The sequence below is a fragment of the Papio anubis genome, chromosome 3 (assembly GCF_008728515.1).
Source record: "Papio anubis isolate 15944 chromosome 3, Panubis1.0, whole genome shotgun sequence".
NCBI classification, from domain to species: Eukaryota; Metazoa; Chordata; class Mammalia; order Primates; family Cercopithecidae; genus Papio; species Papio anubis.
The window spans coordinates 114,026,476-114,098,564 of NC_044978.1; the positions used below are offsets into that span (position 1 = coordinate 114,026,476).

The 72,089-nt window shown below is 34.4% G+C and overlaps 2 protein-coding genes across 3 annotated transcripts; both read left to right on the top strand.

Annotated features, from left to right (window-relative positions):
* The first annotated feature begins 18,977 nt into the window (after positions 1 to 18,977).
* FDCSP (follicular dendritic cell secreted protein) lies at positions 18,978 to 28,489 on the top strand. Of its 2 annotated transcripts, XM_009206994.4 has the most exons (6): positions 18,978 to 19,092; positions 20,363 to 20,420; positions 24,120 to 24,176; positions 25,949 to 25,981; positions 26,999 to 27,208; positions 28,089 to 28,489. In XM_009206994.4, the coding sequence occupies exons 3-5, from the start codon at positions 24,120 to 24,122 to the stop codon at positions 27,173 to 27,175; spliced, it is 267 nt and encodes an 88-aa protein (XP_009205258.1). In that variant the 5' UTR covers positions 18,978 to 19,092; positions 20,363 to 20,420; the 3' UTR covers positions 27,176 to 27,208; positions 28,089 to 28,489. The 2 variants fall into 2 exon arrangements, with proteins under 2 accessions (XP_009205258.1, XP_003898857.1); XM_003898808.5 differs by lacking the exon at positions 20,363 to 20,420 and having other exon boundaries at positions 18,984 to 19,092.
* A 7,344-nt stretch (positions 28,490 to 35,833) lies between these two features.
* CSN3 (casein kappa) lies at positions 35,834 to 50,081 on the top strand. Its single transcript, XM_003898807.5, has 5 exons — positions 35,834 to 36,074; positions 38,216 to 38,277; positions 41,243 to 41,275; positions 45,094 to 45,589; positions 47,698 to 50,081. The coding sequence occupies exons 2-4, from the start codon at positions 38,224 to 38,226 to the stop codon at positions 45,553 to 45,555; spliced, it is 549 nt and encodes a 182-aa protein (XP_003898856.1). The 5' UTR covers positions 35,834 to 36,074; positions 38,216 to 38,223; the 3' UTR covers positions 45,556 to 45,589; positions 47,698 to 50,081.
* Positions 50,082 to 72,089: the final 22,008 nt, after the last annotated feature.

Here is a 72,089-nt window from a genome sequence, read left to right on the forward strand (position 1 = left end):
TCAATCTTTTAGCATGTTTATTCTAGTTGAAGTGTCTTTTTATTATTATTACAATTTAAGTTCTAGGTACATGTACACAATGTGCAGTTTTGATAAATAGGTATACAAGTGCCACGTTGGTTTGCTGCACTCATCACCTCACCATTTACATTAGGAATTACTCCTAATGCTATCCCTCCACCAGCCTCCCACCCCCTGACAGGCCCTGGTGGGTGATGTTCCCCACCCTGTGTCCAAGTGATCTCATTGTTCAATTCCCACCTATGAGTGAGAACACACAGTGTTTGGTTTTCTGTCCTTGCAATAGTTTGCTGAGAAAGATGGTTTCCAGTTTTATCCAAGTCCCTGCAAAGGACATGAAATCATCCTTTTTTATGGCTGCATAGTATTCCATGGTGTATATGTGCCATATTTTCTTAATCCAGTCTATCACTGATGGACATTTGGGTTGGTTCAAAGTCTTTGCTATTGTGAATAGTGTCGTAATAAACATACGAGTGCATGTGTCTTTATAGCAGCATAATTTATAATCCTTTGGGTATATACCCAGTAATGGGATTACTAGTCAAATGGTATTTCTAGCTCTAGATCCTTGAGGAATCGCCCCACTGTTTTCCACAATGCTTGAACTAGTTTACAGTTCCACCAACAGTGTAAAAGCGTTCCTATTTCTCCACATCCTCTCCAGCACCTGCCGTTTCCTGACTTTTTGATGATTGCCATTCTAACTGGCGTGAGATGGTATCTCATTGTGGTTTTGATTTGCATTTCTCTGATGATCAGGTGATGATGAACATTTTTTCATGTGCCCATTGGCTGCATAGATGTCTTCTTTTGAGAAGTGTCTATTTCTATCCTTTGCCCACTTTTTGATGGGGTTGTCTTTCTCTTGTAAATTTGTTTGAGTTCTTTGTAGATTCTGGATATTAGCGCTCTGTAGGAAGAGTAGATTGCAAAAATTTTCTTCTGTTCTGTAGGTTGCCTGTTCACTCCGATGGTAGTTTCTTTTGCCATGCAGAAGCTCTTTAGTTTAATCAGATCCCATTTGTCTATTTTAGCTTTTGTTGCCATTGCTTTTGGTGTTGTAGTCATGAAGTCCTTGCCCGTGCCTATGTCCTGAATGGTATTGCCTAGGTTTTCTTTTAGGGTTCTTATGGTTTTAAGTCTAACACTTAAGTCTTTAATCCATCTTGAATTAATTTTTGTATTAGGTATAAGGAAGGGTTTCAGTTTCAGCTTTCTACATGTGGCTAGCCAGTTTTCCCAGCACCATTTATTAAATAGGGAATCCTTTCCCCATTTCTTGTTTTTGTCAGGTTTGTCAAAGATAAGACAGTTGTAGATGTGTTGTGTTATTTCTGAGGGCTCTGTTCTGTTCTGTTGGTCTATATATCTGTATGAGTAGGAGTACCATGCTGTTTTGGTTACTGTAGCCTTGCAATATAGTTTGAAGTCAGGTAGCGTGATGCCTCCAGCTTTGTTCTTTTGGGTTAGGATTGTCATGGCCATGCGGGCTCTTTTTTAAGTCCATATCAACTTTAAAATAGTTTTTTGCAATTCTGTGAAGAAAATCATTGGTAGTTTAATGGGGATGGCATTGAATCTATAAATTACTTTGGGCAGTATGGCCATTTTCACGATATTAATTCGTCCTATCCATGAGCATGGGATATTCTTCCATTTGTTTGTGTCCTCTTTTATTTCATTGAGCAGTGGTTTGTAGTTCTCCTTGAAGAGGTCCTTCACATCCCTTGTAATTTGGATTCCTAGATAGTTTATTCTCTTTGTAGCAATTGTGAATGGGAGTTCACTCATGATCTGGCTGTTTGTCTGTTCTTGGTGTATAAGACTGCTTGTGATTTTTGCACATTGATTTTGTACCTTGAGACTTTGCTGATGTTGCTTAGCAGCTTAAGGAGATTTGGGGCTGTGACGATGGTGTTTTCTAAATATACAATCATGTCATCTGCAAACAGGGACAATTTAACTTCTTCTTTTCCTAACTGAATACCTTTTATTTCTTTCTGTTGCCTGATTCCCCTGGCCAGAACTTCCAACACTCCTATGTTGAATAGGAGTGGTGAGAGAGGGCATCCTTGTCTTCTGCCAGTTTTAAAAGGGAATGCTTCCAGCTTTTCCCATTCAGTATGATATTGGTTGTGGGTTTGTCATAAACAGTTCTCGTAATTTTGAGATACATTCTATTAATACCTAGTTTATTGAGAGTTTTTAGCATGAAAGGGTGTTGAATTTTGTCAAAGGCCTTTTCTGCATCTATTGAGATTATCACGTGGTTTTTGTCATTGGTTTTGTTTATGTGATGTATTATGTTTATTGATTTGTGTATGTTGAATGAGACTTGCATCCCAGGGACAAAGCCGACTTGATTGTGGTGGATATGCTTTTGGATGTACTGCTGGATTCAGTTTGTCAGTATTTTATTGAGGATTTTTCCATCAATTTTCATCAGGCATATTGGTCTAAAATTCTCTTTTTTTGTTCTGTCTCTGCTAGGCTTCAGTATCAGGATGATATTGGGCTCATAAAATTAGTTAGGGAGGATTCCCTCTTTTTCTATTGATTGGAATAGTTTCAGAAGAATGGTACCAGTTCCTCTTTGTAACTCTGGTAGAATTCGGCTGTGAATCAGTCTGGTGCTGGACTTTTTTTGGTTAGTGGGCTACTAATCATTGCCTCAATTTCAGAGCCTGTTATTGATCTATTCGGAGATTCAACTTCTTCCTGGTTTAGTCTTGGGAGAGTGTATATGTCCAGGAATTTATCCATTTATTCTAGATTTTCTAGTTTATTTGCATAGAGGTGTTTATAGTATTCTCTGATGGTAGTTTATATTTCTGCGGGATCAATGGTGATATTCCCTTTATCATTTTTTATTGTGTCTACCTGATTCTTCTCTCTTTTCTTCTTTACTAGTCTTGCAAGCGGTCTATCAATTTTGTTGATCTTTAAAAAAAAATCCAGCTCCCGGATTCATTAATTTTTTGAAGGGTTTTTTGTGTCTCTCTCTATTTGGTTCTGCTCTGATCTTAGTTATTTCTTTCCTTCTGCTAACTTTTGAATTTGTTTGCTCTTGCTTCTCTACTTCTTTTAATTGTGAGGTTAGGGTGTCCATTTCAGATCTCTCCTGTTTTCTCTTGCAGGGATTTAGTGCTGTAAATTTCCCTCTACACACTGCTTTAAATGCATCCCATTTGTCTTTGTCTTTGTCGTTTGTCATTGTCTTTGTCATTTGTGTTTGTCTTTGTTCTCATTGGTTTCAAAGAACATCCTTATTTCTTCCTTCATTTTGTTATTTACCCAGTAGTCATTCAGGAGCAAGTTGTTCAGTTTCCATGTAATTGTGCGGTTTGAGTGAGTTTCTTAATCCTGAGTTCTAATTTGATTGCACTGTGGTCTGAGGGACATTTTGTTGTGGTTTCTTTTCTTTCACATTTGCTGAGGAGTGCTTTACTTCCAATTATGTGGTCAATTTTAGAATAAGTGTGATGTGGTGCTGAGAAGAATGTATATTCTGTTGATTTGAGGTGGAGAGTTCTGTAGATGTCTATTAGGTCCACCTGGTCCAGAGCTGAGTTCAGGTCCTTGATATCCTTGTTAACCTTCTGTCTCATTGATCTGTCTAATGTTGACAGTGGGGTGTTAAAATCTCCCATTATTATTGTGTGGGAGTCTAAGTCTCTTTGTAAGTCTCTAAGGACTTGCTTTATGAATCTGGGTGCTCCTGTATTGTGTGCATATAAATTTAGGATAGTTAGCTCTTCTTGTTGAATTGATCCCTTTACCATATGTAACGGCCTTCTTTGTCTTTTTTGATCTGTGTTGGTTTAAAGTCTCTTTTATCAGAGACTAGGATTGCAACCCCTGCATTTTTTGTTTTGTTTTGTTTTGTTTTCCATTTGCTTGGTAGATATTCCTCCATCCCTTTATTTTGAGCCTATATGTGTCTTTGCACATGAGATGGGTCTCCTGAACACAGCACATTGATGTGTCTTGACTCTTCATCCAATTTGCCAGTCTGTGTCTTTTAATTGGGGCATTTAGCCCATTTACATTTAATATTGTTATGTGTTAATTTTATCCTGTCATTTTGATGTTCGCTGGTTATTTTGCCTGTTAATTGATGCAGTTTCTTCATAGCATCGATGGTCTTTACAATTTGGCATGTTTTTGCAGTGGATGGTACTGCTTGTTTCTTTCCATGTTTAGTGCTACCTTCAGAAGCTCTTGTAAGGCAGGCCTGGTGGTGACAAAATCTCACAGCTTTTGCTTGTCTGTAAAGGATTTTATTTCTCCTTCACTATGAAGATTAGTTTGGCTGGATATGAAATTCTGGGTTGAAAATTCTTTTCTTTAAGAATGTTGAATATTGGCCCCCACTCTCTCTGGCTTGGATGGTTTCTGCTGAGAAATCTGCTGTTTGTCTGATGGGCTTCCCTTTGTGGGTAACTCGACCTTTCTCTCTGGCTTCTCTTAACACTTTTTCCTTCATTTTAACCTTGGAGTATCTGACAGTTAGGCCTCTTGGGGTTGCTCTTCTCGAGAAGTATCTTTGTTGTGTTCTCTGTATTTCCTGAATTTGAACATTGGCCTGCCTTGCTACGTTGGGGAAGTTCTCCTGGATAATAACCTGAAGAGTGTTTTCCAATGTGGTTCCATTCTCCCCATCACTTTTAGGTACACCAATCAAATGTAGATTTGGTCTTTTCACATAGTCCCATATTTATTGGAGGCTTTGCTCATTTCTTTTTACTCTTTTTTTCTCTAACCTTGTCTTCTCACTTTATTTCATTAATTTGATCTCCAATCACTGATATCCTTTCTTCCACTTGATTGAATCAGCTATTGAAGCTTGTGCATGCATCACAAAGTTCTCATGCCATGATTTTAAGCTCCATCAGGTCATTTAAGGTCTTCTCTACACTCTTTATTCTAGTTAGCCATTTGTCTAATCTTTTTTCAAGGTTTTTAGCTTCCTTGCAATGGGTTTGAACATCTTCCTTTAGCTCAGAGAAGTTTGTTAGTACCGAACTTCTGTAGCCTACTTCTGTCAACTCATCAAAGTCATTCTCCATCCAACTTTGTTCTGTTGCTGGCAAGGAGCTGTAAGTCTTTGGAGGAAAAGAGGTGCTCCGATTTTTAGAATTTTCATCTTTTCAGCTCTGATTTCTCCCCATCTTTGTGGTTTTATCTACCTTTGGTCTTTGATGTTGGTAACCTACAGATGGGGTTTTGGTGTAGATGACCTTTTGTTGATGTTGATGCTATTCCTTTCTGTTTATTAGTTTTCCTTCTAACAGACAGGTCCCTCTGTTGCAGGTCTGTTGGAGTTTGCTGGAGGTCCACTCCAGACACTGTTTGCCTGGGTATCACTGGCGGAGGCTGCAAAACAGCAAATATTGCAGAACAGCAAATATTGCTGCCTGATCCTTCCTCTGGAAGCTTCATCCCAAAGGTGCAGCCGCCTACACGAGGTGTCTGTCGGCTCCTACTGGGAGGTGTCTCCTAGTTAGGCTACATGGGGGTCAGCGATCCACTTGTGGAGGCAGTCTGTCCATTCTCAGAGCTCAAATGTGGTGCTAGGAGAACCACTGCTCTCTTCAGAGCTGTTGGACAGGGATGTTTAAGTCTGCAGAAGTTGTCTGCTGCCTTTTGTTCAACTATGCCCTGCCCACAGAGGTGGAGTCTAGAGGCAGTAGGCCTGGATGAGCTGTGGTGGGCTCCACCCAGTTCAAGCTTCCCAGACATTTGTTTACCTACTCAAGCCTCAACAATGGCAGACACCCCTCCCCCAGCCAGGCTGCAGTCTCACAGATCCATCCTAGACTGCTGCGCTAGCAGTGAGCTAGGCTCTGTGGGCATCAGAGCCACCAAGCCAGGCATGGGAGATAATCAGCTTGTCTACCGGTTGCTAGGACCTTGGGAAAAGCACAGTATTTGAGCAGAGAGTCCCATTTTTCCAGGTAGTCTGTTATAGCTTTCCTTGACAAGGAAAGGGAAATTCCAAGACCCCTTGCATTTCTGGGTGAGACAATGACCCACCCTGCTTCAGTTCACCCTCCATGGGCTGAACCCACTGTCCAATCAGTCTGAATGAGATGAACCAGGTACCTCAGTTGGAAATGCAGAAATCACCAGTCTTCAGTGTCAATCATGCTGGGAGCTACAAACCAGAGCACTTCCCATTCAGCCATCTTGGAATGGTTGGAGCCTGGATGAAGTTTTTATCTGCTGATTTCAATATGTAGGTTGTCTATGGATCTATACTGAATGATTTTTGCTCTCAAGTACAGGTCACATTCACTTGCTTCTGTCATATATGTAGGGTTTTTGTTTTGTTTTAGTTTTACTTTGGACTGTATGCTTGACTTTGTAAATGATAAGATAGAAACCCTGTATTCTTTCATCTTCCTCTGAAGAGTGTTGCATTGCTCATATTGTTCTTGTGGAGGTTTTTGTTTTGTTTTGTTTTGTATTATCCTTTAAAAAAAAATTATTTGCATATTTTTAAGTACCACCAGAGCACTTTTGCTACATGAATATATTGTGTAGTGATAGATCTGGACTTTTAGTGTAACTATCAGCCAAATAAAGTACAATGTGACCATTAAGTCAGTTCTCACCCCTCAGCCCTCTCCCACAATCCCACTTTTCTGAGTATTACTCCGTACTCTATGTCCTTGTATACACATTATTTAGCTTCCACTAGTAAGTGAGGACATGTGGTATTTCATTTTCTGTTTCTGTATCCAACTGAATAATCCATTTAGAAGACTGATGGTACATCAAACCCAACCTATTCAAAACCTAACTTATTTATCCCTTTTTATGTGCTCCTCACTTTTATTTAATCCCTCAGCTGATGATCATCAATCACTCAGTTATCCAAGCAATCAATCTAAGACTCATCCTATTTTTTTCTTGTGCCTTCTCTTCCACATCAAATGGTCATTTACTTTTTCCTTCTTGTAATGTCCTTGAATAAATATCTTCCACTTCTTTTTCTTTTCCTTAGTTTCGTTTCTCATTCTCCTAGAGTGTTACAGCAGCCTCTTACTTAGAGTCCCTATTCCCAGTATTTTTCCTCTTCAAGATATCTCCCTCAGTCACCCTATAATGTTCTTTAAAGTAGCTTTCAAAGTTTAAAAAAAAAAAAACCCACAGTAAAAAAAAAAAAAATACATTATATACCATAAATCAGTCTGCGCGCACACACACACACACACACACAACTGAAACAAGAGTTTAATAAAATGATTTTTAACTTGTTTACATGAGGAACATACTGAAATTTTCTATTTTCTTTCATGGATGTTATATTTTAACTAGTTTTTTACATGTCTTTCATTCTATTCTAATTTATATCTCTTAAATTCAAGTAGTGACCCACAAAATTCATTTCTCAATGAAAAGAGAAAGATTTAAATAGTGGCAGAATACTAACAATCTAGAAAATGAAATGAACTGCTCAGTGCATTACTCTTACTCATTTGAAGGTTTAAAATATTTTAAAATAAAATATTGGCGAAAATTATTTTTCTGAAACATTTTCTTCCTCATTGGCTCCTAAGCTCCATTAGAGCAAGGATGATGCATTTTAAATTCTTAGGTGTTGGACACTACCATAATGATTGCCCTATAATAGGTAATCAATAAATACTTGTTTTTCAAAGAATAAGCATTTGACTAGTTCCTAATATATTTGGGAGAACAAGAAGGAATTGTGTTTTGAAAGGAATAAGATCAGAGGACTCTAATCTAGAAAAAGAAAGGCTAATTTGTATGAACAATTGAAAGTTGTTACAATGAAGTTCACTGGACAACTGCCCAATACCTTCTGTTGCTATTGTTTATAATATAATTTTGCACCAGTGGATAAAAATATGACTTAATATGAAATATTTATGCCAGAATTTTGTATGAAAAGCATTCTTTTTCAGTTACATAAAAAAAAATACAATTTTCAGCAGTTAAGGCCAATCCTTATCCATGTGCAAACATGTAGGCAATCCATGAGACTCAGTTTTCATACCTTTGGTGTATAACTAAATGTATTTTAAATATTCAGTTTAATATGTTGACTTCATACTATTAAATGTTGTGTCGTGCACATTGCAGATAGTAAATAATTGTCAGCTGTATTGAAGGAATATTTCTCTCTTAGCCATGTTTTTATCTTCAAAGAAAATAAAAATTGCTAGTTTTTCAGGACAATCTCCCTTTACAGATTATTTTAACAGTGAATTTGAGTAACTGAGGAAGAGAATAAACAGTTTTCATTGAACATTCTCAAGTTATTAGATACATCTGAAATGACCTTTGTAGTTCATTTCAAGGTGAAGCTGTCAACTCTGGATTTGTGGAAGGTTTGTATTATTTTCTTCAGGAAAGTACTTTGATAGAAAAACCCAACAAAAAGAAGCTATATATTTCTTATGTTGATTCGTCTTTCCTGCACAGAACTGGATTCTAGTGAGCACTTTTTGTTTTCTTGATCTTTGGCTCTCATTTGTGTCAGCTCATAGGTAGTTTTGGTCGAACCAGGAGGTTGTTGCCTAAATCTGTGACTATCCTGTTACTAAAATTCTAGCCACCACGAGGCAGTAGGAATAATGAAGTCAAGGATGGATAGCTCCAAGCTAAATGAGTTAGGAAGAACTATAGATTTCACAGATAAGACTGTGTTTAGATATTTAAATCTTCCTCTTTATTAGTTGTAAGTGGACAAATCAGGCTTTCTGAGTCTCAATTCTCATCTCTAAAGGGAATTGTCGCTGGAATTGAGAATACAATGAAATGAAAGATATAAAGGCACTAATCATGTGTCTGCCATCATTAATGGTGGTTTTGGCAGCATCAGAGGCATTGGCTCAGGATATCCTTTCAGTGTAGCTTTCAGTAGATCAGACTTCTTGCTGCCACCCATTTTCAGGGGTCCTCAGATACTTAGGTTCACTGGCTAATCTGAAGGTGTATGACAGCCACTTAAGTAGTAACTGGAATAAGATAGGGGATTAATATGTTAATTAAATCTGAATGTAAGTAGGCGAATTCTGAAACCAAGCAGTGTCAGGTAGGGGTAATTATTTTCTGGTTGGCAATCTGGTTATGTGACCTCCACACAAACTCCCAGTATTGTCTAACAAGCTGTAATCCTGTAATCCTGGCTGAACTTATGCAGTGCAACCTGGGGTTGCCTTCTTGTGTGAATCTTAATTCAACTGGCAAGAATGCAAAATATAGAAAAGACTAACAATGTAAAAGTTACAGCTACAAAAATCCCCTCTGCAGATTCTTCAGCACATGATTGTCCTTAAAAGGCAAGGGCAATTGAAGGAACAGCAACCAGGATGTTTTACTGGAAAGAAAAGTTGTGAGTGGCTTCATAGGAAAGAGATTGGACATGTTATATGAAAAAGTCATATGTTTATTTGGGGGGATTCAGATGGAAGAAGTTAAAAACTAATTTATTGAGGTGTTAAATTACTCTATAAGAAACACTTTTTAAAGAATGAAAACATCCATCTATGCAGATATTCAAGGAGTGGATAGTTGACCAGAGCTAATTACAGCAGAGGGGATTTTTGTGTAGTCATTGGAATTTATTAAATGAACTCTCTGTAATTTCCCTTTCAACCATAATATTCTCTGACTGGGTGTTACAGGGATCAGAATTATCTACTGGAAGAGGTTAAGCAACTTACTAAATACAAAGGCACCATTATCATTAAAGGATTAGACATTAGTACTAGGGAAATGCCCACTATGGGAAGTCTTAGCAGTGGACTAACTCATTATTACAATAAGAGAGCAGAAATATTTTATTTCATGTCTTTTGGCCTATAGATTTTGCAAAAATTCAAAACATGCGTATCTTTTAGGCAATCATCTTTCTCTGCTGTGAATTGGAAACCATGATAAATGATCTGACCTTTACCAGGCTCGCATATATGTCAATACTAAGGAGCAATTTTAATTTTTAAAAAGGATTTGAGAGACTTTCTAAGAGAATAAACACAAAACAATCCATGAATTCTTATTCCGTACTCTATGCCCATGTGTACACATTATTTAGCTTCTACTAATAGGTGAGGACATGTGGTATTTCATTTTCTGTTTCTGAGTTGCTTCACTTAAGAAAATGGCCTGCAGTTTATTTTACTTACTCATATTCTTATTTAACTTTTACCCTTAGTGCTAGGGCAAAACTCAATTCTATCAACATGGTGTTTGCAGTTACAAGGTTGCTTTTCTGGTAAAAAGCCAGGGATGTTTATCAGATTCAATAAAAAGCCAAGGATGCTTATCAGGTTCAATAAAAAGCCAGGAATGCTTACCAGTTTCCTCCAGTTAGGTAGGATTCTAACTGCTTGCTCATCTCCACTGCACAAGGAACTGCTGAAATGATTGCTCAGTTTTTTTTTTTTTTAGTTTTCCAGCTATTGGTTTCCCCTGGGATCCTTAATATCTTGTCTTGCATGTGCATAATTTATGGGTCAGCCAAGGATTTGGAAGAAATACATACACAGATTTCAAGGCTCCTAATTCAGAAGTTCTCACCTTTATGGGACTTTCTCCCTCAGCCATTCCCAAACTCTCTCTTTTGATGCCTCAGGCTAAAAAGACTGTGACTTCCTTCTTGAAGTTTCTGCCCTCACACTCTGAAGTTGGGAAATGCCTACAAAGGGAAACACAAATAAATGTTTATCTGACATTTCTCTCAAAAATCAATTTCCTTGAGTTTCTGCCTGTATTCCGTCACTGTTCAATGCCTTCAAAGTGTTGTTTTTCATATTTTGTCCAGAGTTTATCATTATGAGTAACAGAAAGTTTTAGGTCAATATAAGCTTCGTCATTACCAAAGGATGCAAGTCTATATTCTGAAGGTTTTCTCTCATGAGTATCTCTTCAATCTCTTTCTCTTTATCTTCATTGTCACAACTCTCCTAAAGGTCACCCTCCTTGCTTGGGAGGATCAAGATATACAATGCTTTCATGTTCAGTCTTCTAACATAGAATGATCCATTCAGAAACGGAAGCCTAACCATGTTCCTCCCTTCATTAAAACCATTCAATATCTTCCAATTGGTCTCTGTTTAAATTTCAAATTGTTTTATTTGGCTTAAAAGGTCCATAATCACTTGGTCCTGGTGATAAATGGTCTGCCATTTACCTTCGTTGATTATTACACTCTAGCCAAAGTAAATTCCTTTATGCTCCGTGGAATATGCCTTGTACCTGTGATCTCCAAAATTTCACACTCTGTTCCCTCTGTCTGGAGCATTGCTCTTGATCCTCTTAATTTGGCTGATGCCTTATTGACTTTCACATCTTTACTTTTGTGTATTTCTATAGTACTGAACTTCCTCAGTCATTTCACATAGAAATTCTATTGTTATTTTTGTTCAATTTGTCTAAGAAGCTTTATAGCCTCTTATGGCTCTAGGAAGGTATGGACGATGTCTTCCCTGAATACTGTATTACAGTGCTATGCCTAGTGCCTGGCATATAATTAAAACACGATAAATGTTTAATGAATTAACAAATATAAACTACTTTGGAAACAACCTGATTCTATCCATAATTTCGAAACTTAAATGGCAAAGGTCAACAGCTGGCCAGTCACGAACTAATTTATAAGTCTTACAAATCGTAAGACAGGAAAAGTCTACCAAAACAATTTCTATATCATATCAAATTTTATTAAGAATTGTGTTGGGAAGCCGAGCCGAGCAGATCATGTGGTCAAGAGATTGAAACCATCCTGCCCAACACGGTGAAAACTGGTATCTACTAAAAATACAAAAATTAGCTGGGGAGCGTGGCAGTGGACACTTCCAGTCCCAGTTATTTGGGAGGCTGAGGCAGGAGAATCGCTTTAACCCAGGAGGCGGAGGCTGCAGTGAGCCAAGATCGCACCACTGCACTCCAGCCCAGTGACAGAGTGAGACTTCATCTAAAAAATAAAAATAAAAAAATAAAAAAATGGTTGGTTTCAAAACTTCACTTGTATCAATCAAAAAGTACCACCTTTTAAAATATATAGTTATTATTTAAAGCATATAAAACTAAAAAACTACGTTGTCAACTAGTCTTTTGTTTAAATATATTTGAATGAAACCTCTCTTTCATTATAAAAATTGTTTTTAAAATAATAGCTAATGAAATTATTTAAAATTTTTGCCATCCCTCTGTGATTTACTAAGTGGACTGTCCCCTAACTCATTTCATGTTCTATGTTTTGTGGTTAGGAACTGATTAATTCTGAATTCCAGTTACACAGTTTACAGATTTGTAATCTTAAATACCTAACTTCCTAAGCACATTTTCTTCACCTGTAAAATGGGGTAATTTTATAATTTATCCTATGTACATCTATGGTGAATGTGTGTGCATGTACATATACACTTGTTTGTGTGTGGGGGAGGGCTGTGTATATAAAAAAGTGCTTGTCGGTTTCATAAGCATTTTGACAATGTTACCTTAAATAATGTACACCTAGCAGGTCATTATCTAATTATATGAATTCCTTAGGATTTAGTGTGATTAGAATCTTTGTTAAATGCAAAAAAAAGACTTCTTATACTTAGATAATTCAAAGATAAAAACAATGGGACAAAAACTTAAAAGTTTGGACAATTAATGTGGTGAGATCAGATATATACCCAAAGGAGACTAGCAGTTGAAGTTTGTACTTTTGACGTCAACACACTGCCATATAGAAAGCATCATTTTTTTTTAAATTGTTGCTGCTGTGTGGCAAATAGGAAAACATGTTATTGTCATTTTAATATGGAAAAAACTAAATGTTTCCCTGGGCATGGTGGCTCACATCTGTAATTCTAGCACTTTGGGAGGTCGAGGTGGGTGGACCATGAGGTCAAGAGTTCAAGACCAGCCTGGCCAAGATGGTGAAACTCCATCTCTGCTAAAAACACAAAAATTAGCTGGGCATGGTGGCAGACGCCTGTAATCCCAGCTACTCTGGAAGCTGAGACAGAGAATTGCTTAATACCAGGAGGCAAAGGTTGCAGTGAGCTGAGATCATGCCACGACACTCCAGCCTGGGCAACAGAGTGAGAATCCTTCTCAAAAAAAAAATAAATAAATAAACTAAATGATTGTAAAAGGTTAAGAGATTTGTCCAAGTTAAATCTAGATGGGCATGATTCAGATCCATATGCATGACTCCTCAGGCCTCTCTCTTACACTCTGCAAAAGAAGCTTGTAACTGGGAAAAATATCTGCTCAGCGGAGTCACAGGAAGACTGTCGACAGAGCTCTGTGTAATACAGACATGGCACCAGTACAGTAAACCATGGTTTATATCAAAATACTTATAGTCTAGTCAAACATTATAGAAAATATATATGATAGTGTATAGAAAGGGGTCTTTAATTTTTGGTGGATTTATATTTAAAGCAATATTAGTTTTAAATGGAGATATTATATATTTTGCAAAGAGAAGTGTAGGAAAAGGTTACATAGGCAATTTGTAATATATGCAAAATATAGACCTTTCTACCACTTAAGCCATATGAGGTATATAAAATTATAAATAAAACGATATACATTCAAATAATATTGGTAAAATCATATGTTATGAGTGTGGGGGACAGTTAATAAGCAGGGCTTCTCAACTGTTGCTCTTCAGGCTTCAAGCTATGATATAAATGAAAAAAAAAAAAGCACTAAGAAATGTCCAAGACAGGTACTGAGGAGCTTAAATTCTTCACTCAATATTTATGAAGCACATAGTTGGTGCCAACGTAAGCCGAGCCCATTTCAGTGGGCAGTACGGTGGACATAGGGCTGTCTGGTAGTGGCTCTGGCAGTGGTTAGTAAGAAATCTGGGCATGAGAACTCTGCAACTACTTCCCTTTTTACAGCTGGGGCCAAGTGTGCCCTAGAGATTCAGGAATTGACACCTCTTCAGATTCTACAACATTGACACACAGGGTTCTAATTATTTTGTAGGAATCCACAGATGCTAAGTTGACTTTTAGTTGAACGCATAATGTTAGGAGAGGCTTTAATGAGAATTCATGGATTAATTTGTATTTATTCTCTTAGAAAGTCTCTCACAGGCTTTTTAAAATTAAAAATTGCTCCTTAGTATTGACATATATGCGAGCCTGGTAAAGGTCAGATCATTTATCATGGTTTCCAATTCACAGCAGAGAAAGATGATTGCCTAAAAGATATGCATGTTTTGAATTTTTGCAAAATCTATAGGCCAAAAGACATGAAATAAAATATTTCTGCTCTCTTACTGATATAATAGTGAGTTAGTCCACTGCTAAGCCTTCCCATAGTGGGCATTTCCCTAGTACTAATGTCTAATCCTTTAATGATAATGGTGCCTTTGTATTTAGTAAGTTGCTTAACCTCTTCCAGTAGATAATTCTCATCCCTGTAACACCCAGTCAGAGAATATTATGGTTGAAAGGGAAATTACAGAGAGTTCATTTAATAAATTCCAATGACTACACAAAAATCCCCTCTGCTGTAATTTAGCCTCTGGTCATCTATCCACTCCTTGAATATCTGCATAGATGGATGTTTTCATTCTTTAAAAAGTGTTTCTTATAGAGTAATTTAACACCTCGATAAATTAGTTTTTAACTTCTTCCATCTGAATCCCCCCAAATAAACATATGACTTTTTCATATAACATGTCCAATCTCTTTCCTATGAAGCCACTCACAACTTTTCTTTCCAGTAAAACATCCTGGTTGCTGTTCCTTCGATTGCCCTTGCCTTTTAAGGACAATCATGTGCTGAAGAATTTGCAGAGGGGATTTTTGTAGCTGTAACTTTTACATTGTTAGTCTTTTCTATATTTTTGCATTGAATTAAGATTCACACAAGAAAACAACAGCAGCTTGTACTGCATAAATTCAGCCAGGATTACAGTTAGTTAGACAATACCAAGCTTGTGTGAGGTCACATAACCAGATTGCCAACCAGAAAGAATAATTACCCCTACCTGACACTGCTTGGTTTCGGAATTCGCCTACTTACATTCAGATTTAATTAACATAATAAGCCCCTATCTTATTCCAGTTACTACTTAAGTGGCTTTCATATACCTTCAGATTAGCCAGCGAACCTAAGTATCTGAGGACCCCTGAAAATGGGTGGCAGCAAGAAGTCTGGTCTACTGAAAGCTACACTGAAAGGATATCCTGAGCCAATGCCTCTGATGCTGCAGAAACCATCATTAATGATGTCAGAAACATGATTAGTGCTTTTATACCTTTCATTTCATTGTATTCTCAATTCCAGAGACAATTCCCTTTAGAGATGAAAATTGAGACTCAGAAAGCCTGATTTGTCCACTTACAACTAATAAAGAGGAAGATTTAAATATCTAAACACAGTCTTATCTGAGAAATCTATAGTTCTTCCTAACTCATTTAGCTTGGAGCTATCCATCCTTGACTTCATTATTCCTACTGCCTCATAGTGGCTAGAGTTTTAGCAACAGGATAGTCACAGATTTAGGCAACAACCTCCTGGCTTGATCAGAACTATCTGTGAGCCAACACAGATAGGAGACAAAGATCAAGAAAGGAAAAAATGCTCACTGGAATCCAGTTCTATACAGGAAAGATGAACCAACATAAGAAATGTATAGCTTCTTTCTGTTGGGTTTTTCTATCAAAGTACTTTTCTGAGGAAAATAATACAAACCTTCCACAAATCCAGAGCTGACAGCTTCACCTTGAAAATGAACCACAAAGGTCATTTCAAGTGTAACTAATAACTAGGGAATGTTCAATGAAAACTGTTTATTCTCTTCCTCAGTTACTCAAATTCACTGTTAAAATAATCTGTAAAGGGAGATTGTCCTGAAAAACTAGCAATTTTTATTTTCTTTGAAGGTAAAAACATGACTAAGAGAGGAATATTCCTGCAATACAGCTGACAATTATTTACTATCTGCAATGTGCATGACACAACATTTAATATTATGAAGTCAACATATTAAATTAAATATTTAAAATACCTTTAGTTATACACCAAAGGTATGAAAACTGAGTCTCATGGATTGCCTACATGTTTGCACGTGGATAAGGATCGACCTTAATTTCTGAAAACTCTTTTTTTTTAATGTAACTGAAAAAAGAATTCTTTTCATACAAAATCCTGGGATATTTTCGTATTACGTCATATTTTTATCCATTGGGACAAAATTATATTACAAACAATAGCAACAGAAAGTATTGGGTAGTTGTCCGGTGAACTCCATTATAACAACTTTCAATTGTTCATACAAATTAGCCTTTCTTTTTCTAGAATGGAGTCCTCTGATCTTATTCCTTTCAAAACACAATTCCCTCTTGTTTTTCCAAGTATATTAGGAACTAGTCAAATGCATATTTTTGCACAACAAATATTTATTAATTACCTATTATGGGGCAATCATTATGCTAGGTATCCAACACCTAAGAATTTAAAATGCATCATCCTTGCCCTAATGGAGCTTAGAAGCCAATGAGGAAGAGAATGTTTCAGTAAAATAATTTTCCCCAATATTGTATTTTTAAAAATTTAAACCTTCAAGTGAGTAAGAATAATACAATGCGCAGTTTATTTCTTTTTCTAGATTGTTATTATTCTGCCACTATTTAAATCCTTCTCTTTCCATTGAGAAATGAATTTTGTGGGTCACTACTAGAATTTAAGAGATATAAATTAGAATAGAATGAAAGACATGTAAGAAACTAGATTAGAACATACCTGAAAAAATTGAAAATTTCAGTATGTTCCTCATGTAAACAAGGTAAAAATTATTTTGTTAAATCCTTGTCCTAGTTGTGTGTATATGTGTGTTTGTGCAGACTGAGTTATGACATATAATGCATTTTTTACTGTGGCTTTTATTTTTAAAACTTTGAAAGCCACTTTAAGGATCATTGTACCATTGCTGTGGAGGATAGCTTGAAGAGGAAAATACTGGTGACAGGGACTCTATATAAGAGGCTACTATAACACTCTAGGAGAGAATGAGAAACAAAACGAAGGAAAAGACAAAGAAGATGGAAGAGATTTATTCCAGAGCATTATGAGAAGGAAAAAGTTAATGACTATTTGATGTGGAAGAGAAGGCACAAGAAAAAAAAAAGGATGAGTCTTAGATTGATTGCTTGGATAACTGAGTGATTGATGATCATCAGCTGAGAGATTACATAAATGTGAGGATCATATTAAGAGGGAAAAATAGTAAGCTAGGTTTTGAATAGGTTGGGTTTGATGCTTATTCAGTTGGATACAAGACTGTGGGTAATTAGAGAAGAGTTTTAGCTGAAGGCAGAGCTTAAGGAGTCAGAAGTAGATTACATTACAAGAGAAAGTGAAGAGTAAGAAAACAAATTGTCAAGTATAATAAACCAAAGAAAAAGAATCAGTAAATAAGACCTATGGCTGCTACTAAAAGAAAAAGAACATGAAAAATTGGCTTAAAGAATCCAAGGAAGAGAAAAATAGATTTCTAGATGGGAATAGTCACAGTTAAATGTCATAAGAATTGAAGTAACACAAGGACAGAAAATCATATATGGTTTTCACAATTCAGTGGCAATTGCCAACCTTCATTAGAGCAATTTCAGATAAAAGAAATTGAAGTAAAATACATTGAAAGATAGGTTTTAGGCAAGGAAATGGATAATATACACACACACACAGACACACACACACACACACACACACATCTGTCATCCCCAGCCCTGGGGAAATGTACTGTGAGCCCCAAATTGGTCAAAATAGAAAACAATATACAATAACATACCAGGTTTGATATGTTAAGTTTCTGATTCAGGCAGTTTTCTTTAAAGCATTGAGATAAGATTAAACGTTAAGTTAGAGGTAAAGGAAGTTTAATGTTTCTCTGACTTTGTGCTGATTTTTCTCACCTTCTGTTACAGTGACAGTATAAGGCACTAGTTATAAATGTGGGTTTAAGAACCAAATGGCTGGTGCTCAATTCAGTATCTGACAGAGACTAGTTATAATACCCAAACCGATTACTAATATTCTCGCTTCTCAGTCTCAGAATGGGATGGTGTTGATCATAGTACTTTCCTCTTAAAGTGGTTTGGGGGATTTAATTATATTATATATATAAAGCATTTAACTTTGTGCTTCAGCACTTGAAGTTCTCAAAAAACTTAGCTGTTATTATTTTTCTGAGTTCCCTTGAGAACTGATTTCTAGAAAAAATAAAAAGAAGAAAAGGGACTTTGATGCAGTACTACTACAATCTGGACTATATAACCTCTTTTGAAGTAGAACTTGAACTCAATAATAGAATATTCTTGAAAGCTCTCAAATGAGTTAAAGCTCAAATTTTATGACTCTTGAAAATGGCATATCCAATATGCATGCATATTTAAGGTAATTCTTGAATGTTTTGTGGGCTCTAGTTTCTAGTCCAGCACTTAATGATGATACCCTTTCTGTTGCAAGTGAATTTTTAGTTGAGAAACAGAGTAATAGTGTTCCATAAGGTAAACAAGATGCTGTGGTGCTCCAAAAATACAATTCACTCATCTATGAAGCTCTAATCCTGATAATAAAATGAAGAAGCTGAACGCAGAATCATGCAAAAGATTTTAATCCCATCTTTAACGATTTTTAGATTTTTTATTTTCTTAAGATTCCAGCACTATCAAATATGCTTTGCAATAGATTATAATCAATACCAGTAATATGCTTGGAGGTATTTTAAATTGTGGGAAGTGAAGGAAAAAAATTGTGAGAGTAGACAATGTAACAACAACATGTAAAGTGATAAGCTTCAAATATACAAGACACAAAATTTGGAGATACAAACCACAAAAGATTTTGGTATTTGGTAGTTTCTATGAAACTAAACATTGGTTATTCCCCAATTTCAACATATTGTGATAGTTGATGAGTAATAACTGATCCTATGGGAGAAGCCTTTAAGCCACAGATTTCTCCACTCCATTATACCTTCGAGTATATAAAACAGCTGCAATATTCCAGGGCCAGACACTCGCCCTTTCTAACAGCATCGGAGACAAAGTACTGACTGAAACGTTTGAGGTAAGAAAGGTCTTAAATATCATTGTAAACTAACATTGTATATCTATTTTGTAAATATAGATATATAGCATCTCTCAATATATTTTTCTTTAAATCATAAAAATTTAGATTATTGAGACTGTCATGTAATGGTTGCTTGAATATGTACTTAGGAATTATAAAATCACTTTTAGTATTCTGTTTGCAAAACTTTTTTTTTTAAATCACTATCTTGTTGTAGTAAATATTTATTTTAGAGTGACCATAAACGAATCTTTGTAGGAGCGGAACGCTGGTTGGGGAGAATGCGGACAGAGTGAGACAACAGAGCCTCAGGTTTATTTTTAACTTTGTGGCCATCAGGTCAGCAAAGAAAGGGAACATGCACTGCCAGAGATTCTCTAACGTCTGAGCAAGAGCCAATTTCTTTGGCCTCCTCTTTTATCTTTAAAATATATGCAGTACTTACATTCCATTCCATAACATTTTATGTTGATTTTAATATAAAAGTCATTTGTCTTTCCCATAAATTCTTGAATAAAATTAATTTTCTAGGAAGATGCATCTAATTTATCTGGGATATCAGTTATTCTATAGCACACAGCAATAAACTGCCATAGGTATCATGCCTTGATAAGTATAAAAATAAAAGGAGATAGCTGGTAATTATGCTATGTCCTGACTCTAAGATATGATCTGGAAGAGTCTGTGTTATGGTTTATTTACTTCTTTGCTTAATGTAGTTTTAAATAATTCTTGAAACCCGTTGAAAGAAATTGTAAAGGCCCTGCTTGAATTCTATCCTCTCCAAAACTATTTCCTCAACCTGTCTCTTTCTTCTTCTAAATACTCCCAATATTTTGCAATTTCTACATATGCTATATATATCACACTTTGTATTGCATTATAGAAATATCTGTAACTGTCTTCCATGTGGAAGTCTCATATGGAAGAAATTATGCTTTCTCATTGTATCCCTGAAAGCACCCACCACAATGCTTTGCACATAGAAAGTAGACTGTGTATATGTATACGTATGTGCGTGTCTGTGAGAATGTGTGAGTGTATGCATGTGAGTGCTTGTATAATTTTTTACTCTTGATTTCCTACATTAACAATCTGCCTGTAGAAGTCTGAACTTGACTGGAATTTTACATTCTTGTCTTCTCAAAATTATTACATTATCTGGTACTTTTTTGAATTTGAATTCAAATTTTGATTAATATCAGAAAATAAAGGCAGAGATCAAAACGTTGCTACATTTTTTACACTGTGTTCTTTTGTCTCATAGATATATAGAAAACATCAAAAGGTGATAAAATTTCCCTAGAATCTCCACTATCTCAAAGGTACTTCAAAATGATAATGACATTAAAAATTGACATTTTCCTCAATGTAAAATATTAAATAATCTTTAGAAAACTTTGTAATGTATTTACCTATAACAATGTAACAGTGAGCTTAAAGGATCCATAAATCAGGGACTTTCCAAACTGATATTACAGGTAAACTTCAGAGATACTGCAGGTTCAGTTCTTAACCACCACCATAGAATGAGTATCACAGTTAGGCAGGTCAAATGAATTTCTTGGATTCCCAATGTACATAAAAGTTATGATTACACTATAGCATTATATGTTAAGTGTAATAGCAGTATGTCTAGAAAAACAACATAAAAATCTTAATTAAAACATACTTTATTGCTCAAAGGTACTAACAATTATCTCAGTCTTCACTGAGTCATAATCTTTTTGCTGCTGGAGGGTCTTGCCTTGATGTTGATGGCTACTGACTGATCAGGGTGATGATTCCTGACGGCTAAGGTGGCTGTGGCAATTTCTTAAAATAAGTCAACAACGAAGTTTGACACACGGATTGACTCTTCCTTTCACAAAAGATTTCTCAGTAGCATGTGATGCTGTAGCATTTTGGAGCACATGAAGCATTTTGCACACAATATTTCTTTCAAAATTGGACTCAACTCTTGAAAACCCTGCCACTGCTTTATCCATTAAGTTTATGTTTTTAAATCATTTACTGTCATTTGAAAAATATTTCACAGCATCCACCAGGAGTAGATTCAATCTCAAGAAACCACTTCCTTTGCTCATCCATAAGAAGCAATTTTTCATTCACTCAAGTTTTACTATTATATTGAAGCAATTAAGTCACATGTTCAAGCTTCACTTCTAGTTCTCTTGCTATTTCCACCACATCTGCACATTACTTCCTTCACTGAAGTCTTGAATCCCTCAAAGTCATCCACAAGAGTTGGAATCAACTTCTCCCAAACTCCTGTAATGTTGATATTTTGGCCTCCTCCTATGAATCACAATGGTCTTAAGGCATCTGGAGTGGTGAATATTTTACAGAAGGTTTTTAATTTACTTTGCCCAGGTCCATCGAAGAAATCATTATCTGTGCCAGCTATAGTCTAACAAAATGTATTTATTCAATAATGAAACCTGAAAGTCAAATTTATTCTTTGATCCATGGGCTGCAGAATGGATGTTGTGTTACCAGGCATGAAAACGACATTCATCTCTTTGAACATCTGCTTCAGAGTTCTTGGGGGCTCGGGTGCATTTTCAATGAACAGCAATATTTTGAAAAAAAATATTTTTTCCTAAGAAGTGAGCTGAAAACATTTAGTAAACCATGTTCTGCCAGATGTACTGCCATCCAGGCTTTGTTGTTCCATCCATAGAGCACAGGAAGAGTAGATTTAGTATAATTCTTAATTGCACTAGGATTTTTGAAATGATAAATGAGCATTGGCTTCAATTTAGGAAACCAGCTATATCCCTTAAAAAGAGTCAGCCTGTCCTTTGAAGCTTTGAAGCCAGGCATTGTTTTCTTCTCTCTAGCTATGAATGTCTAGATGGCATCTTTTTCCAAAATAAGACTGTTTCATCCACAATAAAAATCTATTACTTATTGTAGACACCTTCATCAGTGTTCTTGGATTTTCTGGATAACGCTGCACCCTCTATATCAACACTTGCTGCTTTATCTTGCACTTTTATGTTATAGCCAATCTCTGCTGGCTTCTGACTTTTCTTCTGCAGTTTCTTCACATCTCTAGGGCTTTGTATAATTAAAGAGCATAGGGACCTTGTTCTAGATTAGGCTTCTGCTTAAGAAAATGTGCTGTCTGGTTTGATCTATCCAGACAACTAAAACTTTCTCCTTATTGGAAACAAGATTCTCGCTTTCTTGTCATTCCTGCGTTCATTGTAGTAGCACTTTTAACGTCCCTCTAAACTTTTCCTTTGCATTCACAACTTGGCTAACTAGTTGTTGCAAGATCCTCCCTTTCATCTTATCTTAGCTTTTGACATTCCTTCTTCACTAAATCGTTTTTACCTTTTGATGTAAAGTAGGAGACATGTGACTCTTCCTTTCATTAGAACACTTAGAGGGTATTGTAGGGTTATTAACTGGCCCAAATTTAATATTCTCATATCTCAGGAAATAGAAAAGCCTGAGGAGAGGAAGAGATAACTGGGGGCATGGCCAGTGAGTGAAGCAATCAAAACATTCACAACATTTGTCAAATAAGTTTGCCACTTATTTTTCCCATAACAGCCCCAAATAATTGGATCAAAGTAACACCACCAAAGATCACTCATCACAGACCACCATAAAAGATATAATAAAATCTTATTACATATTTATAATATCTTATAGATATTAAAATATATTATAATACTGAAAACTACAAAATATTGCTAAGATTACCAAAATATGACACAGAGACACGCAGTGAGCACGTGCTGTTGGGAAAATGGTGCTGATAGACTTGCTCGATGCCGGATTGCCACAAATTGCCACTCAATTTGTAAAAAACAAGATATGTATAAAGTGCAATAAAATGAGGTGTGCCTGTACATACACAACACCTAGAATAACATCTCATACTTAATCAGTTATCAAGAAAAACTTTATAAACTAATAAATTAACAAATATGAGGCAAACTTCAAGAAAAGTCCCATAGCCAATCCACATTTTCAACTTGATTGCCTTTCCCAGAACCCCCTACATGTTCTCTAGCATATATGGCATTCACACCATGACAAAGAAGAGGATTAATGCCTAATGATACCATCCAATACAGAAAATTCCCCATTATTATTTGAAATCCAGTAATATGCACATTTATTGTATTAATGACAAATATTTATAAATGCAAATGTTCTATGTTTCATTGTGTACTCCATTATAAAATTATTGAATAAATCTTTAATTTAGCTCAGTCTTCTCAAATATAATATTAATGATATTGTAATTGATACATTTTAACAGTGTGTGATATGATGAGGAATCTACAGTGAAAATTAAAATACAATAAAATGCTTTGGAAAAGTCCTTTATTATTTATTAAATAATAAAACTTGAAAGTCAAAATTACTCTTTGATACATGGACTGCAGGATGGATTTTGTATTAGCAGGCATGAAAACAGATCCTTCTTCACATCATGGACTTTTTGGGGTTGCCTGGAACCAGTGCAAATAAATCTGTCACCTACATTACTTTCATGGACATTAGTATAAGGAATGTTGAACTTTCTGAGATCACTAAATTCAAACTTACTTCTTACTTCCAAACTAACATTCTTACTTCCAAAACTAACATTCTCTGTATAAACCAATGTATTATTTCTTCCAGGAACTATGTACTTTACAAGTACATAGAAGTATTATTCTTTTATTTGTTATTTTAAGTTCAGGGATACATGTGTAGGTTTGTTATGTAGGAATTATTATTCTTAAATAGTATGTGAATGCTTATTTTTAAAGCAACCGGTGTAATATAGTTATGAAATTACAAAGCTCCTTTTATTTGACCTTAAAAAAGTTCTTTATTAACAAATAGATTGATTCTCTATGATTGTAAGTGACTTGCTCAAACTCAAAGAGCTATTTGTTGAATAATTCGTACTTTAACTGGATCTTTTGAATTCAGTCTTTTTGTTGACTTCTAGGATATTTATGAATAAAATGAAAGTTCTTCTTATTTTTTATTTTATTTATTCCATTTTGCAGATGAAGAAAGTTCTCCTTCTGATCACAGCCATCCTGGCAGTGGCTGTTGGTTTCCCAGTAAGTATCGATTTCTACATTCCAAAATATTTATGTATAACCATGTACCACATATTTCCATCAACCAGGAACCGTATATACAAGGATGGTCCCATAAGATTATAACAGAGCTACGAAGTACAGTGGCTTATGCCTGTATTCCCTGTAATTTGGGAGGTCAAGGCAGAAGAATCACTTGAGCCCATAAGTTCAAAAGCAGCCTGGGCAACATAGCAATCCTGCCTCTCTTAAAAAAATAAAAAAGAAAAAAAAATCATGATGAAGCTGAAAAACTCCTACCACCTAACGATACCGTAGCCATCATTATGTCATAGGGCAATGCATTAGTCATGTGTTCACGTGTTTGTGATGATGCTGATGTAAACAAACCTACCCTCTGTCAGTCACATAAGAGTAGAGCACAAAAAATCATGCACAGTTCATAATACAATAATAAACATTATTGTGTATTTATTGTACTATGGTTTGTGTATTTATTGTACTATGCTTTTATCAATATTTAGAGTTTACTCCTTCTACTATTTTTTTAACATTAACTGTAAAACAGCCTCAGACACGTCCTTCAGGAGGTATTTATAAGAAAGCATTATTATCATAGGAGATGAATGTTCCACGTGTCTAACTGCCCCTGAAGACCTTCCAGTAGGACAAGATGGGGAGGTGGAAAGCAGTGATATTGATGACCCTGACCCTGTGGAAGCCTAGGCAAATGTATATGTTTGTGTCTCAGTTTTAAACAAAATAGTTTAAAAGTAAAAAAGAAAAAGCATATAGAGTAAGGATATAAAGAGTGAAAGTATTTTTGTACAGCTGTAAAATGTGTTTGTTTTAAGCTAAGTGTTATTACAAAAGAGTTAAAGTAAAATAGTTATAGTAAGCTAAGGTTAATTTATTATCAAAGGAAGAAAAATACGTTTTTATAAGGTTAGTGTAGCATAAGTGTACAGTGTTTACAAAGTCCACAGGAGTCAACAGTAATATCCTAGGCCTTCATATGCCATAACTCACTTACTAACTCACACAGAGCAACTTCCAGTCCTGAAAGCTTTATTTATGGCGTGTAACCTATATAAGTGTATAGGTATAAAGTGTACCATTTTCCATCTTTTATACTATATTTTTTACTGTGCCTTTTCTATGTTTAGATATGTCTTTGATATTTTTAGATACATGAATACTTACCATTGTGTTACAACTGCCTACAGTATTCAGGATAGTAATAAGCCACACAGTTTTGTAGGCTAGGAGCAAGAGACTATACTATCTAGCCTAGGTATGTAGTAGGCTATACCATCTAGTTTTGTGTAAGTACACTCTATGATGTTTGCATGATGAAATCATTGAACTACCCATTTCTCAGAACTTATCTCTGCTGTTAGGCAATGCATGACTGTATATTTTGTCTTGATTCATGAATCTTCAGGGTTTTTTCTCCTTCACATGCTGTATTCTGTAAGAATACCTAACACACATGCCCTTTTATCATTACACTCCAGAAAATATTATAAACCATATACCATTCAGTGCATAATTCAGTTCCACATATCTTTGGTATAGTGGTGAATCTGAGCCATTTGAGAATACATATTAAGACTTTTCAGGAAAATCATTTCTACATTTTCTAGACAAATTCTGGGTATTTTTAAAAAATGGTTATTATGAAACAATATTAGGTAATAGATTGTCAAATTATTTCCCCCATGCATATGTATATATTTATTTGTGTGTTTTCATGAGCATGAGTTTAATTAACTTCACTGTTTGACCATTAGGTCTCTCAAGACCAGGAACGAGAAAAAAGAAGTGTAAGTTACCTTTTCTCTTTGTTACATGTAAGTTTTATGTGTGAAATATTCATAACTGTTGTTAAAGATATTGATTTACCTAAACCTCCCAAACTGTGGAGAGATTCATAAAGAGATTTTGGTATTAGCATTCAACAGAGGTTTAGACTTCAGGGATTTGAGCTCTGCCCATAGAAAGGAAATTATCTCCATATCTCATATCATGGTAAGAATTGGATTGAAATCCAAATCATTCTGTGACGATTTGGGTTACAATATTTTTTTCTAGATTTATCTAGCCTAATAACTCAGGCCTCCATAAGCTAAGGCAGAGGCCTTAGCTCTATGAAACTCATTTCAAAAAAAGTAAAAAATGAAACCTGAGCATTAAGAGATGTGGGCCAGCTTTGATGATCCTCCCAGTGGCAAATTCGCTCATGGATTATTTGAGTCTAAACAGTTAACTAAAATTGTTTAATAAAAAGAAAATAAAATTCGAAGAAGGAAAGCCTTATTTAAAGATTTGTTTTTATTTATGGAAATCCTATTATCTGGAAAGCATGATTTTATCCCCAAAACTACAGAGAGCTAAGAATACAAAAACTAATAGAGATACAGACAGATAATTGAGAGAGAAAGCAGGAAGAAGGAACTGAGATACTGAAAGACAGAGGTTGTTTCCTACATGTGGTTTGGGTAAAGAACTTGTATGAAGGCAAAGGAAGAAATTTTATGGTACTACAACACCACATTCATCTTGGCCTTGTAGGTAAAGAAGTAATTGCCAGAAAAATTTGCCTTTATTTTGTGGCAAGATACAAGGTGGAAAGATACAAGAACATACCTTTCTAAATAATTTTTAAATGATGCAAATTAATAAACTCCCTGTCCATAGTACACACAGAAAGGATAAAGGATTTTAGAGCTTCTAAAGCCTCTTCCTAAAAATAAAGGCCCATTATTTAAAAAAACAAAGCTGTTCAACTTCTCTTCTTTGTAAAAAGTAAAATAAACCCTTTAACTTCTTTCTTTCAACAGGTCAGTGACAGCGATGAATTTTTTTCAGGGTTTCTTGCGTTCCCTTACCCATATCCATTTCGCCCATTTCCACCAATTCCATATCCAAGATTTCCAAGGTTTGGACGTAATTTTCCTGTTCCAATACCTGAATCTGTCCCTACAACTCCCCTTCCAGCGAAAAGTAAACAAGAATGAGAAGTCACAATAAAATTGAAGATGAAATATGTGGTAAGTACACATAGTTACAATCATAGTTTAAGTTTGCAGATTGGAATCCATAATTTCAAGGAAAAAGAAATGTTAACTATGTCCCCAGTTGGCCCCTTTAAGTTTCAATTTGTTTTAAAGTTTTTCTCTGGTAGATACCGTCACGTGTGTCCACTCAGATACACATATGTGCCCTTCCATGATCTAATCAGCACAGCACTTTCAATCCCTCCTTTGTTGTGATGTAACAGAAACAATCCCTATGTTATTAAAATATTGTTTACAAAGTGTTGTAACTCTTTATACTATTGTCAATAACTGCATTTTGGACTGAATCAGAGTAACCAAGGTGGAGATCATAGTAGATGAATTTATGGGCCCAGAGTTTAAAGTAGACTTCAGCTTAGTCCTTAGAGAACCATGTAATTTTTCTAATACTAAAATTCCAAACTTAGCTTCTGAATGTCACATTCTAGTAAAAAATTTTAAAGGCTTCATGCTTCACCTATAACAGTGACCCCTGTCATTTCATCACATCAAAAACAAAGTGGATGATGTGTCAATTACTAGATAAATTGAGGAAATATAGTCTATGCCATAGACTATAGATCTAATCTACTACAATAATTTAAAATTTAATATATATAAAATAGTCTTATCTAAGATTAAATTAGAACCCAGAGGACTGTTCTAGGAAACAAAATATTTCAGATAATACTTACCACTAAAGACCTTTGCTTTCTTTTTACATCTACTCAGTGTTCTTGAGCAGATGGTTTCCCAGTCCTTGAACTAGATATATTTTTAAGCCCATAGTTGTCATTAAAATGCAGAAAATGTACATGTTTCCAAAAAAATAACCCATTGGAATTAATAACCTTATGTCTGTTATTTATTTCAGGTCACCTAAAATTAAATGTGAGCCACTTCTTTGAAGAATCAAAATTCCTGTTAATGAAAGAATAACAAATGTAATTGAAATAGCACACAGCATTCTCTATTCAATATCTTTAGTGATCTTCTTTAATAAACATGAAAGCAAAGGTCTTGGTTTCTTAATTTCCACAAATTCCATGATAAGTACTTGATTTGTTTTCAATCTTCAGCAATATCTTGAAGAAGGAAGAGGTGGCAGATGGTGATAATAACAAACTGTCCTACAGCATGTGACAAAAGTCATCCAACAAGATTCTACTTGCACAATAAGCCTTTCAGTGGGTCACAATGACTGCCTTTGTCTCCACAAGCTGATTATCAGGAAATTAGAAAAATTCTCTTTGAATAAAGATTGTGTTTCTTCACCTTAAGTTTAAATTGTTCATAGCTGAGACCCTTAGCATCAACAATGGAAATTCTGCCATCATTCATCCATAACTGGCTACAAATCAAAGTCAGCCTAATGAGCCACTTGGCACTTGACTAGGGAAATGGCTGACTCCCTTGATCACTTTCAGGGATTACAGGTACCTCAAACATTTAAATATTTCTTGGTATTAAAGTCAGTGATCCCAACTGAAATATGGGAAAGACAACAAGAAAACCAAACAGTCGTCAATACAATTTGGTAAATTAATTTTATAGGCATTGTTTCCTAACTTCACAGCTGACAGATTGGAGGCAACTGCATGACCAGGGAGAGACAGTCATGGGAAAATAAGATAGAGGGGCAGAGAGACAAAGGCAATCAGAGCCCTGAAGAGGGGCCAAAGACAAATGGTTGCTCTGAAATGTGGAAGACTCAGCTCTGCAAGTAATCTACTGTGCCACTAATCTACTATCTAATCTAATCTATCCCAGTTTTTTGTTTCATTAAAAGTCCTTGACATCTCGTCTTAACTCTCAGAGCTTTTATTTCATCTGCCTCATTTTGTGTCATAACAACTTTCTGAAGAAAAAACAACTCTGTCATCTACTTTAACTGCTAGATTTGTTTCTATTAAAATTAATTAACTATGTCCCCCACCCAGTGAATTTGGGCATTATTCTTGAATACTATAGGTAATTATAAAACAACAGGGAATATTTGTGTATTTACACATAGAAAAATACAGTAAAATATGGTATAAAAGATTTTAAAAATGGTACAACTATATAGGGTACTTACCATGAGTGGAACCTAGAGACCTGGAATTTGCTCTGGGTGAGTCAATAAGTGAGTGGTGATTAAATGTGAAGGCCCAGGACATAAATGTACACTACTGTGAACCTTATAAATACTGCAAACTTAGGCTACACTAAATTCATGAAAACATATTTTTCTTTCTTCAATAATGAATTAAGGTATAAAAATATCTTTAGAGTATAAAGATACAACAAAAGATACAAATACATTTTTATTCTTTATATCTTTATTCTATAAGTTTTTTCTACTGTTAAATACTTTTTTTACTTTTAAACTTTTTTGTTTAAAACCAAGACACAAACATACATATTAGCCTATGCCTAAACAGGGCCAGGATTATCAAGACATTCCTAGCAACAAGAGTTTTTCAGCTCCATTATAACCTTATGAGATCACCATCATAGATAGTTAGGCATTGACCAAAACATTGTTATACAGCACATGACTATACTTACTTTTTGTCAATTGTTGTGCTAAATACCGGAGATTTGGAGAAAATATTGTTGTGCTAAATACTGGAGATTAAGAAAAAAGATTCTCTTTAATGATCTTACAGGTTAGATAGGGGAGATAAACATATACAAAATTTCAAGAAATGTAATAAATGCTCCAAAAAAGTACAGAGCTTTTTGTTTTAAAGCAGAGGAGAAACTAGCTCTGCCTACACAAATTAGGAAAGGTCCCACAGGTGACTTTGAGTTGAACTTTAATGGATAAATAGGTTACTGACGGGGAAACAGGCACAAATTCGATGCTCAATAGACATTTACTAGATAAGCTCTACACTCAAATTGATATTTTTGTTTGTCGCTTTTGTTTTCTTTTTGTTTTATATTTTATTGAAAATGGGTATTTTTAATGATGTTTATTTCCATTAGACAAAGATAAAAGAGCAAAAGATGGGAGTAAAATACTTTAAAACATATTTCTAATAAATATATAAAGTTCTATTAATCTTAGGAACAACCTCTAACCTGAGAAGCAAAAGATAAACATCTTAATAATATTCTTGTTCACTAAATAACATTTCTATCAATTTTTCATGCAGATACAGAGTAAAGATAACCTCATGAGTTATTTCCTTATGAAAACAGCTAATATATCTAGGAGACAGTATTTATTTAGGATTCTATGTCAATTCAATAATGCCCGGGCAGAGTTGAAACCCTGGCCAAAGCCATGGGCATCAAACCAAGGTAGCTGAAGGACACTAACAGCAATACAGCAAGGCAAACAGCAAGGCATGGACCACCTATTGGATCCTCCCCACAATTGCTTAAGGAAGCATCTACTTTCCCCTCAAGTATCCAAGACTTTAGCACGGGAATGAAATAAGAGCAGAGAGACACACTGAATTCTAACTGTGGTCACTCTAAATGAGAGCCCAGCTAGAGACCAGCCTCCCCAACACTCAGGGGAAGGTCAGTTCTAATACACTCACAGGAAAACAGAGCCCAAAAAAATCCATTCTTCATCTACATGTTCTAACTCTTCTATGAAGTTAGAATTCAAGGGGAAAACAGATAATATGCCTGCCCATTTTAGACATTCTTCTTGACTAGGTTCTGGCCTCATCCAGAGGAAAGTAGTAATTCCAAAACATTGATCTGCATAACAAATTATTCAGTTTCTTATTTGTTATTCAGATTTCTAGGAACATTCCTTTTCTGAAAATCTTGACTCTGTGTTGTGGGGTTAGGCAGGAATTTGCAACTTAAACAAGTAGTACAGAGAGTTAATCATTTGCTCAACAAGTATGTGTCTAATATGTGCTAAGCAAAGGTTTAGAGACTGGGACCATTATTTTCTAGTGTAAAAGGACAGGAAATAGTAAATGAACACGTATAAGTAAAAAAAAAAATTTATATTGTAATATGAGGAAAATAAAAGGTAAAATAATAAAGTGATGAAGTATTTAGACAAAGTGCCAAAGAAAGCCTCTCTGAAATGAAGACATTTGAGGTGAATCCCAAATAATACAGGGAACATTTCTGAGAATTGAGGTAAGAACATTCCAGGGACCATGAATATAAGTGGAAGTTCCTGATTTAGGAAAGAATTTGGCACATTTAGGAACAGAAAGGTCATTGAAACCAGCACACAGTGAGAGTAAAAGGGGTAGAAGTTAAGGTGAGATGGATAAAGAGAGACCAAATTATTTAGAAACGGTCCGTGGTAAAAAAGTTTGAATGTATTGTAAGTGCCTAGGAATCCATTGAGAATTTAAGTAGAATAATTATCATGTCAGATATATGTTAAAAACACTTTTATAACTGTGTAAAAAATGATTATAGGGTGATAAGAGTGAAAGTAAAGAGACCAAAAACAGAAATATTAGGATGGTTCAGGTGTGACACACCAGTGGTTGGGACTAAAGCAACAAAGGTCAGATTAGAAAGTGGTATCAGATTTGGGGTATATTGTTGAGATAGAACTAATAATTCTTCTAACAGGTTGTTGCAGGGATGAGAGAAAAGATGACCTATAGGAGTCACTAGATACAGTCACTAGTAGTATCATGGCTCTGTTTACTAAAGGAGAAAAGAGATTAGTGGAGAACTAGTGAAACAGGGTATGTTTGGAAATAAAAGATTCTGCTTTGTTCATGATAATTTGGAGATGTCTATTTTACATTCTAATGGAGATTTGTAAATAGCTATTGGATACTTGAATCTAGATTTCAGTGAAGGCAATAGCCTATTGATGATACTTAAGGTTACAGGAATTGAGTACATCAACTAGAAAGACATTAAAGATAGAGGGAGAAAAGATAGAGTGGTGGTGGATGCTGGAAGAATTTTTAAAAGTTCTCCTAAATTTAGAGTTTGAGGAAAATAAGAGGAACCAAAATGAAAATTAAGAGCAGCTTTAAGTGATTCGAGGGGAAAAAAAAGGAAGGAAAAGTCAAAAAGTTTTACCAGTCAGAAAAATGAATCACCATGCCAAGAGTTGCTAAAATATTGAGTGGGAAAAATATCTAACAGCTCCCATTAGATTTGGCTACACAGAGATCGTCATTGATCTGGCTGTTTATTTTGAATGGTAACAAGAATGACAAGAATGAAGTAAACATAGGACAGGATTATAGGGGTCTTGGGATCATGTTGGAGAAATAACACTTTACATAAATTGATTATCCTTTGTATTTTTAAACCTTTATATTTTAATGGTTTCAGAAATCTTTGCACCCTAAAACTTACTGAGGAATAAATTAATGTGTGTGTTAATGCTAAAGTCATAATGACACTCACTTTAGGCTCCAGATGACATACAATGTCTCCTCACAATCTTAAAATAGTCTTTCTGTAAGTGTTCAGGAGAAAACACTATCTCCTTAGAAAATCTCCTCAAACAGAGATTGTGGCTGTCTATTATACTCCCAAAAGTACTTTGTTTCTAATACAAACAGTTTGTATGTGCATCGTTTGTTTAACAGAAGTGGCTACAGGAGAGTAAAATTTTGATATTCCACTTTGCTCTAGTTTGTTGACCATTTTTAAGAGCATCGTACGCTATTTTTTCCATAGTTTTTACATATAGCAAAGATTTTTGAAGCATACAAATTTCTACACTAAAGTATCAATTTTCAGATGCCTTACTAATCCTATGGAAAGCTGTGTTTGTCATTTACATTGCAGCTACTGTTACAGACATTATTGTACTTCAAGAACAAAATAGAGTGTTGAGGTCAGCCTGGTACTAATGAAGTGGCCGATAAATAAAATGAGACAGAAAAAATAAAACTACATGCATATAAATACCTTCAAAGGAAGATAAAATAGACATGATGTACATTTCAAATGTAAGAAACATTAACAGAGTAACAAGAAGTTGTTACTAATAAAAGAGTGTATATGAGTCAATAATCATCATGTCACTTATTGCAAAATGTTTTTGTTTATAATGCCAGTATGGCGATTCCTCAAGGATCTAGAACTAGATGTACCATATGACCCAGCCATCCCATTACTGGGTATATACCCAAAGTATTATAAATTATGCTGCTATAAAGACACATGCACACGTATGTTTATTGCAGCACTATTCACAATAGCAAAGACTTGGAATCAACCCAAATGTCCATCAGTGACAGATTGGATTAAGAAAATGTGGCACATATACACCATGGAATACTATGCAGCCGTAAAAAAGGATGAGTTTGTGTCCTTTGTAGGGACATGGATGCAGCTGGAAACCATCATTCTTAGCAAACTATCACAAGAACAGAAAACCAAACACCGCATGTTCTCACTCATAGGTGGGAACTGAACAATAAGATCACTTGGACTCAGGAAGGGGAACATCACACACCGGGGCCTATCATGGGGAGGGGGGAGCGGGGAGGGATTGCATTGGGAGTTATACCTGATGTAAATGACGAGTTGATGGGTACAGCACACCAACATGGCACAAGTTGTTTGTTACATATGTAACAAACCTGCACGTTATGCACATGTACCCTACAACTTAAAGTATAATAATAATAAATAAATTTTAAAAAAAATAATAAAATAAAATAAAGTAAAATAAAAAAAAAATGTGAACTTATGTACCCACAATAGCCTCTTACCCAGTCCCACTGTGTGAATGGTGGTATGAATATACACTGATTATCAGGACCTAAACAAAGGGAAGTTGCAGCTGGACTGAGAAGCCTGTTGGTTCTCTTCCCATAATCCAGGGATATTCCAGCATCAGGCCATGCCCCCTATTGATGGATGCATAACTAGATAAAGACTGATGGATTCGTTCCAAATTGTAAACACTCTCAGTTTGGAGGCCTTGTTCAGCACTATTGCAGCTTCCTTGGAGATTTCAGATCAGGAGAGTTCTGATCATCCTTTTGCTTCTCTTTGGAAAACACAAGAGCATTGGATAGCTCCATTATAGAATCCACCTAGTTCATCTACTCCAGTCACTCAAAACACTTTCACTAAGATTGCCTTAGATCAGTAGGTATGGGAAATATCCAATGTTACCAGTATTCAAGTAAATTTTAGACTACGAGCTCCACAAGAACAGAGATGTTTACCTGCTTTGGTTACTAATTTATCCCTACTGCCTGAAGCAGTACCTGAAATAAAGTATGTGCTCAAAGAATAATGTCCAGTACCTAAAATAATGTGTGTGCTCAAATAGTAATGTCCAGTTTTGCAAAGCCCCACAAAAGCTACATTAGTGTTTGAAGTGAATGGATGATACCATGGTAAACATGTTTTTATCTTAGTGGGAGAAAAGATTATTAGCACTCTCAGGTGTTCTTAAAATATATTTTCCTGTGAAAACAATGCCTTCAGAAGTGTTCTGAGTGTCTGCTACTTGTAAGTTAAATAATTCAATACTCAACTGAAAAATCATTAACACTCATGATTTTAAATCAATGGCTGAGAAATTACTATGTGAAATAGAACACCTTCAAAATTTAGGAATGACCAGATCATAGTCTTTCAACCATGGACCCTGAGAATCAAAGGAAAACACTGTGACTAAATAGTTCAGATAGAATGGCTGGTGTTATTACTTTAGCAACTTGGTTTAGCAATTTTAAATTCTGTCATCTCTTTTTGAACTGCAAAAACCAACTATTCTGAGAAACAGAAAATCTCATTTTACTCTGTGTAATCCAAATAAGTATTCTACGGTTTAGAATATTGTTCCTAACTTTCTAAGACATGCAACAGTTCTAAGAAACAGATAGGAACATAGACATAACTACAATGCTGATATTATTTCTTGTTTGTGTTCTGGCAGTCTTACATTAATTCCTGTAAGTTCCTCAATCTGGTCAGTTCTTCACAGCCAAAATGAAGTCACAGTTAACATTATTTCTTGAGAAAAACAAGTAAAAGAAAATAATTCTTTCCTGAATTATCTAAACAAAATTTTTGTTTAGCTATTTTTTGCCAAAATATTCACAATGTCAGTGGGTTTGTGATGTATGCTCTAAGTCAAAATGACTTTCCTTAAAACAGAACAAATATCTCCAATTCAATAATTTAATAATGTTTTTTCAAAATGGTTCACCTATATTAATGAAATTTAAAATCTTAAAAATGTTTATTCATAAGAAAATAATAAATCACTAAGTATGTAGTCAATGCATATGGGAGAAAATGTGCTGCAGCTCAAATGCAAATAGTTCCCCGCTTTACACCGATTAAAATGTTTCATATACGGGTTTTATCTTTATAAGGAGGTGCTCTTGGGTATGTGTGAGATGGCCAATTATTTAATTTTTAAAAATCAATAATTGTAATTCTGGAAGGAAGAAGACCAACCACAGTCTATACCAGATGCAGTATCACTTGAAATCCAGGTTCTTAAACTAAAAGAAACAATTAAAATGTGAAAGTATTGTGACTATTTTTCATTTCAACAGCAGTTTTAAGTTCAAATAGATAGGATAAATTGAATAAGAATACAATTAATATTTTTTAAAATTCTTCTATATTTCTTTATAAAACAAAAAAGATTATTTAAAAAGATATGAATACACTTTTTTCAAGCTTTATGAGTGATGACTTTACATCCTTCTCTGCATTTCATTAAAAAGGATTGACCCAAAGGTGACCCTGCTGTCATCAAATCTTTCCTTTCTGTCATCATCTTATTGGGTAAAAAGTAGGAGGGAAACAGAATAGCGTGACTCAAGGTACTAATATCCTTTCATTGGTCTGGTCTTCAGTTATTTATCTTGGGTCTTCTCTGCAGCTGACAAGCCAACTCAACCTACTACCAACCAAGACCTGACTGGCACGAGGAAAGGTAATGCTGCTGAAACACCTGAGAAAAGAAAGTGATTATTTTCACAGTAGTTAGTTGGGACATCACCATAGTTATTTCAGAATCACATTTTCTTCCTTTTAGTTATTGTTAAGCTTGAATATGACCTAGCATCACTTTAAAATTAATTTCTAACCTAAACCTAAGTTCTGGATGGTGTTATGATCAAATTTATTTTTAACTTTAATCTGGGTTCCAGTCGAATTCTGACACCAGCTAAATCATAGTAGACATTGTGAATTCCGAACAAAAAAGGCGTTTAACATATTCCTACAGACAAACGTTGAGAGTTAATTCCTCAGGAAGTTGGACTCATGATAATAATCGCAATTGATCCCTTAATAACTTTCAAATTTTATTTCTATAAAAGTCATAATTTTATGTGTTATGGAATAATTATTTTTTTTAAAACATGCCTTTCAAATACTCATGAAAGCTGTATAACTCTACCATTTCACAAACTATTTCTTCTTACCAAGTGATGAGGGCAAATGCAAATGTAGCTGATATGCAAACTATGGTCTTATCTCTGTAATTTTTGTTTGTGCCAAAAACAAATTACTATCATTTTATAGAATATTTTCTTTTGTTTACATATCATTTTACTGTGTGAATTGATAAGGGGTCTGTGATTCATCATGAAAATATTTTCAGTCTATAATCCTAAAAGATCACTAGCAAGTGAAGCATTAATAAGGAGCTTGATCCCACTTAAAGAAATGCGAGTTTTCTTAGATTGTTCAAATTGATTACAAATGAGTTCCATCGAATGGAAATTGGATGACATCGTATGGGCAGTTTTGAAGTCACTTCAGTAGACAGCCTTCCTAATCTTTATTGCCTGAGAATCAGACGCTAATGGAGTACAATGTGCTTTCTATCCCCTATCTGAGACTTTAATTCTGTGAATCTTTTTTGTAAAGTTCAAGTTTGTGGTGATTTAAGTTTATATGAGCATATCAATAACAATAGCTGCAACAAGATGAAGTTAGTAATTACTTCCTAAACATAATATATACTTAAATATAAAAAGTTTGGGGTATCATATATTATTATTGTCTAAAAAGATGATTTATTAAAAATCAAATAAGAAGGTATGACACTGTATATACTCTTTTAGAAAAATAAGGTTAATTTATTTCTTTAAATATTTTAGTCAAAGCCACTGTATCATCTCTATATTTCCTATTAAAACACTCGAGTTAATCATAGCAGTTATGATTATTAGAGAAGCATGTTATAAAGAAAACAGTTTCATAACCCTCCACTTCCTGTTCCATCCTACATACTTCTGTTGGATTGATCATGGAATTATAGAATTTTAGAAATCTCTAAGTTCAAACCCTAGTTTTACAGGTAAAAAAATGTAAAGCCCAGGAAAGGGAAATCACTTGATCAAAGTTACAGAGGTAGAGAACTCTGGTCTAGAACTCAGTCCTCCAAAAAATGTATAGTCATACACTTTCTAGTCCGAAAACAATCAATTGTTTTCTGTTGTTTATAAAGCCATGCCTAGCTTTTTCACCCATCATTAACTTAAAGGTGTTTACTTTTTCTGCTCTAAACTTTCCTTCCAATCTTGTATTTCTCTTCTCATACAAGATTCCAATCAAATGTTCATGGTGATTCTCAAGACTTTCTCCTCTACTTGAAATACTTCTCTCCCTATTAAACCCTGCATAGGCAAGCCTCATCTGTATGTCATTTTCCCACACAAAGACTGCTGCTTCTCTTAACTGAAACTTTTATTAGTAGAAAACCACTTTTGTGGCATTTTCTACTTTTTTCCCTCTTACAGTTATTCGTGTATATTTCAACACTCTCCCTAAAATTGATGCTACTCATTGGCAAGGCCTGCATCATATTTACCTTGATAATCTCAACATTTGACATAGTAATGATAATTTTATAATTCCATTAATGCTGTCAAAAATTAAATTCAGAAATTTTTTTACTCCAAGTTTGAGTTTTTACATTCTTTTGTTAAAATAAATTTTTCACATTGGCTAAATCTACCTGTAAATCTGGCTTTTTTTCTTAATCAAAGCAAACATTGTATTCAAGTCACTCCTAAAATTCTAGTAACAAATTCTTCTAAATTAATTTTTTAAATGTATCTTTAGGTGCAATAATGAAGAGTTTTCTTCTAGTTGTGAATGTCCTGGCATTAACCCTGCCTTTTTTGGTAAGTTAATTTCATCTAACCAGTTTGTACTGACTTTAAGAAATTTTTATTTAAGGGCTCTAACTATTCAAATTTCTAAATACAGTTATACTTCATAGACCAAAATATCTACAAACTTGTTATATTTTAAGGTTAATTTTTTAAATATTATTTCTATTATAAAATCAAAGTCATGTTCTTTTGGATATCTGTTTAGTTCTGTGAAATAAAGTATAATAATAAAAAAAAAAGAAATCACAGTTAATCATATATAGGAAACTTTTAATATTCTCATACTATAGAGGAAATACATTCTGTGGGGAAAACAATACTGAAAACATTTTAAAATTATAAATGCATTAAAGATAATTCAGAAAGAATAACTACAGAAATCATAGGCCGGGAATCAGAAATTATTTTAATTAAGTTCGTATCTCACCCAGACTCCAATGTCTTTATGGAAACAAAATCCTTCAAAGGTCAACTTTGGTTAAGCTTTTTCACAAGTTTCAAAGACCTTGATACTTCTGCCTTTAATATTCGAATCATTATCTTTTGTTACATTCTTCTCCATTATGTCAATTGACTGACCTCTTTCCAGGGATCCGTGGCCATAAACAGCTTGAAGGTTTGCAGGCATTATCTTGAATTATATGCAATGTTTTAAGGCTACTGGACCTAGAAAAAGTTCTGTTTTTGTCTTTTAATTTTTTGACTTGTTTTTATTGTTGTTTTGGCTATTGCTTCTTTTCATTTTCATGTTCATCTGGGGATTCTAGGCACTCACAAAGGAGGCAAGCATAATAATGGTATATGTCCACCTCCTGGATTGTAAAATTTTGGGGAACACTAGTCCTTGTTCTGTAAATCTCTGTAATATTTATTTATTATTAAGTTTAGACTTGCTTTTAAGTTAACATCTATTAATTAATTCTATTATCTGCATGTTGTGCCTATGTATAACATGTCTATTAACTCTATTAGGTCAATTCTTGGAGTCAAAATTACCTTTTAAAACTTTGAGTTCTACAACTCAGATACTTTGTGGCCACCTGAACATTTAGAACTTAGGTTTTCTCTTTGAGTAATAGGGCTTAAAGTTTAAATCATAAAATGAACCACAAATAACTGCTGCATAGCAACCTGTTCCTGAGCTACCTGAGCCGGATTTGTCTTTCGTACATTCCTTCCCATTTTCACAAAGGCTTCAGGCCTCAGGGACATGAACAAATATACAGAAAAAAATAATTTAAGTTTATTGATTTTACCATTCAATCTTATGAGTAGTCAAATTTATACAAATTAAAACATCAATGTGATACCATGTTTTATGTACTATTTTATCCCTTCCCTCAAAATAAAAAGTTAGATAATATTTTACTAGCAATTATGTACTAAACTGCATAAATACATAGCCTATTGGTGACATTTTTAATTTGGCACAAATTTTCTGTACCACAATTTGATAATTTCTATCAAAGAATCGCTGAAAACTAATGACATTTGTGAAAAATCTTTTTAAGGTATTAATGAAAATTATTAAAAAGGCCACTGGTATACAGATGTTAATCATCTGTCTGTTTATAATTAAAATTTTATCTTAATAGATAACAATAAGAAATAAACATTTCATGACATAATCTTTGACAACTTAGTTATCAACTATAAAAATGTAGGTATGAAACCTATGATATAAATTTAAAAAAAATGAGATACCACATTTCTTATAAAAACGCAGGATACTTTTTAGACAAGCATATACCAGGAATACATAGCATAGGTTGATATTGCATTAAGGTCCAGATTGTCAGAATTTTTTAAAGTATACTTTCTATAATATTCATATTACTTTTTTTTTTTTTTTTTTTTTTAATTTTTGGAGATAAGAGTCTCACTCTGTCACCCAGGCTGGAGTGCAGTGGTACGATCTTGGCTTACTGCAACCTCTGCCTCCCAGGATCAAGCAATTCTCCTGCCTCAGCCTCCTGAGTAGCTGGGACTACAAGCTCCCACCACCATGCCCAGTTTATTTTTGTATTTTTAGTAGAGGCAGGGTTTCACCATGTTGGCCAAGCTGGTCTTGAACTCCTCACCTCAGATGATCCACCCACCTCTGCCTCCCAAGGTGCTGGGATTACACAGTGAGACACCATGCCCGGACTCATATTACTTCTTTACATTTTAAACTAATGATTTAATATATTTAAAGAAAAGCAAGTCTTTGTCTTAAAGCAAGGAAACTTTATTACCTTCTCAAATTTCTGATTTTCTATACTCACACCTTCCAAAAGGTTTCTAGAGTCATTTTATGCCCAACGAATACATGTGTAATGTCCTAAACCAGAACTGCCAGTTTAAAACTATTTAATATTATACCTCCTTTCAAAAGTTTCTAAAAGCTTTGGAGTTTTTAGTTTTATAAATACATGTCCATAAAATTGTGTTCTCACTCCTGATTCTCTAAATATGTCACAATTCAAAACTAAGAAAAGCACTATAAAAACAAATGAAAGATGGTATTTAAAACACTTATTTATATGTCAAGGTTATGCAAGAGGCAATATTTTAAATCTTCTAAGTAAACCTTATGAATCATCTTAGTATGAGAGCAGAGAAAGGAAAAAAGGCTCAATACTCCTCTAATTTTTAACAATGTATATTTAATAAAGACTGAATAGAAATTATTCATACTTTGCATTTAAGTGTATTGTGTATTTGCTGGCATGGCGGTCAGATGACTAGATTTTTCCCACAGTGACTTTTTCATTCTAGGTGGTTATATTTAAAGACAATATAAACATGAAGTTTATTATTACTAATCAGTTACACTACTGTTGCTTCTTAAGTAGTTCAACAAGCCTCATAGATCAATCATGAAAAATGTTTTAAAAAATAAAAAGAAAACATATTTTGCCTTTAACGCAAAATTTTATTTAACTGATTTAAGTCTTCCTTTTTTTTTGTTACTTCTTCTGGAACTCCCCAGGCTGCAGAGGTTCAAAACCAGAAACAACCAGCAGTAAGTCTATTTCAATTATTTCTATTAGAGGCATGAACTGCAAAATATATTCTGTAAAGGTCAGTCATACTACAGATGCCTTCTGTCTAAAACTTAAATATTTCATCTCATTAAATAATCTAATAATATTTCCAAAATTCATTTCAGCAAAAGGTGATATGAATCAACATTGACGTTCTAGCTGAAAGTTTTGTTTTCTTATATAACCTGTCATGTATCTTTGGTTTTCAGGTATATTTCACAATATGAGAAAACTCTTTCAGCATTTCATATTGGAAAAAAATGAAAACATAAGTAAAGCTTAATATTTCCCCTTTCCACTTTTTAAGACAAGGAAAGGTCCTTCTCTGACCCCTCCTAGAATACTTCTCATACATCTATATTTACTTCCCCTTTTGTTCCCCACATATGTTTGAATACATTAAATATATCTCATTTTAGGAGTTTGCTTTGTAGTATAATTTTGCTGATTTATTTCTATTTATATGGAAAGGTCTACCAATGAATTTTTATGACAAATTTTTAAACAGAGGAACGTAGTTATAGACAATTCTTTTTTTAAAACATACCCTAAGTTCTAGGGTACATGTGCACAGCATGCAGATTTGTTACATATGTATACATGTGCCATGTTGGTGTGCTGCATCCATTAACTCATCATTTACATTAGGTATATCTCCTAATGCTATCCCTCCTCCCTCCCCCCACCCCATGACAGGTCCCCAGTGTGTGATGTTCCCCTTCCTGTGTCCAAGTGTTCTCATTGTTCAATTTCCACCTATGAGTGAGAACATGCGGTGTTTGGCTTTTTGTCCTTGTGATAGTTTGCTGAGAATGATGGTTTCCACCTTCACCCATGTCCCTACAAAGGGCATGAACTCATCCTTTTGATGGTTGCATAGTATTCCGTGGTGTATATGTGCCACATTTTCTTAATCCAGTCTATCATTGATGGATATTTGGGTTGGTTCCAAGTCTTTGCTATTGTGAATAGTGCTGCAATAAACATACGCGTGCATGTGTCTTTATAACAGTATGATTTATAACCCTTTGGGTATATACCCAGCAATGGGATGGCTGGGTCAAATGGTATTTCTAGCTCTAGATCCTTGAGGAATTGCCACACTGTCTTCCACAATGGTTGAACTAGTTTACAGTCCCACCAACAGTGTAAAAGTGTTCCTATTTCTCCACATCCTCTCCAGCACCTGTTGTTTCCCGACTTTTCAATGATCACCATTCTAACCGGTGTGAGATGGTATCTCATTGTGGTTTTGATTCACATTTCTCTGATAACCAGTGATGATGAGCATTTTTTTCATGTGTCTGTTGACTGCATGAATGTCTTCTTTTGAGAAGTTCATATCCTTCGCCCACTTTTTGATGGGGTTGTTTTTTTCTTGTAAATTTCAGTTCTTTGTAGATGCTGGATATTAGCCCTTTGTCAGATGAGTAGATTGCAAAAATTTTCTCCCATTCTGTAGGTTGCCTGTTCACTCTGATGGTAGTTCCTTTTGCTGTGCAGAAGCTCTTTAGTTTAATTATATCCCATTGGTCAATTTTGGTTTTTGTTGCCATTGCTTTTTGTGTTTTAGACATGAAGTTCTTGCCCATGTCTATGTTCTGAATGGTATTGCGTAGGTTTTCTTCTGGGGTTTTCATGGTTTTAGGTCTAACATTTAAGTCTTTAATCCATTTTGAATTAATTTTTGTACAAGGTGTAAGGAAGGGATCCAGTTTCAGCTTTCTACATATCGTTAGCCAATTTTCCCAGCACCATTTATTAAATAGGGAGTCCGTTCCTCATTTCTTGTTTTTGTCAGGTTTGTCAAAAATCAGATGGTTGTAGATGTGTTGTGTTATTTCTGAGGTCTCTGTTCTGTTCCATTGGTCTAGATCTCTGTTTTGGTATCAGTACAATGCTGTTTTCTTTACTGTAGCCTTGTAGTATAGTTTGAAGTCAGGTAGCATGATGCCTCCAGCTTTGTTCTTTTCACTTAGGATTGTCTTGGCAATGCGGGGTCTTTTTCAAGTCCATATCAACTTTAAAGTAGTTTTTTTTCAATTCTGTGAAGAAAGTCATTGGTAGCTTGATGGGGATGGCAGTGAATCTATAAATAACCTTGGGCAGTATGGCCATTTTCACAACATTGATTCTTCCTATCCATGAGCATGGAATGTTCTTCCATTTGTTTGTGTCCTCTTTTATTTTGTTGAGCAGTGGATTTTAGTTCTCCTTGAAGAGGTCCTTCACATCCCTTGTAAGTTGGATTCCTAGGTATTTTATTCTCTTTGAAGCTATTGTGAATGGGAGTTCATTCATGATTTGGCTCTCTGTTTGTCTGTTATTGGTGTATAAGAATGCTTGTGATTTTTGCACATTGATTTTGTATCCTGAGACTTTGCTGAAGGTGCTTATCAGCTTAAGAAGATTTGGGGCTGTGATCATGGGGTTTTCTAAATATACAATCATGTCATCTGCTAATAGGGACAATTTGACTTCCTCTTCTCCTAACTGAATACCCTTTATTTCTTTCTCCTTCCTGATTGCCCTGGCCAGAACTTCCAACATTATTTTGAATAGGAGTAGTGAGAGAGGACATCCCTTTCTTGCGCCAGTTTTCAAAGGGAATGCTTCCAGTTTTTACCCATTTAATATGCTATTGACTGTGGGTTCATCATAAATAGCTCTTATTATTGTGAGATGTGTCCCATCAATACCTAATTAATATTGAGAGTTTTTAGCACGAAGGGCTGTTGAATTTTGTCAAAGGTCCTTTCTGCATCTATTGAGAAGAGCAACTCCAAGACACATACTTGTCAGATTCATCAAAGTTTAAATGAAGGAAAAAATGTTAAGGGCAGCCAGAGTGAAAGGTCGGGTTACCCACAAAGGGAGGCCCATCAGACTAACAGTGAATCTCTCGGCAGAAACTCTACAAGCCAGAATAGAGTAGGGGTCAATATTCAACATTCTTAAAGAAAAGAATTTTCAGCCCAGAATTGCATATCCGGCCAAACTAAGCTTCATAAGTGAAGGAGAAATAAAATCATTTACAGACAAGCAAATGCTGAGAGATTTCGTCACCACCAGGCCTGCCTTACAAGATCTCCTGAAGGAAGCAGTAAACATGGAAAGGAACTACCAGTACCAGCCACTGCAAAAACATGCCAAATTGTAAAGACCATCCATGCTAAGATATAGACAATTCTTTATCTAATCTTTTGTGAAGAAAATTAAACAAACAAAAAAAAATCCAAAATTCAAATCCAGGAATCACTCCACATCACGTTATATTACTATTCTGCTGTAATTAGTTTAGGAAAAATAAATGTGCTCTTAGGCTAATTTTTAAATAAATAAAATTTGAGATCAATTACAAATATGTGGTGAGAATACATATGTGTGTGTGTGCCATTTTGTGTGTGTCTGCATGTTGTGCTTGCACATAACATGTCCAAGTTCTGAGTGAGATTTTTCTCTGTGTTGTACCTATAATAGCTAACATGTCAGATCACTTTCTATATATGCCAAACTCTGGGCAATATGGTTTACATTATGAATAAACTCATCTAATTTCTTTGAAACAAATATTATATTGATATTATCAAAATAATATTTATAATATTGAAAATCATGAAGTGGAAAGGCAATGTACAAATCAACATCTTATAAAATAATATTGTTGCTGGGTTCCCTACTTCTAATATCTTACTCAATGGCACATACTATATTATTTCAAAAAATGCAGATTTAAGGTATTTCCACATTTGGGTCTATAATAATAATATTCTGTATAATTTATTCTTTTTTGTAGTGCCATGAGAATGGTGAAAGACGGTTCTATCAGAAAACAGCTCCATATGTCCCAATGTATTATGTGCCAAATAGCTATCCTTATTATGGAACCAATTTGTACCAACATAGACCAGCTATAGCAATTAATAATCCATATGTGCCTCGCACATATTATGCAAACCCAGCTGTAGTTAGGCCACATGCCCAAATTCCTCAGCGGCAATACCTACCAAATAGCCACTTACCCACTGTGGTACGTCGCCCAAACCTACATCCATCATTTATTGCCATCCCCCCAAAGAAACTTCAGGATAAAATAATCATCCCTACCATCAATACCATCACTACTGTTGAACCTACACCAGCTCCTACCATTGAACCAACGGTGGACAATGTAGTCACTCCAGAAGATTTTTCAGAGTCCATCATCACGAGCACCCCTGAGACAACCACAGTCTCAGTTACTACACCTACGGCATGAAAACACCAAGGAAATACCAAAGAAGACAACACAGGTAAATGAACAATAAACAAAATGAATAATTCTGACAAGAAGCATGGATTTATGAATACAACCATAAATTCTAAAATAGTACAAATAGATAAACTAAGTGTATTACAGAAGCAGAAAAAACAGGGTACTTACAATTTTACCTTGGTAAACCCATAGCATTGATATACCAGATTCTGTTCCAACTAGAAATTTAAAATAATTTTATTTGACAAAGTGAAAATAATTGGCAACTTTATTATCAAGCTTTTTTATGACAATTGGGACACCCTTAGAATCTAATAGTTTTATTTCATCCTTATTCACACACAAACTATGACAGTAGAGTAAAACAGCAAGTAACACTTTCATGATTTTTATTTCAAAAGTAATTTTAGAAGAAGTTATATAGAATATGGGTTTAAGTAAATTTTAATTCTGTAACAATTCTCTTGCACTCTCATTGTAGTATGAAGAGTGAAAGGAAACGATATGTTTCCATGCATTTCTTTATTTCAGACATCATTTCCAAATGATTCATGAAGTTAAGCCTCTCATATTTCTCCTATTCTAAGATAAACCCATGGAAGAATTATAATGCTTAACTTGAAAAACACATAAATATTAAAAGGATACCTTCAGAACACTGAATGTGATGCAAAATGTTACTATTTATTACTTGGACCAACGGATAATGGTAGAGTTTAAAATAATCTGAAACTTATGAGAAGAATTTAAACAAATAGAATGATTAACAAAGTGAAAAATATCCAAAGAGCGTAAAATACTTTGGGGAGGCTGGGCGTGGTGACTCACGCCTGTAATCATAACACTTTGGGAGGCCGAGGCGGGTGGATCACAAGATCAGGAGATCGAGACCATCCTGGCTAACATGGTGAAACCCCTTCTCTACTAAAAATACAAAAAATTAGCGGGGCTTGGTGGCGGGCGCCTGTAGTTCCAGCTACTCAGGAGGTGAAGCAGGAGAATGGCATGAACCCAGGAGGCAGAGCTTGCAGTGAGCCGAGATCGCGCCACTGCACTCCAGCCTGGGCGACAGAGCGAGACTCCGACTCAAAAAAAATAAAAAATAAAAAAATAAAAAACACACTTTGGGGAGAAAATTGCAAAATTTTGAGTTTCTTTGCAACAAATATTTTCAGTTCATCAGATATTTACATGTTTTATGATCTAAAATACCAGACAATGGTCTGCGATATCATGGGACTACTATTAGCCCAGAAAAGGTTGCTTCTTTCATCTTCTTGCCTAATGACCATAGGCTGGTCATTACTTTCTCTGAATTTTTATTTTCTCATTTCTGGTTGCTATGAGACTCAAGTGAGAATGCACATGTGAAAGGATTTTAAAAACTGATCGATCTGTAAAATGTCATGTATTGGAAAAGATAAAGTAAAATTAATAAATATTAACATTTATTTTTAACCAATATCCTAAGTCTCCACCAAATGATAAAAACTGTGCATAATTATGTCTGTTGATTCCCATAGTGACTATATGAAACAGATATTATTCCTATCTCAAATTTAGGGATAAAAACCAGTAGGACTGAGGACATTAAGTAAATTATCACAGCTAGAACATGCAAATGGGAGGCAAACCAAACCTGTTTAATATCAGACAGTGGGGCTTAATTACTATGTCATTTATTTTTATATGGGCTAACTTGCCAAAAACCAGGAAAAATACACTGTGATTTCCTTAGACTAGCATATGGGTAAAGTGTGTTGTTTAGTTGCTGTTCAACAGGATATCTGTTAAGAAAAAGAGAATAAGAGCTGGTTAGACAGCTGGCTTGTCCTATTTTTGAGAACAAAATAAGAAAATTTTATTAGAGACCACATGAAAGCAAGTTATTTAATAAGTAGTTACATACTTTACTGATGCAAAATGTAAAGAAACATGTAAAAGACAGTTTTTCTGTAAATATTACATGTCTATTATTTTCAGTTTACTATATGGCTATTTTAAATATTTAAATTTAAATATTTAATCTGATTAACTTATGGGATATAGACAAAAAAGAAAAATTATGGAAACTAAATAAATATCTATCATGAGAACTGTTAACACACTATGAATAAATTTCTAAACTATCTTTTTTTTTTATAGGACTTGCTGAAACCAAACGACTACTTCATACTCCTTCAGTCATTTGTCCACCTTCAGTCAATTGAAAATGTGATTTTCACAGATTCAGCTCTTCTCTCCTTACATTTTACATTCATGCCACATTCAATATTTTGATTCTTGCACAATAAAGCCAACTGATTGCAACTGATTCTTTGAGAGGAGTTTGCAAAGGGACCTCAGGGATCTCTGAAACTTTGAAATGCTGACAAATTTAGTGTGAGTTAGAGTACACAAATTTACCTAAAAGCAGAGTTCATAGTTTCATCAGGTTCTCAAAAGTGGTTCATGGTCTGACACTAAGAATTTCTCCTCTAGGATGACATTGGGACCAGAGAAGAGCCAAGCCATAGTGTTCCAATCCAGGGGACTACAGAACGACTCTTGAGAGCCATGGGAACTCTAGAGTTAGCATTAAATTTAAGTGCCCAAATGTATTTCTAACGTTAGTCTAGATTATTCCTAAGAGCAAATTCTGGGCACAGGCAAATTACAAATGTCCACAATTACAAACACAGATACGTTGCAAAATTATAAATGTTGACAGAGACTCTAGACATGCATGACCATATCTCCCCACACTGGAAACCACAGTCTCACATCTGTTCAAACACTCACACACACACATCACATATCAGAAAGCTTCTGGAATTCAGGTATTCCAGTTCGGAAAAACTTGTAAATATTCAAGGTCCAAGGATATGACATAGCTGTTTTCTTAAACAAATATTGCAAGGAAAATCAGGTCACCTTTGTGCTTGGTCATATTTAACATGCCAGAAAAAATAAAACTCACTCAGCCCTTACAAAATGTTTACTGGTCATTTATCTAATCTGCTGTGACTCCCAACAGATGTGCTATTATTAGGATTGATTTACAGTCTTTTACCTGCTCTCTCACTCAAATGGAGAGTCTAACAGAGGCATGGAAGGAATATGACATGGCTAGACCTTATTTGCTATGACCATTAATGATATTATTAATTTCTTGAAAAACAAAGTAAATATGTGGAAAAGGCAAAATTTATATCATTAAAAATCTTATCACCTATTATATACAAGGTATTTCAAGAACACAAACAATAATAATGGCTGATAACAATAAGTAACAAGCAGTTATAAAGTACATAATATTTGCCAATCTTCTATTTGTTTGTATGTATTTACTCATTTAATATGTAGTCATGAACTACATATATTTGTTCTTGTTGTTATTATAAGTGAAAGAGAAATGAAGTAATTTTCCCCATGTGGGGCTGAGATTTGAACTCAAAGTCTTGCTTTAAAGTCCATGCTCTTTAAAAACCGACACATGGAACAGCGTAAAGAACCCATACATAAACCTGAACGTATGCAGTCAACTAATTTTCAGCAAGGGTGCAAAGAAGACACAATAGCAAAATTATAGTCTTTTTAATAAATGGTGCTGGAAAAACTAGATATCACATGCAAAATAATGATATTGGACCCATATGTTACACCATACACAAAAATCTGCTCAAAATGGATAAAAAGTCAATGTAAGATTCGAAACCTTAAAATTGCTAGAAGAATACATAGGGAGAAAGCTCCTTGACATTGGCCTTGGCAAAAATTGTTTTGCATATCACACTAAAAGCTCTGGCTACAAAATCAAAAATAAGTAAATAAACTACATCAAACTAAAAAGCTTCTGCTCAGCAAAGAAAATAATCAACAAAATAAAAAGCCCATATGTTGGGAGAAAATATTTGCAAACCATTTATCTAATAAGGGATTAATATCCAAAATATATAAAGAACTCACATATGAAAGGATGATCAGCATCACTATCAAGAAAATGCAAATCAAAACCACAATAAGATATCACATCACATCTGTTAGGATGACTATTTCAAAAAGACAAGGGATAACAAGTGTTGACAATATGTGGACAAAAGGGAATCTTTGTGCATTGTTGGTGGGAATGTAGATAGGTGCAGCCATTGTGAAAAGCAGTGTGGAGGTGCCTATAGAAAATAAAAATAGAATTAGTGTATGACCCAAAAGACCCTTTACTGGGTATCTACTCAAAGGAAATGAAATCACCCTTCGAAACGATATTTGCACTCTCTTGTTCATTGCAGCATTAGTCATAACAGCCAGTGTGGAAAAAACCTAAGTGTACATCAAGGGACATGGATAAAATATGTTGAAACACACACACACACACACACACACACACACACAAACACACAGGGATATTATTCAGCCTTTAAAAAAAGAAAGAGATTCTGCTATTTGCCACAACATGGATGAACTTTGAAGTTGTAGGACAGAAAGCTAATTTCACTTACATGTGGAATTAAAAAAAAAAAAAACTCTGTCAAATACATAAAAACAGAGAACAAAATGGTAGCTACCAGGGATGGGCCACACTGGAAAGATGTAGGTCAGAGAATACAGAGTTGAATGCAGGATGAATAAGTCTAGAGATCTAATGTACAACAAGAGAACTACAGTTAATAATATTGTATTTTATTTGAGGTTTTTGTTAACATATTTTTGGTGCTCTTGACACACATAAAAATGGTAACATTGTGAAATGATGAAAGTGTTAATTTGCTTGATTGTAGTAACCATAGCACTATGTATATAAAAAATTATGTTGTATACCTTAAATATGTAAAATAAAAAATAAAAAGTCTATGCTATCTTAATCATGTAAAAACTACTATAAAATCATTTTCAATGTAGCAAGTGAAATAAAATGTGAAGCAAAATACTTTGAAACAAGAAAAACATTCTTAATATTGGCTCATATTAATATGATTATGTCTCATTAAATAACATTAATAATGAGTTGCCAAAAGTAATATTTAAGTTAAACACTTACCTCCCAGATATGATGTTAATCCATATTTGCATCAATTGGATTAACTAACTGGAATATGTACTTAATCCCTCAGCTACTATTTTTACATGTTCACAAAATACATTGTTGAGCTGCTTATCTTTGACTTGGATAAATTACTTCGGATGCAAGGATTCATCCAGGTAGAAGTGGTTTGTTACACATGAGAAATTGGGTTGTTGGCACAGAAGAGATCTGATCTGGAGATGGTCACCCGTAGTCATTTACTTCTGTTGATTACTAGTTGATTGCTCACTGTAAATACACCATGTTTCCCTCCCACCTCTAAGACGTCATAGTCAAATGAGATTTAGAAAAACATTTTATTTCTCAATCCTGCAAAATAGCCATATTTGAAAGTTCCCAGGTACTCAGAATCCAGTGCTACATTATATAACAAGTGTTTATATAGCACTTTAAAATGTATAAAGCACTTGTACACATGCTGACCTTTTAATCTTCACCAATAAACTCTTGAAGTAATTTGTTATTGATCCTCATTTTACATATGTGGAAACAACTCCACATGGACAAACATATGGTAGTGAAAATGTATAGGGTTCATATTTGTATAGAATCTGATCAAAGTGTCAGCTCAATATTAGCTGTGTAACTTTGGGCAATAAATATAATGGAAAGTATTATTTATTGGTTTATTGATATACTGTCAGGCTCTATAACAAGGATTTTATAGGTATTTATTTTATATTGCATTCTCTTAGGGAAGTACTATTATTATACTTATGTAGATACGAGGAAACTGAGGCTCAGAGGGATTAAGTAATTTGGTTAAGATAATACTGAGTAGTAGAACTTAGCTTTGAACTCTAGCAATTCAATCCACCAACCCTCATTATCATAACACTAGGACATATAACCTTTACTCTGATTAGAGTATTCAAGGTATTAGAGTACCTTATTATCATTGTCATACCCATTATCATATCACTAGAACATATAACTTTTTATCTGATTAAAGTAATTAAGGTATTAGAGTACCTTATATTAGTTGGCCATTCAATAAATGTTCATTCATTTATCCCTTAACTCCCTAAGTGATATTGCCAAGGACATCTGTTGTCCTTAAGATAAAGTCCACTTTCATAGTCCTGTTGTTTACCTTCCCACTTCATTTCTCTTCATTAGATCATCATGCTATTCACCCCAGTGACTCAAAGACTTCTGTCACTGCTTTAGCTATACCATCACCATCCTCCAGCACTTTTCTGAAGCTGCTCAGATCACCATGATAATTCATAGCATCTAATCAAAATTTGAATCCCTGACTTATATCCTTGAGGAAATAGCTCCTGAACTTCCAAAATCAAGTGATCCACTAATGTGCCACCCAGCATCCTGCCCCTCCCAGCTCTTCTGTCCCTTAATACTCCTTAAACTCGATGATACTGGCCTCTCCACCTCTCCCACCAGGGCTATAAACCCTAGAGACTGTGTTCTGCTCACCACTGTCTCTCCAAGGTGAGGTCTAATAGAGCGTAGCAGCTAAATAAATATCTGTTAAGCAAATAAACAAGGAAAGGAAAAATGGATTGTTGGTGACTAAAGTAGAAATACTAATTTAATTGGATTAAATAGCCTAGGCTTTTCTTACCAAAATCCAGAAAGAAAAAGCAGAGTTGACCTTAACAGTTCACTAGTGATTATGAATCAAAGCTATCAAAGGCAATGATACACTGTCAGGCCAACTTTAAATACAAAAGCAAATTACTCAAATTATATTATCAATCACAGAAATCTGAAAGTGTAAAGAGAGAATGTTTTTATAATTTAATCTCAGTTTTCAAGGAAAGAAAATTGAATGTCAACAGAATGATAAACAAATTGCTATATCAATATTATATGTTATCTTAACTCTAGTTCAATATTTGGAAGAAGATGGTAGCATCTCCTCTTCCTAATCTTCCTAACCTGATATGCTATCATAGTTGCCAGATGTCCATGATATTGGGATAAAGATTATAAAGCTAATAGTCAAGGCTAATGAGCAAAATTATACTTAAAAGATCAAGTGTATTATGTCTATATTTTATTGGCATATACTAAGAAATCCCAGAAACTTTGAAAGGTAAGATTAAACACTTAAATGTTCCCATAAAATAAACATTTTGTATTAATACAGTTATTTTCCATATTAAAAAAATAATTCTTTTGAATCATTCATTACAAAATATCTACAACTATTGTTAGAATGGCTAAGACAAGGACCTTAAATAACAAAATCTTGACATACTTCATGCTATGGAAGCAATAAATTTTAAACTTAACATTTGAAGCCATCATACAAATAATAAAAATGTAGCCAACAAAAAGAATCAGAAATTTATGTCCACACAAAAACTACACAGATGTTTATAGCAACTCTAATTCCTAATTGCCAAAACTCAGAAGCAACCAAGCTATCCTATAGTACGTGAAAGAATAAATAAACTGTGGTACATCCAGACAATGGAATATTATTCATCATTAAAAAGAAATGAGTTATCCGTCCATGAAACGACATGGAAGATCCATAAGTCAATATTACCAAGTGAAAGAAGCCATTCTAATACAGCTACATACTGTGTGATTCCACTATATGACATTCTGATCAAGGCAAAACGATGGAGACAGTAAGAAGATCAGTCATTGCCATGGATTCAATGAGAGGAAGGAATAAATAGGTGGAACACAGAAGATTTTACAGCAGTGAAAACTATTCTGTAAGGTGTTATCATGGATATATGTCATTATACATTTGCAAAAACCCACAGAATGTAAAACACCACAAATGAACCTTAATATAAGTTATAAACTTTGGGTGATCATGAGGTGTCAATGTAAGTTAATCCACTGTAATGAATGTGCCACTCTAGTACAGGATACTGATAATAAAGGAGCCTGGGATAGGGGGCTGAGATAAGGGGTATATGGGAACTCTATGTACTTACCACTCAACTTTTCTGTGAACCTAAAACTGCTTTTGAAAAGTAGTTTTTAAGAAAAAGAAAGAAATGAAAATCAAAATGTGAATAACATCAAAATGGCTATTTCCTATTGTTATCAATTAATATTTTTAAATACACTCAATGTAGCTTGATGTCACATGTATTTAGTCTTTACTTATACATATATTTTTAATTTAGATAAGTGAGAGCCTTAAAACTCATGATCTATTGAGACAAATGCCATCAAGGTTAAATTCATCTTTCAAAACCAGAAAAACAAAGTCCTCGCATAGCCAGGCTGCACTAAGACAAGCCTACATCCAGACATCAAAGGAATCATCAAGCCAGGCTTCACTTACTGTTACTCAACCAAAATCACCTGTATCAGTTTTACCAAACCAATCTCTAACAACCAACTCTTTTAAATCTTCGACATCCAAGTCTACATCCAAACATTCATTATCCTCTCAAAATCCAGCAAAGGAGTCTAACTCTGCCAAAAAGCAATTTCTAGCTAAAAAGACTGTAAAAAATCAGCCTCAACCAAAACAACTTCAAAAAACAACAGAAATTAATCCACAGGTTTTCACACAAAGTGACCTTACCTGACAAGTCTATGCCCAATCAGGCATCTCTCACCAAAACTGCTATAAAAAGACAGCTGCTAAGCCTAAACAGAAACAGTCAAAAGTAACCAAATCTATAACCAAGAGGACATCATCTTCTCACAAAACAAAAAGGTCATCAGTTGTCAATGCTACACAGAAATCACTTGTAAAGGGAGCAAAAAGAAAGACTACAGCTGCCAAAGCTGCACTTTGGCAGACATCATTTTTCCAGGGTGCAGTGAGGAGCCATCTAGTTCCTACACCTAAAGTTTCCACAGGTAAAACAAGGACAGTTTCTTCTAAGAGGGGTCCACCAAGCAATTTCCCAGGCTCCAGATCTACTTAAAAACAATGGCAAAGTTCACAGCCAAAAAGTCTCAAAGATGCAATTCTGCTGGAAGCCAGTGTCTAGCTTCCAAAAACAAACCAGAGAAGATGGGTCCTTTACTTACTTGGTCTCCAACTTACCTGGTCTCCAACTTACTTGACTTTACTAAATGTTCCCAAGCACCATGTGCACAAACTTCATCCACCATCCTCATGTTCAATAAAAATGCATCCATCCCAATGTCAAACTCACAAATCTAAACCTCATAAGCCCATACCTTGTCCACATCAACCAAAAAAGTATCCATCTCAGAATTCTGGAGAAGCAGCTACTTCATCACACACAACACCAACTCCTATCCTCGCAGAGATCACCATGGCAGCCATTGGATATAATAATGATATCACTACTAGCATGTCTTAAATCCCTGACAAGGGATTAATAACTAAAATATATAAGGAGCTCAAATAACTCTACAGAAAAAAATCAATGCTCTGGGTTTTAAAATGGGTAAAATGCAAGGTATGGTATACGCCTGTGGTCCCAGCTACTAAGGATGCTGAAATGGGAGAATCACCTGGGGGTGGGAGGCAGAGGTTTCAATGAGCCAAGATGGCACCACTGCACTACAGCCTGGGTGATGAAGCGAGACCTTGTTTCCAAAAAAAAAAAAAAAAAAAAGGCAAAAGATTTGAATAGATATTTCTCAAGAGAAGACATACAGATGGCAGAATGGCAGATGAGTATATGAAAAGATGTTCAAACGCAAATCAAAACTACAATGATGTATCACTTCAGCCCAGTTAAAATGGCTTATATCCAAATGGCAATAACAGATGCTGGTGAGGATGTGGAAAAAAGGAACTCGTACACTGTTCATGGGAATGTAAATTAGTACAACCACTATGGAAAACAGTTTGGAGGTTCCTCAACAAAACTAAAAATTGAGTACCATATAATCCAGCCATCCCACTGATAGGTATACACCCAAAATAAAGGAAATCAGTATATCAAACAGATAGCTGCACTCCTATGTTTGTTGCAGCACTTTTCACAATACCTAAGATTTGAAAGCAAACTAAGTGTCCATGAACAGATGAATGGATAAAGAAAATGTAGCACATATACACAATGGAGTACTGTTCAGCCATAAAAAGAATGAGATCCAGCCATTTGCAACAACATGGATGGAAGTGGAGATCATTATGTTAATTGAAATAAGCCAGGCACAGAAAGACACATCACATGTTCTCACTTATGTGTGGGATCGAACAATCAAAGCAACTGAACTCACGAACATAGAGAGTAGAAAGATGGTTACTAGAGACTGGGAAGGGTAGTGGGGGGATGGGGGGGGATGTGGGGATGGTTAAGGGGTACAAAAAAGTAGAATAAGACCTACTGTTAGATAACACATTAGGGTGACTATAGTCAATAATAACTAATTATACACTTTAAAATAACTTAAAGAGGGTAATTAGATTGTTTGTAACTCAAAGGAAAAATACTTCAGGGAATGAATGGATACCGCATTGTCTATAATGCGCTTATTTCACATTGCAGCCTGTGTCAAAACATCTCATGCAACCCATAAATATATACAACTTCTATGTACTCACAAAATTTTTTACAAAAGATATTACAAAACAAGGTTTATAAGTCAGTCTGTAGGCAAAAGGAAGAATTTACTTTGAGATGGGCTGCATCTATTCTAACCTGTGTTAAAAACTGAGAGCACATCATTATTTTAAACACCCATGGTACATTACAAAACTGGATCACAGATTAGACCACAAAGATAACCTCCCTAAATGTTAAAGATTCAGAAATTATATTACCAGAGGCCTCTCTTGGTAGACTGCAACAAATCTAAAAACTATGAAATATTAAAAAGTTTACTTTTTCAAAGGAACAAAACTGTAGTAAAATAGGCATTAGTATGATTTTAAAAATAAGACTATGTATGCAAACTCATGGGGCACAAAGTCATAGGAAGAGGTAAAGTGCTGTATTAATTTATAGTATCATGGGGACATTAGAGTAGATTTATCAAAAAGTTATACTTCTATTTATGCATCTCAGAAATTAATAAAATAGATTCCCAAAATAGTAGGGGAACTATACAAATAAATTAATTTAATTACAACAGGTATTTTTCCCTAATAATGTGAAGAAAAGGAGAATACCTATAATTACAGTATATAATTGAGAAAGAAGAATTTTTGCAGTACTCTCAACTTTGCCTTTGAAACAACATATTACTGATTCTTAGGAAATCTCGGATTCGTACAGGTAAAACATGTAAACAGTTACACTTAAGGAAAGGGATTAAAGTATCATTACCAATTAACAGATACCTTGAAAAAATCTTTGTGGTTATAAAAATATGCATAAAAAATAAGATGGAATGTCACAATAATAACATACAAATATATAACATAATAATTATTCATTGATCTCCACTTATTATTTTTATTTTTTATTTTTTTTTGTGACGGAGTCTTGCTCTGTCGTCCAGGCTGGAGTGCAGTGGCGCGATCTCCGCTCACTGCAAGCTCCGCCACCTCTCAGGTTCACACCATTCTCCTGCCTCAGCTTCCCGAGTAGCTGGGACTACAGGCGCCTGCCACCACGCCCGGCTAATTTTTTTGTATTTTTAGTAGAGACGGAGTTTCACCGTGTTTGCCAGGATGGTCTAGATCTCCTGACCTCGTGATCCGCCCGCCTCGGCCCACGTATTATCTCTTTTATGCAATCGGATTATTCAAAAAGTCACATCATGCTTGTATATGAACACTGGGCAATAGTCAGCACGCATTTTGAATACATATTTTCAAAACCAGAGCACATATATAGAGTCTCTGTAGAGACTAAAGATTTCTGCTTCTAAAGAAACACACAAAAAAATGTAGAAAGTATCTTTGAAATAAACTTTATTAAAAATCCTTTATATAGATTTAAAATACATCTCAATTATTCATACCAAATCTCAGTTTATTCTAGACAAAAGTTAATGAACTTCTAAGAGAGAGCTAGATGATTGAAACAAGGGAAATCAAATTTCTAACACAATAAAAGGAATTAATTTTTTAAAGTTAAGATGGCATTATTAAGAGAATCACATATGAAGAACCAATGCTTATCAAAGAACTGTCACTTTATTTTTCCAAGAACTATTTACAATTAAAACACAAGTAATCACATAATGTTCATTTTTCCCCTCTTTTCTAAGAGAATAAAAGTAGGAAGAATAGAATGTGTTTTTGATTGTCTCATTAAATTAAGATTCAGCTAAAAATTCTCGTAGTGGCTCACGCCTGTAATCTCAGCAATTGGAAGACCAAGGCTGGCAGATAGCCTGAGCTCCGGAATTCAAGTCCAGCCTGGGTAACATAGTGAAACCCCATCTCTACAAAAAATATACAAATTAGCCAGGCCTGGTGGCACACCAGGCGTCTCAGCTGCTTGGGAGGCTGAGGTGGGAGGATCCCTTAAGCCTGGGGTTTCGAGGGTGCAGTGAGCTATGATCGCGCCACTGCAATCCACCCTGTCTCTAAATAAATAAATAAGTGCAATTCTCAGTAAAATCAAGAACTATAGATTCATTCCTAGGAATTTGAAGATCCCAAACACTTGATCTGTGTAGGTAACGCCAGAGTCTTTGGAAATGTCTTATTTTAGTAGGTTCATGATTTTTTTTTTCTCTTCCAGGCATGCATTAAAATATCGTGAAATGTATTTGATATAAAGTTCAGTCATTTTGTTTGCATAAACTAGGTATGTGAAGAAAAGAAATAATATTCAATTTGGTTCAAGAATAAAATAATCATGATCTCTTAAATTAAGCATTCTCATTAATTAAGGATATTTTCCCGCATTGGAATCAGCACCTTCAATGAAATTGTACTTCTATCAGCAAAATCGTTATAAAAAATAAAACTTGTCTTGATGAAAATTAAGCTTTGATTATCATCAGAACAGTTATTTAAAATTAAGTACTATTTGCTTCTTAAAAAAAAAGAATTTAACTGAGGGGCCACTCAGGATCATCTTGATGTTTATTTAATATTTCTCAACATAAGTTATGTTCTCAACTTTGTGTGTATTAGTAAGTTCAGTATTTTTCCCCTTATTGTTTCTATATCAAATCATGATTCTGTAGAAATGCTCTCAGAGTATAATCAGCAGTGGCTATTGAAATATCTAAATATGTATATGTATATGTATTTTCACACACACAGAAATACACACATATATATGCAAACATTTATGGACATGCTTGATATATAAAAACAAACAAGTAATTTCTTAAAATCTCTTTCACTTGAATTATTATAAAAAGTCAATAGTTTTCATAGAATTTAAGACTGCTGAATGTTTTGTCACCATTTCCTGCAATGCCTGATTCTATGGGCTAAGGTGCTTATATCACTTTTGTTTTGCTTTTGGCCTCTGATACTTCTTGTTCCATTATATGTTTGTTAGGTTTATCCTTTAGGGTTCTAGACTTTTCTCTGGAGATATGTGGTATGAATTGTTTTGCAAATAAATATGGCCTAGAGTTGTTCTATGAATTTTTGCCGATTCACAGGAAAAATATCTTCTAATTCTTTGTGGACCAATTGTGAACATTTGAAATAGAGATGATCTGATAGTATAGTATCACTAGCTTATACATAGCTTTGTTTAGTTGTCTTTAAGACAAATGCAGAACAGAAAGAAAGTGTTAAACCTTAAATATCTTTTTATCTCACACTTTAAACTTCTCTGTTTGCTATATTTTAAGTATATATATCTTATATAATACATGTGCATAATTTATATATAAATTTATTTTTTTAGTGTATTTTTTAATCAGCAGGGATGAATAATAAGAAACATTTAGAGCACGAGTTTATCCAACTTAGTAATCCTTGTCTTCAAATTTAACAGATGGACTCATCATTTGCTCTTTCCTGCCCTGTCAGAAATCATATATCCTCAGTGTCATAGGTAAGAGAAGTTAGATTTCAAATTCTCATTTTAAAATATTAAATACACTTTGCTTCTCTTTCACTAGACATGAGAAAAATCATCAAACCAAGAGCTCCCTCTTTAGGTGATTATAAATGTAAACAAGATGGCTGCTTGTTTCTGAAGCTCTCAGATTACCTCAAAACTTTTAAATTTTGGGGTGGTGGAAATTCACCTTATGCTTATACACAGTTACTTCAGCACAGTTTAGTCAGCAAAGAAACATAATCATAAATAAGAATAAGAATAGCAATAAAATTACTCATAAGTAAATAAAAATATACTTATTTAGCAGTTAAAGACAAAGGAAGTAAGGAAAATAAGAGAAAACTTTATGAATAATATATTCATCGCAAATTATTTATAGTAATGATAAACTGAAAACAACCTATCAATTAAAGAATGGATTAGAACATGTCCTGTAGAATATCCGCATGGGATGACCGTAAGTCATTAAATTTATATTTACAAAAAGTTTACAATAGAATTCTATGCTTACACAACATTTGGGGTATAAAAAACTTAATGTGTAATATATAATACATAATGTTAATACATATTAAAATAATACATAATAAAATATAATGCATAATTTTTACATAATTCCAACTATTAAAAGTCAAGTATAATTAGCTAAACTACAGATTTTTAAAGAAAATTATCAAGGTAATGAGATTATAAGTAATTATTTTTATTTTTATTATAGTTTTTTGAGTTTTCCAATTCTATCATGAGTTTTAATTACTTTGAAAACCAGAGAATCAATCTTGCAGATATTTAATATTTCTTGAAATTTATTAACTAATCAAATTATTAATTTAAAACAACTAGAAATAGGTTTTCAAATGTGTAAAAATCTACACTTAAAACACTTGTATTTTTTAAATTATGTTTCGCCAATTACAATAAATACATTAATTGGGAGCTTCTTAGAAGGTCTTGCTCTAATGAGTAAGAAATTACTTTATAAATCTGGTAAACTAAAAAAGCCATTTAAACCATGTTGAGCTTATAAATTATTTTTAACTGTAAGCCACAGCATATCTTGCAACCATGTTATGAAGCTGGTGATTACATTATAAAGGAAAAATCATGTGAGTTAATATTTTCAACAAGCAACTCAGCACCAGTGAATTTATATGACAAAAAAATAAAAAGAGAATAAATATGTAGCTCAAAAAGTTACACAAAGATGGTCAAAGGATAACTGAGACATGCAGTGATTTGCATGCAGATGAAGGCTAATGTTGTCAACGAGCAAAGGGAAAACATGAGATTTATGATGAGGAAGAGAGAAGAGAAAAACATGGAAGTAGCCTGGAAACAATAAACCATGTTTTGCATTTTGGGGGTAAAGCAGCAACTACCAAAGGGGTCAGCCTGGATGGGCTCCACTTGAGCAGACTGGCAAAAATCATAAAAAATAATTAAATTGTTATTATTTGTGAGTTATCCAAAAACCATGAGAAGTTGACTATGAAGTTAAACATGAAAATTGCATTACTTAAAATCTTCCAGCATGTTTTTGTCTACACCTCCAGGTTACTTAGGGAGGTCTGTACCTTACCATTTATAAGAATATCTCAAGACTATAATTTTTAATAAAAAATTTTAAAAATCAAAATAGATTGTTAAACACATTGATTATGCAAAGATCACAGTTGTGGCATAGACATTTATAAAGCACATAAAATATAACATTATTGAATCAATATTTGATACAAAATTATTCATTATAAACATTAAAAATTATGTGATTAATAATTTGGTTGGCTTTATTCGAATTTAAAAAGAACACTTTAAGACAAATTTGAAGCTCTAGGTTCTGTGAAAAAGAAAATGCTGCCCAATTAGTTATGATCTACCAAACTGATTTTCTAGAAAAAAAATTAATCATTTAAAATCATTCCAGGAACCTTATTGTGGTTAGTTATTACAAGTTCAAAATCACTACTTGCAAAAATATACATCACAGCATCTAAATAGGTAACTCCACAAAGAATTCGAATTGGGAAAGTTTTAAGGAAAGGTGCACAAATTTGATCTCTTTTATTTTCATAATCCTAATACAATTATTAGCAACTAAAGTTGGAAAAAACAGTCTATCACACTCCTGTTCGTTCTTGAAGTTGAGACAATGAGTGAAGAAAGATAAACAAAGAGAATATTTCTCATGTTCAGAATGAGCCTCATGACATTTTCAGAGTTACTGGAAAAGCCACTTTTAGTCATGGGCTATTCATTGACCACACAAAGCCTAATTTCAAATGATTTAAAAAGATAACTTTAAGAGTGCAAATAACTGATAGTGTAAAGGAGATGCTACAGAAAATTATTCCACATATGTGAATGCTTTCATAGTTCTTGAAAACCCTTTTCTTACAAAGGTAAAACAATTGAGTTTTCTTTGCAATTTTGTTTCAATGATTTATTTAGATCTTTATTATTCACACTTAACATGAATGTAAAGTAGCTTATCCCTTGTGAAAATTCCCACATTCTGTATATGAGTCCAAACTTTTATACATATTATAAAATTTTAAATTCTAAGTTGGATAGATTTTTATATTTCAATACTTCTGAAACTTAAACGTTCTATAATTAATGAAGATTTATTTTATGTTAGTAGTTGTTTCTTTATACTCGTAATGTTATTTAGTCAATGTTTCCTCACACAATGTTTGACATTTTAGAATTTTTTTAAAATTGTATTTTTCTGATCATCACAATAACTCATTATTTTTACCATTACAGAAATGGAAAAATGCAAAGGTAGTAAGAAACTTTTCAAGGTTGCAAGGCTGAGAGGTGCTTGATCTGGATTTGAACTCAGATCTCTCTGATTCCAAAGCCCGCACACTTTCTACTATGCCAACTTGCCTCTGTCATGTAACATAGGATAATTTTTCTTGCTATACTCTTATTAATAACACCAATGATAGTAATAAATAAAACTGAGTTTATTATATACCTTGCAATGTTATAAATGCTTTACATATATTTTTAATCATCAAAATGACCTTATGAAGAGAATACCATTATAATCTTCTTTTGCATATAGGTAATCTGAATGAAGAACAAGATTATTTTTATATGTTGCTTTGTTTTTATAATGGCAGCATAATTCCTTATTTATCTTCATTTAGGTTATTTTTTGTTTTTTACATTTTAGTTTATTTTTATATTTTTTAGTTATAGTAGGGAATAGGAAAATCTCTGTAAATGTTGATTTGCTGTTAGCACTAAGGTAAGCTTATTACCTTTGTTTGATTTGAATGAACTTCAAGTGAATTTAATAAATTTTTTCCTTTAATTTGCCAAGTATCAAGAAATATCTGATCAACTAAACTGAGCCCCTCATTATGGACTGGACCTTCATGGGTTGTACCCTATTGGCCTTCATCTCATCCAGATGAATCTACTCATTTATACCACAATCATTTAACAAGATCTATGACTACCTTTTCAAACTACAGAAAACACTTTATTTCCTTCTCTGTTTACATCAATTCAAACTCTACCACACCCATTACAAACTCTAAACTCTTCAAATCCACTAAGCAAAGCTCATCATTGCTCAACTCCATTTAAGGAAAATCAGCAAACTCAATTTCAAGCAAGAATAGCCCTAGCACATCTACTGATACAGCTAAATATTAGAATGACTGGTTTCCACCAACCATGTATCTCACAAACCTACCATATTGGAATCCTTTCTCACAACATATTCTTAAAGCAATGTCAACAACTCCTTCTCTGTTAACCCCTATCGTTACCATGTCTATCCAAAATCCAACTCCTTATACCATTAGTAAATATAATATTGCTATTGTCTTCACAACCACTCAAACCTACCCTACTACCATACCGCCACAGAACCTACTCTAATTGATGCTCTCTCTAATACTAATGCTGCAATTTCTATTCAATACACATGTATAATTGTTGCTTATGCCTGGGGCCATATGGCTATATTGCATTATGTGTGTGTGTCTGTGCGTGTTTGTGTGTGTGTGTGTGTATTGAGAGAGCAGGATTAAAAATTACGAAGCATGCTCTCGCCCATCACAAAATTAAAACTCTAGTTAAGGAAATATAAAACCAAAGTTTACAAATTTTGTAAAGGCTTGCAGGAAATATGATGGGACTAAGATACAGTAATGAGAAGTAGTAAGAAATATCACATTCACAATACCTGCTTTGTGTAGCCATTCAAGAGAGAAATAAGCCACTATGTTTAAATAGTGCTAATGTATGATTTTTGAAATAATACATGACTTTACATAAATATATTGCATACATTCAAGATTCTAAGATTAGAATTCTGATAACTAATTAAATTGTGGTATTTTTGTACGTAAAGTGCCACCTGAAAGTCTTATACACTAGGTTAGGAAATCATCATCCTATTGGGATAATACTTCACAGCATGGTAATGCTTCTCTTGAATATCATTTAATTGTTGTTACTCTGAATAGACCTTTAATATATTCCTCAATCCATTACAATAAAAGCCCTAATCTAATTATCCTCATTAAACAGTTAGCATTTATTTAGTACTTTCCTATGTTCCAAGCAGTGTGAATGTAAGCACTTCGCATTGATTTATTCATGTAATACTTAAAACAACTCAACAATCATGAAGAAAATGAAGCAACAAAAAATGAAACACAGGTAGGTATGAAATCCAGGCAGTCTCTCTTCAAATACCCCGTGCTTAACTACTGCAATGTTTCTAAATATGCCTTTCTACATTAAAATTGTATATATGTTTATCAATACCCAACAAAAGGAATTTAGACTAAATAATTTGTATGTTTCTTTAGGTTAAAGAATAGAATAAGTTCTTACCATATTCTTATTCTTAGTGTCACCTAACATAAGGTACATTACTATAAAATTTCTCATGAATTCATTTCAGTAAAAGTATATTGGAAATTGTATGTAACGTCCAACTCCTACTAAAATGATACTAAAAGAAAACAAAGGAGATATGGACCTCAACTGCAAGGAACTTAGGAATTCATTCTTGAATATTAGCTACATAAGTTTCATGCCAAAATAAAAGTGGCAAATCTCATAAAAAAATATATAAAGAATCATTGGATTTCAGATGAGGGAAAAAAATAATTTGAGTTGGGCACATAAGAAGGCTCCCAAGAGTGAGAATATTTTATTTGGGCCTGCAGGAACATGCAGGTCATTGAGACCCCTAGTTTAGAAGTCTAGGAGCATTCCAGAAAGAGTGAAGAGCATCAGAAAAGCAACAGACCTTTAAGGAAAATAGGATGTAGTTTAGATAATCCAGAGCAAATGGTTCATGAAGAGGGTAGTGGAGGAGAAAATAAGATTTACAAAAGGGGAAGCAGGGTTTAAATTACATAGACTTTTAAATGAACTCTTTTCTACAGGTATAACCAGTACCTGTCCTTCTGTTACTCACACCCTAACTTTCTTCATTTCTCTAGGCACAATCTTATTGTCACTCTTGTTTCTAAGAATCTACCACATACCACCACTTCCTCAGGATCCACTGTTTTTACCATTCCCCAAATAGCCCCCAAACCTACTATTTCCACGAGGACCACATTAGCAAGAATGATCATCAACATGCTCCCAAATGCGCTCACTACATCTCCTTCTTCAGAAACATGGGTGCCTATAACAACATCAGCATTAACCAACAAAATGTAAGCTAAGTTTAGCAACAACTGATATAGAGGTAAATTGCGGACTGAGCAAAAAGTTGCATCTGGAACTTCTTTGACTAATGCGAGCCTTAGCAAATTCAGGACTACCCTGAAACTTTGTAAGTCCGCACTAAGGGTGGTGACAATCATGTGGATTATGACATCGACTTTGAAGCTGACACCACCTTTGAAAAAGGAACAATTGCTATTTCTCCAAATGATGTCAATCCCAAAGATGCTTATGTTTCAATATAATCTATGCAGTAGATAGTGCTCCAATCACAATTTGAAAAAAAGCATGCAAGAGAATGTGTTAAAGACCAAGCTAGAGAAACAAGTGTGTAGCACTCTAGCAATTAATTAGGAAATAAACTTTCATTTTAAATTCTCTATTGATTACTGTCACACAAAATAATTTACTGTGATTTTCTATTGCCATGCAGTGTAATACTTTCAAAACTAAAAGTGACGCGTTATAGATGAATCACTTGAAGAAATCCTATAAAGAACTTCAGGTGGCAGCTGGGCGCAGTGGCTCACACCTGTAATCCTGGCATTTTGGGAGGCTGAATGGGGTGGATCATGAGGTCAGGGGTTCAAGACCAGCCTGGCCAACATAATGAAACCCTGTCTCTACTAAAAATATAAAAAATTAGCCGGGTGTGGTAGCGGGCACTTGTAATTCCAGCTACTAGGGAGGCTGAGGCAGGAGAATCACTTGAACCCAGGAGGTGGAGGTTGCAGTGAGCCGAGATTGTGCCATTGCACTCCGACCTTGGTGACAGTGTGAGACTCCATCAAGAAAGAAAGAAAGAAAGAAAGAAAGAAAGAAAGAAAGAAAGAAAGAAAGAAAGAAAGAAAGAAAGAAAGAAAGAAAGAAAGAAAGAAAGAAAGAGAGAGAGAGAGAGAGAGAGAGGGAGGGAGGGAGGGGAGGGGAGGGGAGGAAAGGATAAAGAAAGGAGGAAAGGTGGAAAGGAGGGAAGGAGGGAGGAGAACTCCAGGTGTATACTAATTTACAGTAGCTGACAAAATCCACATTAATCTTCAACTTCATTTGTCAATAAACTTTTCTTTATTTTTGGTCATTATTTCAAGGTTCTGTTGTACCCCAAATACCTAATACTAGAATATATGAATATACTGCTGCTGCTGCTGCTTCTGCTACTATTACTACTAACAACAATAATAATAACGCCTCTGTAGTGCTTACTATGGGTTAAGTGCTTTTGTAAATATTTCACTTATATTAATTCATTCAATCCTTATAACATCCCTATGAAATAAAAAGAATCATTATCCTCATTTTACAGAGAAAATTGAGGCATGAAGAAAGTAAGTCATTTGTCCAAGTTTCTCTGCTAGTAAGCAGAGAAACTAATGATTGAACTCAAATATGTCTGGCTCTGTAGTCTGTATCTGACCACTGCCCTGCATTGCAGCTCAACATCAGTGTCCAACTACAAACATTCGTATTTTAGTATCAGCTGATGTTTTCAATAATCTTTCCATTTTTTATAAGGACATAATCAGTAAATAAGGTTTATTTAAAATTTAGTGCAATATTATCAGGAAATATCTTACTGGGGAAACAATGCAAATAATTAGTGCAGATTCTCAGGTTTGTTTAATAGAGCTCAAAGAATGCTTTCACAATAAAGATATTATATAATAAAAATAGTAGCTAATATTGGATAAATAATGAGATGCGAGTCTGCAACTTAATAGTTGCTGGTATCTGAGGACAAGAATCCCCTCACTCAAAAACCCTCTTGGTTATGTCCCAATATCTAGCCAATAGAACTATAATTGTAAACTTCACAAAGGGGTATCTACTGGTTATTGTTCTGAAGCAAATGGAAAACTTACATGTGAAAGAAAGCAAATCGCATTATGAGTCAAATCAGTGGAACAGTCTTAAATGTATGTGGCCTTTCTGGTTTGAAACTGATGACCTCAAATCTCATGAAAAGACAGCATTATATATTGTTCTGTTACTGGCACATTTACCACATTGTTGATTATTCAGCAGGCATCCAACTCAAGAGCCTCTTGGAATCAAAGGTGGAAGCAAAGAAATATTGTAGTAGAGGAACTGTTCACTTGAGATGTGTTGGATCTACTAAAAGATGCCCATGGAAAAAGAAGGCCATTCTTTTTCGTTTGACCTTTCATTAGAACCATTATTACTATTAACTGATGCATCCTCAGTACTGAATACAGTGCCCCACAAATAGTACTTATTTAATATTTTGAATGAATTAGTACATGGAATTTATTAAAATAAATGTTTTCAATGTGAGACAAGTTATAATCAATATTTTTATATACAAATTAGTTAAGGTAAACAGTTGTTCATTCAATTGAATATATAAATGACTTAGGTTTTACGTTATTAACCAGACTTACCAGTGAATTTACAATATATTTCGTGCATTACTAATGTTCTCATATAAATTTAACAACATCTTGCATTGTGAATTGGGAAGATATTATCCGTTTTATAAAGATGAGGTTAAATAATCTCTCTAAAGTCAGATAGCTACTAAATGACTGCTAGGATTTAAACATAGTTCTAATTTTAAGGACAACTACATTTACCATGTAAGAACAACCTTACCATAATCACTGCAATGAATTTTCAAATATACTGATGAATTCTCACACTTACATTTCTTCAGACCACAGAATGTTTACCATATGTCCTGACCGGTGATTTAATATATATATATATTATATATTTTCATATTAAAAATAGTAAATGATAAAATAACAACCAGGCAAAGTAAGCTTCACATAATTCAGAATACACTCAGAAAGCTCTAAAATGGGCCAAGTGCGGCGGCTCACAATTGTAATCCCAGCACTTCAGGAGGTTGAGGTTGGCAGATCACCTGAGGTCAAGAGTTCAAGACCAGCCTGACCAACATGGCAAAACGCTGTCTCTACTAAAAATACAAAATTAGCCAGGTGTGGTGGCACATGCCTGTAATCCCAGCTACTCAGGAGACTTAGGCAGGAGAATCGCTTGAACCGGGGAGGTGGGGGTTGCAATGAGCCAAGGTCGTGCCATTGCACTCCAACCGGGGAAACAAGAGTGAAACTCCATCTCAAAAAATAAAAGAAAAGAAAGCTTGAAAATGGTGCAAATAAAATAATTCTGATAGTTAATTTCAAACTGGACAAGAAAGATGTAGCTACATTTTTTCCAAATAAAGCTACTTTAAAAAATATTTTAATACAGATTAAGCAGCTAGAATAATCTTGGTTTCAGCTTTCTCCTTAAATATTTTCACACACTGATTATTTTGATTCTACTCAAATAACAAGGAAGTAAATTATGCAAAAATAGAGTTGATTAAAGTCCTAAAACTGTAAGAATGCATGACAATATATTAATTGCTCTATAATTAATAGTTACTAAATAATGCTTTTCTTTGATAAGCTGCTCAAAAAAGAACAATAGCTCAGAAATAACAAGATAATAATTTAAAAATAACCACTAATTTTCACTTATAATGGTCTTGGGAGAATATGCAAAGGACAAATTTTCTTTTCGGGAAATATGTATATTTATTTCATTGCTGCTCTTTCAAGATTAACCTGTAACAATCCTATCTACACAAAATGTTTTCTTCTACTCTCATCACCAACACCCTCCTCCCCACCAAAGTAGGAAAGACACAGAGAAACCAAGTTACATTATCAAGTGAAAGAATGACTTCGTTAGTTCTCTCTCTATATATAAGACTTGAGGCATATGGATACTTGGGGATACTGTCCAGGTTCAGAAAAGAACAATTCCTGTCTAGAATTCAAGATACCCCTACGAAGGTATCTAGATATATAACCCTATCTCATGGTCATTCCTGCTTCAGGTCTCTATTAATTTCTCTATCACTTTCTCAAAGGAGGAAAAGAGTCCAGGAATAGTTTTCAGATCAAAGGGGGATACAGTGAGCCTAAGAGGGTGAGATTAAAAAAGAAAAAGACAGAAAGAAACAGTTCATTCAGCAGTTGAATCCTTTAGAAAAAGACCTGGAAGTCATCCATTTATGCAGCCAACAGACATATGAAAAAATGCTCATCATCACTAGCCATCAGAGAAATGCAAATCAAAACCACAATGAGATATCATATCACACCAGTTAGAATGGCAGTCATTAAAAAGTCAGGAAATAACAGGTGCTGGAGAGGGTGTGGAGAAACAGGATCACTTTTGCACTGTTGGTGGGACTGTAAACTAGTTCAAGCATTGTGGAAGACAGTGTGGCAATTCCTCAAGGATCTAGAGCTAGAAATACCATTTGACCAGCCATCCCATTACTGGGCATATACCCAAAGGATTATAAATCATACTGCTCTAAAGACACATGCACACATATGTTTATTGTGGCACTATTCACAATAGCAAAGACTTGGAACCAACCCAAATGCACAACAAAGATAGACTGGATTAAGAAAATGGGGCACATAGACACCATGGAATACTATGCCGCCATAAAAAAGGATGAGTTCATGTCCTTTGTAGGGACATGGATGAAGCTGGAAACCATCATTTTCAGCAAACTATCGAAAGGACAGAAAACCAAACACCACATGTTCCCACTCATAGGTGGGAATTGAACAATGAGAACACTTGAACACAGGGTGGGGAACATCACACACCGGGACCTGTTGTGGGGTGGGAGGAGGGAAGAGGGATAGCATTAGGAGATATACCCAATGTAAATGACGTGTTAATGGGTGCAGCACACCAACATGGCACATGTATACATACGTAACAAACCTGCAGGTTGTGCACATGCACCCTAGAACTTAAAGTATAATAATAAAAAAAGAAAAAAAAAAGAAAAAGTCATCAGGTATAGAAGGTGTAGAAGGTGCTGGTACGAAGGAGATGTATGGCTATGTGCAGGAATTCTACAGAAGGAGATTGTAGAAGAAATGAGGTGAAATCCTATCTAAGCCCAACCTATAACAGATAGAGCAAAGAAGGTGACTAAGAACTAGAAGAAAAGCCAGGGAGAGGTAATTTAGCAGAGGACAAGGGTTAAGAAAAGTTGTGTAATAAAAATCAGCACTGCAGAATGAGTAAGTAAAATATAAACTAAAAATACATCCATTAGTATTGGCAACAAAGACGGTGCTAACAAGCTTGATAGTGATTTCAGGGAAGTGGTGAGGTGAGATGCTGGATTGCAGTGGGTTAAAGGGGAAGAGGTATAAAATTTAGATTATTTTCTAATACCTTCTAAGCAGATTGACTATGAAGTTAAGGAGTTACAAGAGAGTAAATGGAGGTAGAATCTATGTTGTAGACCAGGGATGTCCAATCTTTTGCCTTCCTTGGGCCACATTGGAAGAAAAATTGTCTTGGGCCACACATAAAATACACTAACACTAATGATAGCTGATGAGTTGTTTCTTTTTATCACAAAATAGTCTCATAATGTTTTAAGAAAGTTTACAAATTCAAAGTTATGCTGGGCCACATGCAGCTCACAGGCTGCAGATTGATCACGCTTACAAGCTTGTGGTAGACCGAGAAGGTTTTTAACATGTTTAAATGCTAACGAAAAGCTATGGAAAAAGGAGAGATTGGTAAATTTAAAAGATCATCTATGACAAATTTAATTATTCATCATGTGGAATAAAAGTTGAATAAAAAAACAGGTTTATGTATCATTCCTGCAGCGATATACATAGCTAAAATCATTTAATAAATCCTTCCATATGACTTTCTATGTGCTATGCTTAAAATACATGAGATACATTTATAATCAAATAAATAAAAAACACCACCTCTGCCCTCACAGAATATAAAGTCTGGCGTAGAAATCAGCTATTACACATATAATTACATAAACACAACTATGAATTTGGTAATTATTTTTTTTAAATCATTATAAGTGCTATGAGAATAAACAATAAGAGACAATGAAGAGTTCCTTGAAAAAGTAATTCCAAGTTGCTATCAAAACACTAGTGCAAAATTCTATTGTTTAGAAACCTGCAAGAGTTAACATGACAAGATAAAGGTTTTAACATTGATTGGGTTCATCCTGGCCATTGCTGCTTGTTTCCCACTGAAGACTTCATTCAAAGGAAGACTAGAACTCCCCAATATTGAGAAATACATACACAAATATAGACTTTAGAGCGAGAATATGGCACTGGGGCTTTACAAACTGGACAGAACCAGGTGGAAGTAAAGAAAAATCTTTCTTAATCACAAGAATATGTCTACTTATAATCTCCTCAGATTAGAAGATAAAAATAAAAAGGATTGAAAGCAAAAATTGAGGACAAAAAGAGAGCTCAAAGGAAAATCAGGACCAAACCCATTGAGAGGATTTGAGACATTTTCTAAGTATGTTGGGAGGACTGGAATTAAACTTGTGGATGCTATTAACAAAGCCTGTGCTGCTTTTCCATCCCCACATCCTCCCATCTCGAATGCATGTGTGGGTGGTATCCTCTGAAGTCTACATAAGGAGGGATTCACATCTCAAACTGGTTTCCTTTCAGCTAATTGAGCCTATGATTCTGTCTTAAAAAGCAAGAGCAATAAGCAGTTTTTCCACTCAAACATCAAATATACAGTTGATTCACAGACTGGACTATTCAGAAATACATATTATATAACCAGATTATTACTAGCTTTGCTAAGACTGGACACCTTAATTTTAGACACTATATTGAGGGTTTCCTAAATATCTCTTGAAAGACTCATTAAATAATTTTCTTATGCTTTTCCAGCTTAATTATACATGATTTAGAAGCATCACATAATTTTTTGTAAAATAGCATCATTTTCATAATGTTCTGTAGTTTCAATTGCTTTTCGACAATCTGCACGAATTCATTTAGACACCCTCAGTTTTTTCAAGTTTCATTCCATTCTTCTTGCATTTCATA

Coding starts and splice junctions, on each gene's coding strand:
- CSN3 (XM_003898807.5), top strand. CDS start 38,224: ATGAAGAGTTTTCTTCTAGTTGTGAATGTCCTGGCATTAACCCTGCCT. Junction 38,278..41,242: donor CATTAACCCTGCCTTTTTTG/GTAAGTTAATTT, acceptor GGAACTCCCCAG/GCTGCAGAGGTTCAAAACCA. Junction 41,276..45,093: donor AAAACCAGAAACAACCAGCA/GTAAGTCTATTT, acceptor TCTTTTTTGTAG/TGCCATGAGAATGGTGAAAG.
- FDCSP (XM_009206994.4), top strand. CDS start 24,120: ATGAAGAAAGTTCTCCTTCTGATCACAGCCATCCTGGCAGTGGCTGTT. Junction 24,177..25,948: donor CAGTGGCTGTTGGTTTCCCA/GTAAGTATCGAT, acceptor TTTGACCATTAG/GTCTCTCAAGACCAGGAACG. Junction 25,982..26,998: donor AGGAACGAGAAAAAAGAAGT/GTAAGTTACCTT, acceptor TTCTTTCAACAG/GTCAGTGACAGCGATGAATT.